At 39.5% G+C, this 71557-nt stretch overlaps 2 protein-coding genes across 2 annotated transcripts in view; one reads left to right on the top strand and one right to left on the bottom strand.

Annotated features, from left to right (window-relative positions):
• Positions 1–13306: 13306 nt before the first annotated feature.
• Positions 13307–47683, bottom strand: RFX6 (regulatory factor X6). The gene is made up of 19 exons (XM_042017165.1): positions 47454–47683; positions 47075–47231; positions 45348–45471; positions 44036–44097; positions 37269–37346; positions 34663–34690; positions 31067–31174; positions 28645–28722; positions 28438–28551; positions 26359–26408; positions 25775–25934; positions 24221–24365; positions 22895–23004; positions 20600–20717; positions 19375–19497; positions 17923–18132; positions 16891–17400; positions 15722–15940; positions 13307–14371 (listed from the first exon to the last, which is right to left on the bottom strand). The coding sequence occupies exons 1-19, from the start codon at positions 47620–47622 to the stop codon at positions 14205–14207; spliced, it is 2730 nt and encodes a 909-aa protein (XP_041873099.1). The 5' UTR covers positions 47623–47683; the 3' UTR covers positions 13307–14204.
• A 15968-nt stretch (positions 47684–63651) lies between these two features.
• The window catches only part of GPRC6A (G protein-coupled receptor class C group 6 member A), a 15025-nt gene continuing 7119 nt past the window's right edge, over positions 63652–71557 (top strand). The window contains exons 1-3 of the mRNA XM_042017328.1: positions 63652–64050; positions 67380–67683; positions 69513–70340. Of these exons, the coding sequence (XP_041873262.1) occupies positions 63857–64050; positions 67380–67683; positions 69513–70340 (1326 nt within the window). The 5' untranslated portion in view covers positions 63652–63856. The remainder of the gene's footprint in view (positions 64051–67379; positions 67684–69512; positions 70341–71557) is intronic.

The following is a 71557-nucleotide window of genomic DNA, read 5'->3' as shown; positions in this document are numbered from 1 at the left end:
CATCCCGCCCCGCGCCATCTCTCACGGCGCCCCGCATCCCGCCCCGCGCCATCTCTCACTGAGCACCGCATCCCGCCCCGCGCCATCTCTCACTCCTCACCGCGTCCCGCACCACGCCCCGCACTGTGCTCTGCGCCGCGCCCGCCCCGCCCCAGCCGCCGCACCGCATCCCGCCCCAAGCAGGCACCGCACTCAGGACCGCGCCCGCACCGTGCGCACGCCGCACTCGCCGCACGCCCCGCACCGCGCCCGCGCTGCCCCAGCCCGGCTCGGCAGCGCTGCCCCCGCGCCCCGCCCCGCGCTCCGCTCCGCTCCGCTCCGCTCCGCGCCCGCACCGCGCCCGCCAGGGGGCACGCCAGGGCCGAGGCGGTGCCGCCCCCGATGTCAGCGCCCATTTACCTTCACTTACTGTATTTCATTCATTGTACTTTATTTTATGGTATTTTTACTTTATTATTTGGCTTTGGGGGGGTTTGGGGCGGGTTTTTTTCGTGTCTTTTTAATAACTTCCTTTTTCTGTTTTGCCCGAAGGCAATAAACCCTACCTGTAATAGGTCCAAGAGTTCCCTTCGCAGTGATGCTCTTAAGGTCACCCTTGCTGGCTTAAAAGGAACAAGTAAAGCATTAAGTGCCCCGCGGAACATTTATAATGGCAAAGGGTTTCCCTCTCAGATATTCAGACTCTTTTGCATCCAAACCCAGAGTGATATTTATTCTTTAGCCCCTGCTCCACTCATTTTTTCAGGTTTATTTATAAATAAAACTATATGGCTCAATAAGTGAACCATTATTGGAAATGCCTTTCAGCAATAAGGCATGAATTTGCTGCTATGTTCCTTCTAACACAGGAGTAAAGATTTAATGGTAGCACACCACCTCTCTTACAGTATGATTTCTGTCACTAAAGTAATGGCAAGTGGAGTCAGAGACAGGTGGTGGTATCTATAAACTCTGCTAATGGCCCCATCAACATATGTTTAATGTATTTTAAACTATACTTCACATCCTACTGTTACCAGTACATTTCCTCTGGCACCTCTTCTCAACAAAGAAATTTGGAGAGGAAAGGAAACATTAATAAATCCGAAGTGTTTAATTTGAAAGTAGATATAAAGCTTAACACTCTCATAAGAAGGCTTATTTGACAAGAGATCAGCTCATTACAGACCTCAATAATTTTGTTGCTAGCATTAGTGAAAGGCTTTGACAAAGCAAAGGCTTTTTAGATATAGTTATGGCCTTTCTGCTGTGTTTGGTGTTTGATCATGTCATGCAACAGCATCACCTTCTAATGGATTAGAAAAGTCGACCAGTCATGAGACAACCCTGGGTAAATGTTTGTTGGAAGGCAAAAAGGTCAGTCTACAACAACAGGATTCCTCCTGCTTAGTTTTTTAAAATGTATCTTCCTCTATATACTGCACAGATAGATTTCAGGCTTCAGATCCCCTGCTTTTTGATGAGGGCTTGAGGAAGCCTGCACTGCCATTTCACCTCCAGACTTTCAGAGGGTGAGCTTTGGGTGGTGACAACTTGCCTTTCTCCTCCTCCTCCCTGTGCCCGAGGTGCTGCCAGAGCAGCAGGGCCATAATCCCCGGCAGCATCACCAAGTGCTGTGAGAGCACCGATAGCAGCGATGACAGCACTGATAGTCCTTGTGCCAGCACTTTGCTGATGAATTTGGAGTGAAATCAGCTGTCTTCAGAGTGCAGAGATCCCATAAAGAATGGAAACCTGCAGGAGTAGTCTCCTGTGAGTGTGTGAAGTTAAGACTCCGTTCACTAGGACTGAATTCTGCCTGATCTGCTCATGAAATTCCTACTGAAACCAACACTTAATGTGGCATAGTAAGGAAGAATTTGAGTGCTGTGGTTTCTAGCCAGCCCATGGAGGTCATCCTCAATGTGCATTGTGTCAAACAGCTACTGTTGGACAGCTTGGTTTAGTAGCACTGTTTTAATGCATCACCAGGCACGCTTTCTCCCAAAGGGTCGTATTTCTTGAAACACATCATAACTGTGATGTTGGCATGCTTTTCCTGGGACTGTGCTTGTCTAGCAATGATGACAGCCAAAATTCCCAACCGAACTGCAGTATTCACAGCAGTACCTAAGCTGAAATCACTCAAAATTACCTATTTACTTGTGCCCTCCTCAGGATACAAGGCCCCTTCCAAAAAGTGGATACTTGATGTGATGTTGGGCAAAGAAAGAGTGTCTGCTGTAAAGTGGTGGTGCAGGAGACGTGGGGAGCTCTTAGTACCAAACTCCAGCTGGACTTTTGGTATCCAAACTCCTATGTATTTTTATCTATGGAGTCTACATAATGTATACCTGTAGGAAGACAGTCTCCATCCTTAGCTCCTCTGGGGGTTCAGGAGGAGACAGAGCAGATGCTTTCACTTCACAGCTTTTCCCTCAAGGAAGCTGTTCAGGCAAGGGATGCCCAGGTTTACTTTATGTTCTGGCAGAGAAGAGTCCTGCTCTCAGAACTGGGCACTGAGCATCAGTCCCTCTGGTTCTGGGTGAGGGCAGTCACTAAAGAGCTACTGGATAAAAAACAGAATTATCCTGAGAGAAGACATGGCAATTGTGTCCAACATGCACTATGGGGAGAGGCTGAGATCGGATATAAACTCATGAGTTCTGCCCCAAGCCAAGATTTTTTCAAATCTTTAAAATAAGGCTGTGGCCATGCCTTATTTATTTGGATTGATTTCCTAGTTACAAGTACCTGCTTAGGGTAAAAAAAGCAGGCAAGCCTGAGAATTAAAGAAATTACTAGACATTTGCAAGTCCTCTACAATATGCTTTAAAGGGCTATTTGCTATTATAGATAGTAAAAAAACCATTTGTTATCATATTCTAGGAAAAAATACAAGTATTTTCTATTCACATATAAAAATAATTCAAATTGTTTTTGTGTTGTCAGTGTTATGCCAGTCATGCTGTGGTTTCCTCCAGAACATTAGTTTATGGGGTTCTTTTCTGTTATTAAAGAGGATTGTTTCCACTCTAATGAAATGAAGCACTTCAACATGCACTCAGTCTTAATCGAAAGTCAATGAATCTACTCATATATGTAAAGTTAACTTACTAAAAGCTGGACTGGAATATACAGCAACCTGAAGGATCAAGCCCTAGGAATGTTTCCTCTTTCCTCTTAATCATTAAAGAGGATTTTCTCTTGGATACAGCAGAGTGTCCCTTCCCCTCATTTTAGCCAGTGCAGCTCTCTGCCCCAAATGCTGTTACTTATGAAGAACCCCAGAGAAACAAATCAGCTACTAGAAACTCTTATCTGACTTTTCAATTATGATCTCAAACACCCAAAGTTAGTCTGCATCTCTCAAACCCTGCAGTAAAAATTATAAAGGTGAAACACAGTTATGAGATCTCCTCCATGTTGTAGTGTCACTTTTGGAGCCCATTTTCCCCCTTGCTTTACTTTTTGATTTTGCTCGAGGGTCAATGGTAAGAAAAAGTGTTGAAGACAATCTCCCATTTTTCTGTTTTGGCTTTTACATTCCTGGGTCCATATCTCTTGTCACCAGCTTGCCCAGTGCCTGATTTACCCACCCAGGCAGGAGAGTGAGCAGTGCCTCACAGTGCTTCATGTGCAGCAGGGATGGTGGACATCTCCTGCTGTGTCATGATGGAGGCAGATGAGACTGGATTTTAGCATATTGCTAGTAAAGTAGAGCCAGACTTGCTCTTCCAGCTCCATGTTTGACCATGTGTTTATAAGGGACACAGCCCAACAGAGGGAGGGTTTGTCGCTGTTAAAAAATATGCAGCATATGTACACACTTGGCTAAGACCTCTCAGCTGCAAGAGCACAGCTTAGTGGGATTTCCCTACTACTTGCTTTGTAGAGCTGCTGCTTTCCCTGCATGTGAAAGATCAAGTCTGGGCTATTTGGCATCATCCCCACCTTTTTCTTTCCCCATGGCTTTCCATGTTCTGTTATTTTTTTTCTATAAAATCCAGCGTATGAAATAAAACATCACTTATTTCACTGAATTTTATTTTCATTTTATATGTAAGTACCTCAACCTGCTCATCTTTTTTACCTCTGTAGTCATTCCTGACAAGGTGCTAATAACTCCCTCAGGTGCCCTTGAAATATTGGACTTTACATACAACCCTGCTGAGCCTGTGCATGCAGTATAGTATTGCAGTTTATTTCCTTCGGGTTGTTTGTGGCTCTCTCAGAGCTGCCCATTGATACTGAGGCAGAGATGGTTAACAAATACAGGCTGGGAAAATCAGTTGATCTTCCGTTTGCTGAAGGCCTGATGGAGAGCTGTACTGCAGTAGCTAATGCAAAGTTCTGGTTAAATATTGTCCTACCGTTTGCGCTATACCGTCTGTTGTTTTTACACTAGGGGCTTAGCAGAGGTTGGAGGCAGTATTGACTTTGTAATTAAACTATTTTAACTTCAGGATTTTGTAATCACTGCACTTAAACCATCTGTTATGGTACATGGGCAATTTCCCCACCCCCCCGCTCCACCCCTCCTCTCTGGGAACAAAACGCCATCATGTTTTTAATTGCAAAGCCCCCCTTAGGATGGGGATAGAAAGGGAAAATGAGGATAATTTCCTTTTTCTAAGGCAATGTGCAAAAGTGCGTGGAACTTGCACTCCTTGGAAGAGGAGATGCACATAGGACTTGCACTCCTGGATCCTCCTGTCCCAGGAGCAAAGTAGAGGGCTTCAGAGTGGGCACCTCCCTTTTCTGACTGACTACTCAGCCCTCACCAGGAACTTCCACTGGGAGAAGTAAGAAAAATGGATGGAACTCCAGATCTACCAGGGCAGAGCCTGGCAAGAGAGATTGCTCCTGTGGAGAACCACTGAGCTCTTTGTGCTTAGGGAAAGAAAAAAGAAGATGGGTTAAGGCAGAAGTGAGAGAAGCAGCTGTAGGGAAGCCATTTGTGTCTGTTGACCTACCTGTGTATGTCCCCTGCAAGGTGTCCCACTCCAACACCTTGTAGCTGAAGTTCTCAATGCTGCTCAAACACTAGCACATCTGCTTGGATAATCTTGAACAAATCTCTCAGGATTTGTCTACTCCTGCAAGTTGCACTAAATCAGTATAGAGCAAGTCATAACAAATTGTTCCAGGGGTAAAAAGATCTGGCAATTCACATCAAAATGAGCATCAGCACTCGGCAACCCCAAATTCTGGGCCTTCACCAGTGTAACTAAGTCAACACAAAGACGATTATCTTAGTTGAAACAGTTATGACACAAATATGTATGAATCTGTAATACTGACAGGTATTAAAACCTGGGCTATCTTTCTCTGCCTTGGTAAAACAATTTATTTTCTCACAGCTGTGTGGGATTCTTTTCTTTCGTTTTGTTTCCATGAGTTGTTTTGGTTTGCAGTTTCAGCAGACCAAAATGCTTGCTGAATGTGTATTGAGATGAAGTAGGGGTTTTGCTGGATTCCTGCTTCCTACTTTCCTGCTCTGAATTTAAATCAGTAGGTCAGGCATTTTTGTGCACCCCTTGGGTAAATAAGTCTTTTAGTTTTGATTCATCTTGCCTCAGTTTTGTGTATTCACCTGCATTCTGTTACTGGCAGTCAGATTGGCAGAGCTCCTTTGACAAATACGTGAGAGAGACAAATGCACTCTCACATCTTCTAACATAGACCTGAGTTATTGAAAAATGGAGAGAGAGAGAATTGGCAGGGAATCTTCCTGGTTGTATTCATCAAAATTCACTTTTTTTTTTCTCATGTTCTAGTTTGCCAAAGAAGAATTTTCTTTCAGGGCAAAGTGCTAAATCAGGCAGCAAATGTTCAATATACCTAAATCTCGGATCCAAATGTTCTCCCACATATCATGTCCGTCACACAGGTTGTGTAGACCTGTGCTTTGATCTCAGTCTGATTTTGTTTGGCATTACAGCTTTTGAAGCTCTTCTTGAGGGACAGTAAATAAAACAGAGCTTGAGAGGGGCAGATTTTTGCTGTTTAAGTAGTGTCAGCACTCCAGGACCCGAGAAGCTGATAAGGGCTGGCCACCCTTTGGTGTGTCTCAAACTGCCTGTCCCAGTGGCTCGCTTCATGAACCTCTCACAGGGAAATTACAAATCTTCAGAATTCCTGAAGACTGACAGAAAACTGGTCAATGCAGTGTGATTGTAGGTTGCTGAAAAATTCCATTTAATTCAATCCCATCTGACAACAATAACTATTGTTATTAGTTACACTGGGTTTCACTAATTTCAATCCCACTCTAGCTCTTTATTTCTTTTCCTAAACCAGGACCATTGTAACATGCTGTAGTTGTGGAAAAGTGTAGCATTTGACCCAGTGCTGCTGTAGGCCAGTGACGTGAAGTGAGAGCCGTGCCCACACCCACCCACCCCCACTCTGTGAGTTTTCTTTTTATCTCCGTGGCTCTCCAGCATGCACTTTCCTGGTAAAGCCATTTCATTAATGCCAGCCAGCAGGAACTGCTGAGTGTGCAGCACTTCAGAAGAACTGTTTGCTTACTTGAGAAACTAAATGCAGATGTGGAAGCCTTGCCTTACCTTTAGAATTGTCAATAAGATGAAAGAACAAAGGATAGCATTTTCAAATGTGGGAACAGCAGTCTCAGGGGGGCTTTACATGTTTCCATGTGTTGTTCTGCTCAGCACTGCAAGGATGAAGATCAGTTTCTTTAAAGATACATAAGTTTTGCTACAGAAGCAAGATATCTATAAATTAGATGTCGGGGTATTTTTACAAGATATTTTCTATTACTTACAGGATTAAGGGCTGGATTCCTCACATGTATCAACAGCTCTCTGCACCCATCAGTGTTAACAAAGCTGAACTCTAAATGCCACTCAAAAATGCCCAGGCACTTGTTGGCTTATCTCTCTGCTCACCTCTCAGCTTAGCCACAAGGACATACAGCACATAGCCAGGTGTTGACTGAACACATCTGTTCCACTGCACACTCTCTGGACATCATCCGGTTTTATCTTAGAGTCAGTGTGATGTCCAGTTCAATCTGGTCTGCCATGTGGTCAGCATTTCTTGGAGGTCAGAGTTAGCTCTTATGATTAGCACTGTTGCAGGGCTGCAGCCAGCCTGGGCTGGGGCTCACAGAGTAGTCCAAGCAGGTGGAGAAACATCTCACCCTCCTATTGCAGACTCCAATGAGACTTCCCAGGATCATGGAAAGCCAGCCATGAAGGGGCTTAAAGCTTGTCATGTACTAACTGCATGACTATTACACGACCTCTTGCCAACCAGATATCTCAGTCTGAGATGATCTCTGTCTTGTTTGCAACAGCTGAGGCATCTAGGATTCCCACATCTAGGATACATGGAGAGGCTCATGGAAATCATGTGAGCCACAATTCTAAGAATCTCCAAGAGCAGCAAGGGCTAAGGAAAGGGATTTGCTGAGCTAACGCGTTTCTTAGGGACAGCCACCTGCCAAACTCTATCTTGTCTGGAGAGGGATGAGAAAGGGACAAAGTTCCAGGCCTATATAGTCCAGTTTTGCTTGTGAATGAGTTGTCCAGGACTCAGAGGCATATCACTTCTTGACTACTGACAGAAGTAGTGTGAACCTCATTCCCAGCTCTTTGGACAGAGCAGGAGATTTGGGAGGCTCCTCTTGGAAGACTGTGAAGGGATGGAGATCACATTGATGGTCTAGAGTAGATGTGGACCCTGCAGTGGACAAAATATTGATTTTATTTCACTCTTTTTTTGCACAGGAAATTGCTTGGCTACAGGCTGAAGCCTGAGTATACTCTATAGGGTTGACTGTCAGAAGATAAGGACCACTCTGCAAACAGAGTAACAAACCAAGCTGACTATGTTTTTAGTTTCTTCTGATAGCACCATTCTACTACATGTAAATTTTGGAGCAGGATCAGAGATCTGACTTTCCTCCAAATGAGCAAACACCATGATCAGCTGGAATAGCTCAATATCAAGTTTAGCCTATGGCTTAGTTAGTATTTATTTATTTAAGTGAAGTGTTACCTCCCCACTACAATGGACTGAGTCCATTTCAGTTTAATCCTCAATGTTTCACTCTTTAAAAAATTAATTTCCTTAGATTTTTCCACATACCTTTTATACAGAGTGAAACTCACTTTTCAGTTCTAGAAGGAACTTAGTTGTGTAGGAAACTTTTTATATTCTTTTCTAAAATTCCTTAAACATTGCCCATCCTATCAATCATACAATGAGAAGTAGTTTGGTCATTTCAGAAGTGGAACTGAAAGAGAACTGTTACATCTAGGACACTGGAGATGTTTCATCAGATCTCTCTCAGGAGCTGGAAGCTGGGTAACTGCTATCTTAAGCATGCCTGAAGATTGGCCATGTGAGCTCTAAAATGCAAGTGCTCAGAAAAACTGAAAGTTGGGGACTGTAAGAAACTCACAGCTGTTGTGGATTGGGTGTAGAGGAGCACAGATCCAGTAGGTCAGTCATTGGATGGCACACCTACATGGGAAAAAACATTTAGAGTCAAGGGAATTATGCTGTTAGAGGATTCAGTACATCTAGCATAGTGTTTGAAGGCTGATCATACTTTGAAGATGAAGCTTGGTAAAAACCATAATAGAAAGAGAGGAAGGCCTATTACTGTATTACACACAGTTGCTATTTTTACTGTGATGGAGATTATTTCTAAAAAATAATTGTAGTTGAATTTAGAGTGATCTCTCTGTATTTTGATGCAAAACAGGTGACTAATCAATTAAGTCTGAACAAAACTGAATTATATGGGAAAATTAAACTTGACAGAAATCAAAAAGGCATGTAGTACTCTAAATGTACAATTTCACTGTATGTCTCTTTTTACTGTAGCAACCAGGGCACAAGGGCAGTATGAACATGTGGTCCTTTATTTGATCAGGGATAATAATCAACTAAGCCAAAAGGAAGGGAAGTAGGTTTTCCTAGTTCAGCTGCTACTATAATCTTTTACGTGTTCCCAGTTGTGTAACCATTGCTCCATGCAGCATTGTAACATGCAGCCATTGTTGAATGGGAGAAAACTGTGCAAATAGCAAAGAACCCAAATGTAGAGAAATGGTATTTGATGTCACTCTCATTATGCAGTGGGCACAATATTTCAGATCGCAGCCCTACTTTTTTCCTGTTTTGCCTGCTTATGCCTTGTTTGGCATAAGGCTTCAGGTCCTTTTAAGAAGGGATTCTGCTGAGACTTGTAGTTGCTGCAAATGTCTGGTGACCATGGCAGCACAGTTTGTGGTAGGATCTCCTGCTTTCCTGATCTTTCACCATCCCCATGGTGTTGGTTACTTGAGGTCTAACTGTTACTAATGTTGCAGCATCTCTCTTGAGGCTACAGGTCCTACAGTCCTTCCACCAAAGATATCATTCTCATCTGAGGCTGTGAAAGATGCATCTCCTTTCCACCAAAGAAGTTTCAGCTAACTACTTAGACATGCATTGATCCTGTATTACACAATTACTGACCTAGTCCTAACCTTTTACTTCAACTCTTATCTGAAGATAGTGATTCTTATTAATTTCAATAATAAGCATAAATCCTTGAAGGTCTTAAACCCAGAACTAATTCAGGTTCATTGCTTCATGTTGGCCTGAACCCCAACCACAACTTCAGATTTCACAATGCCAGCCTCAGAAGTATGACCAGTAATGTGATCTCCGTCACCTAAAACTCCAAATTGTTGTTCCAAAAACAACTCGCTTGTTTCTTCTAGACCTGGCTTTATCCTAAATGGCTGATCATCTTTTGTTTCCAAATGTAAATTTCAAACCAGTTCTAAGTCTAGTCTTAAGGCTAGACCTTGAAGGAATCTTAACTAGATCATCTGGTCTGACAGTAAGCTTTGTGTAAGCTCAACAGCTTCACAGCTGCAGAAACAGCCCGCTTTTACCTGTTCCTGCCCAAGTAAATAATAATGATAGTTCTGAGTACAACAGTAATCTATATTGTTCTGTCTACATTCTGTTTTTTCTAGAACTAAGAATAGTTCGTGGGTCCCTCTAAGTAGCAGCATTAAGTCATGCTTGATGGCCACTTCTAAATCCAACATTATCTTGTGGTCTCAGCTTCATGTTGACCCAACCTCTGAAGTTAACCCTCATGTAAAAGATTACTCAGATTTAAGCTCCATCCTAAGTACATCGCTAGGAAGAGAGCATCAATTGCTCATGAATTAACTATATTGAGTTAAACACATCATGCAAACTTTTATGGCAAGAGTCATAAGCCAAGCTCAGGTATTGTGCAGCCTGATCCAACATGGTAGCCTGAATCCAAGCCCATAAGCCCAGTCATAGCTATTCCCAAATCCTACAAACAGATTTCATCATAAAAACTAGACCTATGACCTGTTGCAGACAGGAAATTTAGCATAGCTTTACCAGCCCTTATTTGCAACAGTTCCTAGGCCCACACCAACCAGCCCATCCTTGCCCAGACTACATCCCTTGGCTAATATCAAATTTACTCCAAACTTTAAAGTTAGGTTAGTGATTCCAATTAAACCGTAGCCCAAAACTATTCATACAAAAGTCTATTACTTACAACCTGGACTGTATCAAACCTAAAACTAATTCTAATCCATCCTCAGTTTTCAAAAGCAGGTCAGGCCTCCTGAATTATGCTGATCTAATCACTAGCAGGCAGCCCCAACCCTTTTAAGTTTAGCTTGATGGCCAATTTTACTTTTAGCACACAGTAACTGTTGCTGTGGGATGCCCAGTCTGTAGCAGTACACCTCTGTCCAGAGGTATGCCATTAATGACCTCCATTGTTTCTTTAGTCCAAATACCTGCTTTTCTAAGACTGAGAACATCTCTACAGGTTTTCTCCAAGTGCTAAGTGTGGGGTTTTTTTTGTTCCACTGTTTCTTGCCCCATAAGCTTAAAGTCCACTCAGTCCTGACCCCATACCGAGGGAAAGAGTACTGTGCTGCATCATATGAGACATCTGTTCCTATTCCAGTATATCTGTGACCTTCTAATAGTCAGCACCAGATCTGAGATTCTGCTAAACGGCTCCGCGCTGCAGACTTCCTTCCTCTCTGCGACCACCAATCACTTACATGAAGATGGAGAGAGGTGGCAGGATACTGATCTGACCATTTGGCATGTGGGATGACAGAACAATACACAGGTTTATGTTTTACAAGTTATTTCACTGTGTTTTCACTACATATTTAAAGGTAAAGGCCAACTTTCTCACTAATTTTGAGTTTGGAGCAATATTCCCATGGTCCTAATTACCTTCAGGGTCAAAGAACTGAACCTCTCTTCCAGCACAAATTCTGCACAGCTAGGCATGGGCTCATGGTGCACAAGACAAATGGTTCTTCTCCAATACTGGCTTCCTCTTGGTTGATATAATTTGTATTAGAATCAATTTTACTTTAGAAGTGGAAGCAAATTTGACCTGCTCACCCACCTCTTTTGCCTTTCCTAGCACTAGTTCAAAGTGATTGATACTGTCAAATAGATCAAAAGGATTTAATTTTTCATCTTTCTTTCTCAGAAAAAGAAAAGCTTTTTTTTTTTCCTTTAGGCAATATTCATTTGACACTGATTGTGCTCAATATGTGTCATTTTTAACACAGATTTTCAGGCATGCATATATTAAAACCAAAGTATTAATGCATCCACAAAAACGTAGCTGAACTAAGCAATACAAAACCACCAAATAGCTACTCCATTAATTCTTCATATAATTTACTGTAATGCTGGTACACAACAAAAGGTAAAAATCTTCCCATGGGCTATTCACAAAAGCTATGAGTTATTTCATTTCATACAGACAAAACCTACTGAATTCATCAAACGATATATTTGATTGAATTGATGGGTCCTAAAATGGAAATTTCTCATTTGGTTTTGCTGGTTACAGTTATGATGGGTTTGTTTTGTTCTGCAGGACTATGAGAAACTTCTCTCAACTGGCTATTTGAATATTAGAATATTTTTATTGTCCTTTGGTATTGACAAGGAACTGCAATTTACAACTGTGGTACTTCATGCTACTTTGTGTTCTGCAGCCTTGTGGAGAATCTGCACATTTAATGACATATGATTGTATCTTATCTCAGATAATGAGCAGATACAGTAATTTATGGGGAGAAAAAAAACACAAAATCCCCCAACAAACTCCAGTGCAAAGTGGTTCACATGAAAACAAGAAAATTACTGGAAATGGCGCATATAAATCCTATATCCCATATGAGAAATTACATACACAAGGAGTTATTTTTATGTAGAGCCTAACGGACTAAGACCCTGTCTGCTAGTGATTGCCTACTTCCTCTAAATTCAACATATTGCCCTCACATACACTCAACAGTCTGGAAGTTTTGACCATAAATTAATTGTTTGTGCCATGCCATTTGTCAGCAGAGGGAGCCAAGGATTTCAGGATAGTGACATATCCCTTGCTCTGGTGGCATATCCCTTACCTTCATACTCCCCTTCCCCATCCTTGAAACAGGAGGTATCTCCTCTCCTGTCACTGACTACAGAGGTGACCTGCATACATAGGAAGGGAGCATGACTTTTATAGGACTAATTTTGGGACAAAATTTATCCTGTTCTGAACAGTCATGAAGAAAGAACTCTTTTGCAGTACTTACTTCATTTGCTACAAAGCTTTGTCCAATAAATATTTGTTCGAACCATCTGTGTTACCACTACACATCCTTGTGAATTTTTATAGAAACCAAAGCTTTCTTGCACCATTTTGCTCACAGCATAAGTCCTCATCCTGAATTAGGAAGCAACTGGGCTGAAGTCTTCTTAACACCTCAATTACTGAATTATGGTGTCTTGTTCCTACATGAAGTGTTTCATATCCAGAATTATTCATGACCTAGTCCAGTCAATGCCTTTGATTACTTTTCTGCAAGTCAGACTTCTCATGATAGAGAGATACTAAAGGAAGTTATGCAAAATTAGAAAGCAAGCTTCATCATGGTATCACCCATTTTCTTCCACCAAAAATGCACTTTACTTCAATTTCACGATATTCAGCATATATTCAATGGACTAAATGGCAATATGAAAATCAAATATCCTTAGAAGTCTGGATTTAAGTCCCAACTTGAATCTGATGTTGGGACAATCTGACTATCAAGTAACACCTGCCATTTCATGAAGAAGTTTGTTTCACAAGTGTGTTCCCTTTTCTGTCCTCTGTCATACCATTAGTGAATATTCTTGGCTTCTCCAGAAACATAAATAAATGTGTATTTGTGCACAGATTATCACAGCACTTGTAAAACACTTTTTAAAATTAAAATAGCTATCTGAAAGGTTGCAATATTTTTAAATATTTTTTTATTACTTTCGGTCTCAGTTTACACAGTTGCCCTAAACCAACGAAAACTGATGAACATACTTTTGTGGATTTCCATCAGAAGAAACTTTGGGCTCATACCACAGGTAATTCTGAAATCCCATGATATTTAGTGGCATAGTTTCATTTCCTTCAGTTATCCAGCTACAGCAGCAGGCTACTGCAGTTAGTTAGCTTATGGTATTTGCATGTTTTGTTGGTTTTATTTTAAGAGGAAAAGAAATAAAATCTCTATAATATGTTTTATTTATTCCTGAGGACTTTCACTTACACAAGTAGGCACTAAACATTTGAAACTGACTTTCCAGAGCACAACAGTAAAAAACTTAAGAATTTGATTTAGTTTCATTTAAAACAGTAAAAATTGACCCTGTAAACATTTCCATAGGAGGTAGGATACATACATTTGACAATCTGTCAAATATGAGAAAGTAAACAGTTACTCTGTAGTCCTAATAAATAATGAGCAACACAGGCATTAAATAAAAATTTTTATATATAAAAAAAAAGATATAAGTGAAAGACTAAAATAGCATTTTTAATAAATTAGGAATAGATGCAATAATTTCTTTACAACTTATTCTGGCGTGCAAGAATCACTGGCTCTTTCTGCTTACCCTGAATTTCTAACTGAAAAGCTGTAATGGTGAGAACAATCCTGAGAGATTCACAAGCTGGACCCAATCTAAATATGGCTATTTTTTTGTGTGTGGAGGGCTGATAACATCTCTAAAATGGCCCCTTTAACACGTCTATGTGATAATTTTATCTTCCACCAACTTGAAGGGGATTGTCATCATAGCCTTAATGTCTGGGGTTGGAAAGTAAGCTTAGGGCACAGACACGTCTCTCCCAGTTAGGTTCCTCCAGCAGCTGCTCCCATGAAGACAGTGTTGATTGGTGGTAAAGATGACACCATATCTCTGCTTGGTGGGGCATGGACCTCCAGATTTTCCTGAGAAGGGAACTGACCAGATGTTCCATACATACACTGTGAAGAAGATGTGGTTTGCAAGTTTGAAGCTGTGGGGAAAAAAGGTTACTATCATTGCAAGTTTCCAAGTTATTGAATTTAACAGAAATCACAATCCAATTTAATTTGATGGAAACTCCTATCTACCAGGCACATCATCTGAAGGACAGAAATGTCTAATCTTCTGTGCAAGATTAACAGGTAAGCAGTAGGAAGATGTAATCTTAGGGAAAAATAAATGGTGCCCTAGTTTATATCTTCCATGCAACCCTTTTTGGAATGTGAGACCAAACTCAGTTGCCATTTGTTTAAGGCATATACCAAAATAAACCCTTTGGTGTTGAGTATTTACTTGTGCCTAAAATTCACTGTCAGTGGGAGCTTTGCTAATACACACAGTTGTTGAAGCATAGGATGAGGGACCACACCACAGGAAGTATATACTGAGACACCCCTGCCCCAGGGTTCGTTTGCTCTGTTTGACAGTGAGGATCTCTAACAGACCCTAATAAAGCCCAGCCTTATATTAGTTTACTTAATAGTTAGAAAGTGCTTCCTAATGCATATTTTTGTTCAACTCAGGCCAATCATTCCAGTCCTCATGGACAACGGATCACAGACCTCCTTGTGGAAGCCAATTTCTTAAATTCAATTTTAAGGAAAACACATCTTATGATACATCCTAAGTACTGAGCTGTCCTGGGGTGATGTTATAAGGGTTTTTTTTATTCCTCAACCATCTGCTTAATGCCCAAGGACGCTGTGTCTTTAAGATGGACCCAGGGGTTGGAGCCACGGGACCTGGGTGCAGGCCGGTTGAACGGCTGGGGCCCAAAGGCTCGGGGCTCCAAGGGTCTCGGCAGGGCTCAGGAGGGAGTGCACCAGGAGCACTGTGCTGCTCTTTGGGTTTTTTTGTTCCAGCTAGCTGCAAAAAAGTTGTGTTGGTTTTCCTTGGTTTTTTCTCCTCCCTCCCTCCCTCTTGCCTCACTGCCTTCCTTCCCTTCCCTCTGGTCCGGGGAGCCTGCGGGGTGGTCCTGGCTGGTCCAAGCCTCTGTGCCTGTTCCCTCTCTGGGCATTTGTTGTATTTTGAGGTTTGCTTTTTCCTGTTCTACCCTGTTTTGTTTTGTGTTAATAAACAGTCGTTTTTTTCTTCCCACTTTCACTTGCTGTTACCAATTTGTCTCATTGGCAAAGGAAAAGGGGAGGCCCTTTTTCCTTTGGAGGAGGCGCTCATTCCAGAGTGCTTCTGCCTAAAATTTTGTTCCCAAAACCAAGACATGAGCTATTTCATCTCTATGCTGCATTTCATATATTGTATATGTGAGCTACAGTTTAATACTCAGCATTTGTTAGGATGCTAAAAAGTTCATAGCTGCTCCTCAGTTGTTGGCTATACTTACGCATAGGGGTCCGGCAGACAATTGAAGGGGAGGACTCTGTGTAGTATGAGCCTGTTTGTTTTCTTCCACTGTCATCCAAGATATTCAGTGGATCATGTATATCACTGTATGATGGCAGGGACCGAATGCTGCTGACACTGCTGATTACAGAAACATGTTGGTCCACCATTGTTCCAAGTCGGTGAGATTCTGAATAATTTATGCTGTTTCCATAATATCCTAATTGAAGATTGAAAAAAAAAGATGAATGAAACTCCTGGGCAGCGCATGAGCCTGTGATAAACTTCAGAAAAAAGTACTTGTTACCGGCTGAAGCCCTTGAGAATAAGAGTATTTACGTACACATACAGCCTAGGAACATAAGCAACATACGCAATGACTGACCCAAAAGAGAGGTGGTAACAAGGAATCCAAAAGATTGTAAGGGTTCAGTCACACCTTCAGTACAGAAAATTGCTCTTTCCTTCTAAGTTCAGAATCAAACATAGCCTGCAATCAGTGGCCATAAGAGGCACCATGGGGAGTCCTATCCATAGTTCAGTGCTTCCTTCTGAAGCTTACAACCAAGGAAAGCATACATGGAAAGAAAATCTGCAGGATAGTATGTACTCACTGCATAGACAAATCCATATGAAAGTAACATTTCCACTGTGTCTTTCCTCCAGAAGAGGGAGGTGTTTTGCTGACTATACCTCTGAAGCAGTAATTTTACATTTGAAGTATGAGAAATGAGAGGGCCAAAGTCTCGAACTATTGGTAATGCACATTTTTATACTTCTTTTCACCCTGTGACTGGAATGGTCCATTATGCTGATCCCAGAGGCAAGCTATCTTGTGTCTCCTCTATTTCATAGCAAAGGTTTTGGGGGCTTTTCAAGAGATTGTTAAGCTCATCCTGGTTTTGCCTCCTTTGTGCAAGACAGGGTGATGATACCAAAGGAAGATTACCATAGGGCAGCAGATGCATTTGAGGTCAACTGAGGATTCGCCAGAGGAAAATAAACCCTTGAGTAGCTTATTAAACTGCTTTACACAGAGAAGTGGAAAACAAGGAATGTAAAAATAAAAGCTGAAATACATCTTCCAGAGGAAAAAAAAACCCAGAGAAAAAGAGTTTTACTTCAGCAATGAAAGAGAAACAAAAGGAAAAAGAAAGTATGTATTAATACCGTTGGAAGCATTAGCAGGATAAGCTGCTCCTGGACATGTAGATACTGAGTTGTTCACGAAATTGAAACTCCCGGTATTCAGAAACTGCATATTGTGTGTGTCCTGAGACATGCTGGAGGAACCATAGCTGGAAGGGGATCTGGCATTGTAGGGAGACACGGCACAACTGTTGCTGAAGTAGTCTCTGGAGAACTGCTGTTCACTCAAGGCATTGAATCGGCTGGGCTCTGCTCTGTGGTCATAAACTCCTGAAGTGGAATGGGCCTGTGTTCTGAACATAGCCTGGTAATTGGAATTGTTTCCATAATAATTCTGATTAGTCTGTGACAAAGTCTGATAAAGGGGTTCTGAGTAGGAAGAGCACTGTGAATGTGTCGATAACATGGGACCTATACTGGGAGGTCTCACAGCCATTGGCCCCTGGTTGATGACACTTCCTCGGCTGACCACTGCTGGTGAAATGGGTGGAGTCATGAGGTGACCAGTGCTTTGAGACAGCTCCATTTGATCTGGAATAAATAAACATTAGCCGTGATTAGTGTCCATACCTCAGTACTGCTGTTAAGACACAAAGGCTCTGGGGAAGTGGAGATTACCATGTGAAACCTTTACAAAAGATATGCACTCGCCCCCACCTATTTAATTCACAGCTTTTATTTAATGGCTTCAGGCTGTAAAGTTTCTCCTTTCATTCTCCAGCTTGGAGGTGCCACATTCAGTGGGAAATTTCCAGCAGTTACAACCCTCATGTGCTCCAGGTGTTACTGCTCCTTCTCTCCTCACAAGAAACTCACCAAGCCAAAAGTTATAAGATAGTTCTACCATTTTTCCAAGACGAACTATTACTGGCAAGGTAATTACAATTGCTGACTTCTGTAAATCACCACAGAAGGTGACCTCATGAAATGTTGTTTACTAGAGGTCTTCATAAATGCATGTGGTCATCGCCCCTCCTACAGCAACATGTTACCATGAACGGAAAGACTAACAGGCAAATTAGGGAAGGAGATGCTGGAAGAGTTGATACACACCTGTCAGCTGCATACTCTCCCTGTCTCCTGTGGTGAAGGGGTTCAGACCAGAAGGTGCACTGCTGGGCTGGCCAGCTGACAAGGACACGTAGGTTTGCTCTCCTAGGCACTCGTTTTTGACTGAAGAGTCACTGGGCAGAGGAGCGGCTTTGTTGCGATTTGCTAGGAAGCAAGAGCTTGGTGATGCAGTGAAGGTGGCTTTGCTTGCATCTGGAAGGGTAAATGAAAGCTCTTGTTGGCTGTTATGTATCCTCACTGCACATAAATTCTCTTTGTATCATTTCCCCTGACCACAGATCTACATCACACAGTATCAGCTCCTTACTCAAGCCATCACACTGAAGGTATGAATCAGATTTATTCCCTTGAATAAAATGTCAACAATGAAGTCAAGTAAAGTGCATTAAGAGTGAATCAGGATTGACACTTCACCCTAAAGAATTAACAATGGCAACTTTAGAATGCTTGGACTCTTTTCATATTGGTATCTAGAGAAAAGCATTTGTTATACTCAAGAGTTCTGCTTTTTGCAGACTATTGATAAAGTCAGTTTTGCTATTCTTCAATGGAAACCATGATTTTACTTCATGGTTTCAAGTTCTTTACCTAAACACACAAGGATGAGGCAACTGTCAAAAAGGCCAAGTTTTTCTCCTGGAGGCTGAATTAAAAGAAGTGCTGCATCTACTGTCAGACAAATTCTATGCAAGTTTCTTGCAGCAAATTGCAGATTTAGAGTAACAACAACCAAAAAGTTAAGGACTGATTGCCAGTGCTAATGCTAATAAAAAATAATTCTGCAAGTTTCTGAAGTTCCACCGGATTTTTAAGGATTAACGTGGACCAGAACTTGATCCAAATCAATCTTCATTCTTTTGACAGAAAAGGACCTGGAATATATAACTTCAAACCGTCTAACTTTGAAGAAGCCTGGTAGATGGAAAATGTTAAGGGTACTGTTTTCAAATAATTTTATTTCTCTTCCACATAGTAATACTTCAGCCACATGCTACATAGGGCTCCAAACTTGCGTTCCAATGTTGAAGGGATATTTGCATTTTGGTAATATTTAATAAATTCCTAGTTCAAGTTGTAATTACATACTTAAGCTTTGGAGAAAAATGGGATTAGGAATTAAGTAGCCCTGTCTGCTACCTATACCTCTTTTCACACTTCAGTTCATGGCCCTTCAGATGTACCTACAAGCCTTTGTTGCATCCAAGATAGTTTCAGTGATCCTTAGTACTGACATTCCAACAGAACTGTTATGAACTGTGGTAGGTATGTGGGAATGAATTGCTGAGTGAATGGTCACAAACTTTTCAGGTGAATTTGATAATATTGTACATAACTACACCTTCAGGAGAATACAGTAAACTTGCTTCTGCTTAAACAAATACATCAATTTCTAAACATACCAGAGTACACGCAAAAGAACCAAGCTCTAGTTACCTAAATTCTTCATGTATTTGTCCAGTAGATTCTGGAGTTCTTGTTCTTTGTCATTGTTGAACTGTGTCTCCATGGCAAGCAGGATGTACTCATCCAGTAACATGCGGATCAAATGAAAAGAACCTTTTGGAGAAGGAAGAGAGAGAGTAGCTGAGTTATCTTTGTGACCATCTCTCACCACTCCACAAGAAGCCAGTGAAACAAACAAATAATTGTGGACTTTAAATGACCTGGCAAGACCAACAAGAAATAGTGCCTAACTTCTAGCTCTAATCTTTCTTTGCACTGGCCCACCTAGCTCAATTGTTTACTGTCCTGTAGGCTATTTGACCACTAATTACATCAAAGAAAAATACTGATGAAAGTGAGACATGCTTTATACTTGAGGAGAGCACACAGTGGAACTAGATAAGGCTGAAGTCTGCTAGAATGCCTCTGCTCTATTTCTGTTTGCCTTGTGCTAAATAACCAGACAATAACTGGTGAAGTCTTTGACCTTATTTCAAGGATATATCACATTAAAAAATGTATGTGTCCCTACAGTCTTTTCAATTATCCTCTGAATTTTAGATAACAATGTACCTATGGCTAAACATATGAAATTACACACTAGAGTTTGTTTCACTTGTTCTACCATCTTCTCTCTTATAAAAGGTTCTTTCTGAGTGTTCCCAAAAATGTAAACATTCCTAAAGATGGATGTGTGAACCTTAATTTTTAAAAGTCACAAACACTGTTAAATTGATTATCTGCTGATTCCAAAATTAAGTATGTGGTGACTACCAAATTCCTTTTGCTTTTATTGAAACATGCCATGCACAAGAACTTATATACAACAGTCATTTTATACCAAACTGATCCACAGGTAAAACTAGTAATTTAAATCTTCTGTCTCTTATACTGAGATAGTTACATATATATGCAGTTACATTTCCACTGTCATATCAAAACAAAGTTTCTAGCACTTAAATGTCAAAGCAGTATCAAACCAGCAATTTAAAGGAAGAATACCTTTTAAAAATAAACCTGTGACACAGGTCACCAGCAAAATATTGCTAGCATTTACTGTGAAATGTTAGTTTGAAAAACACATTACACAGTATTTGTGGCTTTAATCGAATAATCTTTAAATTAGGATAGGTTCCTCAGCACAGGAAATGGTGAAAAGCTGCTAAGTGCTAACAAATATGTACAAAATATGAGTGTTTTTATAAAGCTCCGGTACCAAAACTTGATGCGTTGTTTAGAGTTAGGTTATGCATCACTCGAGCACCGAAAAAGCTCCATTTCAGAAGGAAGTCCTGAGCTCTCTTCTTTAAAGACCTCCCATTTTGCTTGCTTGCCTGAAAGAGAATAGTAAAATACTGGTAAGTATGCTCACTTGCTTTCTGCAAATAGAAGACCTGAGTATCCTTGAGAGTTCAAGGAGTCCTTGACTCAGGCTGATGTGGCAGAGTGAATCAAGCCGCCTGATTCAAGCTATCTTCCTGCTGTGTGACCTAACTTGGTAAAACAGAGCAGCCTTCACTCTTTCCAGTGCAAACATAGAATGGCTGTCTGTCAATGCTGGATGAAGCAAACTGCTCACTGCTTGGGCCCTGATGTACCCTGAAGGTACACAAATTACCTCATATTCTTGTACTAAAGGTGCCAAGTTGTTCTATACAGGGACAGAAGGAAGGGCAGTGGGATGGACAGACAGATGGACAGACAGACGAAAAAGGAAGGAAGGAAGGAAGGAAGGAAGGAAGGAAGGAAGGAAGGAAGGAAGGAAGGAAGGAAGGAAGGAAGGAAGGAAGGAAGGAAGAGAAAGAAAGAAAGAAAGAAAGCAAGAAAGCTCCCAGCCTCTGACACTATGGTATTCCACAAAAACATGGAGTAGAAATTAGTCTTTGTACTTTAATTTAATCTGTATAATACTGGTCAGAATTTCTCTAACAGAATGGTATGTTACAATCGTGATGATCAAAGTGATGCTTTTTATACTGTTCATTTCATACAGTCACTTTGCTCTGGAGTGATTTGTTCATGTGGTAACATATGCCTTGTTACTTTCTCAAACAGCAAGCAGAAAGAAGCTGTTGTGTTGAGTTTAGCTGTGTGCTAAAGTAGCCACAATTTAGCATGAACAGAAGGCAGACAGCAGTGGAAGGATTACATGTTCTGTAAATTATTAGCTTCTGCTCTGGTCAACCTAACTTCATATCAGAACTTGTTGGTACTCTTCCCGTAACTACAGGAAAACAATGCCAGGAACCATACCTGTTAGCTTTAAAAATACAGTATCACATAGTAGATGATGAATGGAAAATTGCTTCATCTTTCCTGCCTGACTTGTTTATGAGGAATTGTCTTCTGAAATTGTGGAATGAATGGAATTAAATTTACATCATAATCATTCCAGCCTAAAATAAGTTGAGATTGCTCAGCTTCAATGGGGTTTTTTTTGCCTAGGGAGTTTTCTGTGTATGTGAGGACTTGCTTTGGCTCTGCTGCCCCAAGTCATCCAAAGCTCTTCACTGTGCTGCTCATATATGTCAGCAATTTTTAGGAAACTCAGAGTACTTTAAAAAGAAAGAAATTATCACTATCTCCATTGAAATTTGGGGAAACAGGCAAGTAAAGGAAAAAGGGCATGCTTCTGGTTTTCCTGTAAGTGGCAGTCTCTCTTCTGCCAGCCAGTTGATGCTAACTGTACTGTCTCATCCTTTTGTATCCATTCATATCAAGATCCTACCTAAAATGATGAGTAAGATATTGCATTTTCAGATAGAAAAAGCCTGACGAGAAGACCAGTGTTCAGCTATTAGCCAACAATATGTAACATCTTATTGTGATAGTTTACAGTAATTAGAGTCACAAATTGGGTACATATTTCTTACTTAGCTGTAAGCCAAAAAATCCTTTCTTTTGTTCTGAGCTGTAGTTTATTAACCCCTACATAACTATATGCATATAAAATACTTGTGATGAAAATGCATCTTGTAAATTGGAGGCAGGCAGGAGAATCCCATCAAAACCATCAATTACTGTGTTAAGCACCTTACAAAGCTTCAAAACTGTATCTTCCATCCTGGAAGGTAAAAATCCTTCAGGAGGCTAGCTTCTTTTGAATCCACCCACTGCAGTAACTTATACCACATACAGTACCCCCTAAATGCCATGGAAAAGAGAATTGCTTCCCATTTGCACACCTTACTCAGAGCAATTCCCCTGTGATTCTGCAGGCACACATAAAGTGGGAGAGTTTCTTTCACGTAGTTTGTGAAAGTGCTGACTTTAGTGTTTTAGTTACAATGCTTCTTAGTTTGTCACACACATAAGATTGCTCAGCATGATTAATTAGAACTATATCACTGGAATCTTTGACACCAAATGACAAACTTCTGTGTTACAGTAAGGAGACAGGAACAGAGATAAAAATTCCTTGTGGAAAATCAGTGAGACTGCATAAGGATTTATGTAAGGAGTAAGGGGAGTAGGATTTGGTCTGGAGTCAGGCAGGACATTTGAAAGGTACCTTGATAACCCTTTGCTCAACCACAGTATCCAACCATTCAATAAATGATTCCACAGTGGCATTCTTCTTTAGAAGGTCCTTCAGTTCTTGGAACAGTGTAATAGAGTCATCTACCATGTAAAAAGGAGAACATATCATCGCACACTATTCTGAACGTGAGAAAAAGCCACTCACCAGCCATATGACAATATTGTAGCATGGAAAGGAAAAGCAAAGAATTAGAGCAGTGAAGAAATACATAACTCCCCAGCAAAGCAAGCAGACACACATCCATCACACACATGTATTTTAATTACTTAAGCATTACAGTGACACAGGTTGTAAGACAATGAAGTTTTATAAGAAAATAAAAGCAAAAGGAGATTATTATATTTTCCATTCCTTTGTAGATTCAACCTTGAAAACCTTTTTAATACTAAGTTTAGTAGCAAAGCTTTCTCTGTAATATGGCAGATTTGCAGTATCTTATGTTTCCTTTATATTTTACAAGTTTCTCACAACAGGATATAAAGTTAACTTCCTCAATTCCCATTTTCAAAAAAGTGTCTGAATGAACAGTTATCTCTCTTCTCCTTTTCTTTTTTAACCAGTGTGAAAGAAGACAAAGAATAAAATAAAAAATAACTACACAAAAAAAGCAGGAAATGGGCAACTCAAATGAAAATGTGAATAGGATTTTGAACCATTAAAGAGAACAAACTTTCATAATTGAAGTAATAATATTTACAGGACAACACACTGCTATTCCTTTCAGCTCTTGAAACTCTGATCAACGTGACTCCTATGACAAAGTTATCTTTTTAATACAGAAAATGGCTATATCTATTTTCCAACAATGTATATGAAAATTAACTACCTCAAAATTTATACTTTATTCTGTGTATGAAAAAAGCTGCTACACTAAATAGAAAATTACACATATTCTTAAAGCTCAACTTTCAGAAAAAAATCCGATTAATTAAAAAAAAGTAAACTAGTTCAAATACCCATTACATTAAGCCATAATTTTTGACAAATCTTTCAAGAACTGATATGTGCCCATATAATTAGGACCAAGTTTCAAAAGAGGTTTGAAGCTGACATGTAAATTTTTCAGCAACCATTTAAAGTCATCTGGCTGGGATGACTTCCCAGCACAAGCTTCTGTTCTTGGACATGCTAGGGCAACCAATTGGTTTTCTTAACCTACTGAAGGTTATGGTGAACTAGATTAGAGAATGCAGAGTCTATGGGTGCCTTGTCTCAATCAGTCCAAGTAGACTGGTGTGGCATGGAATGAAAGAATGAATTATTTTTAATGGTACAAATATGTCACCATGGACTTACATTCACTGTAGACTTCCCCATCAGAGTCTGTGCTCCCTGAAGCTGCAAGGAGGGCCTGAGAGCCAATACTATTCAAATCAACTTTTTCAATATCCGACACCATGGAATTCACCACATGCTGATCAAAAAGAGCTGGCCGAGCAATCTGCCAGAGAAAGCAAGATAAAATGCTGAGACCCTGTTGTGGTTTAGTCCCAGCTGGCAGCTAAGCACCACACAGCCACTCCCTACCCTGCCATGGGATGGGGGAGAGAATTAAAAGAATAAAAGTAAGAAAACTTGTTGCTTGAGTTAAAACCAGTTTAATAAATTTTTAAAAGAAGTAATAAAAATAATAACAATAATAATTTAAAAGTTTAAAAGAAACCCCAAAAACAACAGAGAAAAATACAGTCCAACAAAGACCAGTGAGGCTGATGAAAACAATTGCTCACCACCAACTGACCAATGCCCAACTGACCAAGGCCCTGAGCAGTGGTCCCCAGTTTTATTGCTGATCTGTGGTATGGAATATTCCTGTGATCAGTTGGGGCCAGCTGTCCCAGATATGCCCCCTGCCAAATTTTCATGCACCTCCAACCTATTTGCTGGCACGTATGGGAAGCAGAAAAGACTTTAGCTGTGTGTAAACACTGCTCAGCAGTAACTAAAATAGACCTGAATTATCAATAGTTTCCAGTACGAATCCAAAATATAGACCCATAATATGAGGAACAAAACTAACTCTATCCCAGCCAAAACCAGTACAGGCCCACAGCCGGGGATCACCCAAAAAACTCCTCAGAGAAGAATCTTATTATGTTTAATTTTATTGTCATGGCTGGGTTTATCACAGATCAGATGAGAGAATGTTTCCCTTTCATTAGACTCCTGATGCTCTTCTAATGTGCCTTCCTATCAGATTATCTTCACAATTTCATGCATATGCTGCTTTTGTATTAATATTTATGAAAGAGAAAACCAAGTCAAGATGAATAGGTGCTGTGTCTACAGTTATTCATGAGGACTACCACCTCAAAACCCAAGATGCTAGCGTGGAAGGAAGTTCCACGAAAGGCATTTTATCCTTTTGTATAAAACCATCACATGGAGGTGACTCCTAATTGCAGATACCTGTATCCTGACAGCACAGCCTTGGAGTCTCCAACTACCTGTCACTCCCGTTTTTTCTTTTCACTCAAAACTCAAAAAAGAAATAGAACATCATGGACAAAGCAGCGAATCTTTGCTAGGCAAGAAGGATCATCTGATATTTTCCAATTTGGTACTAAACAAAATACACATATATTCCACTTCATCATTTCATTGAAAAAAGTTCCTGTGATGGCAGTTCATTATAACCATGGCCTTTGCTCTCTTTTCTGGTACAAAAGTTTGAAGTCCTAATCAGATCTATCTATGGTCACTTTCTAATTTCACAGTTAAAACAACAAGATATAAGTCTTTCATGGACAAAGGTCAACCTTGAAAAAATAATCCATTGTATTTCATAGACAGAAAGGTACACTGAACACAACTGACAAAATTTTGAATGTATCATCTTACTCTGTTTACCTGTGCTAGGTGTAGGAATGACGTCTGTCGCTTCAGGGAGGAAACAAATCTTCGTGCAATAGGCAATTTCTTATCTATCAGGCTTTCCGGTAGATTTTCCAAAGAGGAAGCAACCCACTGCTCCCAGTTTTTTGCAAAGCTTCTTATATCTGCCAGTAAACTGTAAGGGAAACAAAAAGTGATTTAGAGAATCACCAATAAAAATTGTCTGGCATTAGTTTAAATAACTGGGTTTCAATCTATGGCTAACAGACTTCTGAAGACATCTGGAAATTACTCCTCAGGTGTTACCAGAAGAAACAGGAGATGACCAATCATTGATCTATATATTGACTGCATATTGATATGTACCTCCTCTGGGAAAAAATTGTAAGCCAATTGGGACATTAAAATGCTATCTAATATTTTAAGGCTGTTCTATAAGCTGCCCTCAGAGCTGACAACTATTTTGCCATACATACTCTACTGTTCTAAAAATGAGCATAAATGCTGTAAGGAAATTTCTCTAGAATATAGAATTACTGGTATTTATCTGGAATATGTCTAAAAATCGGAACACACCAAGATTAACGTCGAATACCTACCTTTCTGGCATTTCTTGCATTGTTGCAGGGATGAGTACATCTGTAAGAACCTTCAAAAAGTTAACAGAAAATGACATCATGCTTCCACTGGCCATTTATTCATTCATTCATGTCTGTCTTGTCTACTTAGATCGCAAAGTGATAAGTACAGAAAATTTACACAGAATAAAGCCATTCAACCTACTGTCCAGCTATTTATATGCCTGGATTTTTCCAATCACTATTAGATAGGAACAGATGAGATATTCATATACTTAGATAGCACCCATTCTTAATGTATAACTTCATACCAGTAAATTGAGAAAAAAAACAAACAAGACATGCTATCCCCCATGTCTTAGATTAGGGAAATCAGTAGAAGCGAGATGGATAAGCACTTTGTCTTTTCTAGCACCACCAAGTCTCTGTAAAGAGACTCAAGCATCTCCCATGTCCTTGAGTGCTGTTGACTCTTCTTCCTGCCAAACTGGACACGGCACTGCAGGTATTCAGAGTTTAGCCAGAGAGTTCCCTGTAGCTAAGTGTGGCGTGGAACAGTTTTGGCAAAAAACTGTGCCATCTGGCATGCTCCCTAGGGAATGTTATTGTGGAGGACAAAGTTGTTAGACTATATTCCAGAAATCTCCTTTCACTTTTAATGTAAATAGTTTGATAACAATCCAATGTAATTCCTTCTTCCTTCTGTCAGCTGTGATCTCAGGAATATCTAACATGATTATAGGTAAGAAATACTGAGAGACAAAGAAGAAGCACAATAGTAAATTTATGAACTTTTGAGAAATTCAGTCTTATTCAATTTATAATTTATAGCTCCTCTAGTATTTCTTCTTCTGTCACATTAAATCTATCATAAATAAAGTTAATATTAAATCTATTGAGACAGCACATTTAGAGCAGGAAAAACCTCATAAACTCAAGGTACATTATAACCTCTACAAGTAAATGAGGCTTAATGACCCATCTCCTGGGTAGTAATTATGATTCTTGATGCTAATTACCTTTGCTTTGCTATGCTAACTAAAACATTTCTTACTTTACAGCTTTATATGCTTCTAAGAAAAAAACATTTTCATCTTCTCTGGATTTTCCCCCCATATTTTTGTACAGTAAAGAATAACAGATTACAATAAGGCATCAGAGCTAAAAAGCCTCAAGTCTTTTGCTTTGATTGGTTGGTGTTTACTGTTAAGCCAATAGTTATTTCTTCTCATCAATATGTGATGTGAAATCTGTTAGAGAGACACCTATATGACAATCCTTTTCTATTTCTATGGCACATCCTATCAGAGGAACTTTAAGTACTTTGCATCTACTAAATAATCATCTTATCTGACTTTCCAAGTGAAAAACTCAGGAAACTGTGGTGGCATTATTTTTTTTTCCCCAATGCTCTATAACTTACTCCTGACCTTGCAACACTCCTAAGGGTCACTTTGTTTCAACTATTTATGTCATCATGCCATGAGCTAGACCAAAGAACTCATATGGTACAAAAGCTCTGCAAAACAAGTATTGCTTAAATTTTTTTTAAACCCAGAGCAGTTTAGAGTGCAGCAGTTTTCCTGGTACCTCTAGCAGCACAGGAACAGAAATGAAAGGCAGCAGGCAGGAGAAGCAAGAATATCTTAACCCAGGATTGTTCCAGCTTGGTAACATGAAACCATGGCCTGACATAACCTGTGAGTAGAAGACTGGCATGTGGAATCACCTTACCGATGTGCCACAGACTCTCTTCCCTGGCAGAAATTGCAATAATCTTTTCAGTGAAAAAAAGGCTTCAGTTTTCATCCAGGATTACCTTAGTCAGCCTTGTCAATGAGCACATGAGCATTTCTTTTAGCTACATTCAAGCAAGTAGGTTGGGGTCTCACTGTTAGTGTGCTGGCTGTGGTCAGGTGTTCAGCAGAACTGAGACTGGAGTTCAGCTCTTATAGGCACCCATTTTATTTCTTGATTTCAATGATTTCCTTGGTGATTTACAGCAGAAAGCAGTCATGGCATCCTGTCACTCTATCTTTTTACAGATACAAAAGCTGTACTGTGGGCAAAATTATTCATGTAGTTAAATGCTTAACTTACCTTATACAGTATTGAGTCACAGACACAGAAAATGTCAATGATAATGGGATTTTCAAGCAGGGGAAGAAGATGGTCAGGCATTCCTTGCCAAAAATGTAATAGGAAATGCTGGATCTAAAGGAATAGGAACCAGATTCATAGACATAAATCATGCTGTCTTGGCTTCCCCTGCATACGTACCCAGAGTGCATGCTCAAACAACCTTACCTCTTCAAAGTTCCCATTAATTGCATTGTCAAGGACACACTGACAGTGTGTTTTATACATCATGATAAGAGTATCTACCTGTTTTGGAAGAAAGAAATATTAAACAGAGTTTCTTGACTCCTTCCTTTACTGCTATGGTGATATAAGTTTCTGCTTTCTGCAGCTAGTATGTAAACACATAATATAAACTGTATTGCAATGCATATTTACAAATAGGCAGCCTGTATATCCAGAAGTGATGAGGATGTCACTCATCGCTAGTTTTAGCAACAGCTTTACGTCATTATTATTCAAGCATTATTTAAGTCATTATTTAAGTCAAGCACTGATGCTGTTGTCAGAAATGTAGCATCTGAACCTGTATACACTGTGAAAATGTGGATAATAGAGTAAGGCAATAGCTAGATTAGTCAGTCAGATGGTAAATTCGCCTCTCTGAAGCTAAGATTAATCCCAAAGAGCAGTGCAAGTTAATCATTAGGCTACTATAGGCGTCTGTGAGTGTTCTGAAACATCATCTAGTTGGACAAATGAGAAAATAGCTGCCAGTCATTTGGTCAAAGTTTAATCACTGCCTCACATGAACTGAACTTTAGAAAGCAGAACTCCCTTTCATCTCATCAGGCTACTTTATCTGAGTGGAGTGTTCCCTTATTTAAAAAAAAAAGAAAAAAAGAAAGTAAGTAGTAAGTTTTAAAAATTGTAGCAAATTATAAGACAAGAAATATGCAAACTATTTTAAGGAAGGAAAAGTGCTAGCAAAACCATTCTCATGGTCCTGAATCACAGGTTTGCCACAGCTTGTGAACTTCTCCAGCAAACCAGTCTCAGATTTTGATTGAAACTGGTGCCATCTTATTGCAGTAGGTTCAGGATGCAGATTTCTTTGAAAACGGACCTTTCTGACTCTCAGAGCTGCTTCTCTAACTACATATCTTTAAGAAGTACTAGCACAGTGTGAGACTCAAGAACACTTTAAAGAACTGTTTTTGAAAGGAGTCGATAGAAGTTTAAAGTTTGGGTAAGTTCTGTCCAGAAACATTAAATGCAGGAATTACCCATCTATTTTAGTGCAGACTGCTGATTTATGGACTCTCCAGAGATTTGAATTGCAAGCAATTCCTTAGGAGTTTAATGCAGGAGTCAAACTTCACGTATGGGCTGTCTTCAACAGAGTACCTAAATATCTTAGGTTCAATAACCTTTAGTCAGATAAGCTGAAGGATGGAAAAGGCAGTATGAAAAGAAAACAGGAAATAAAAGAACAAGAAATGAGCAAAGAGCAGCAAGGAAAGAGAATGCAGGAGACACACAGAAATTCATCTTTCCCACAGTCTCCTCATAACTCAGTAAGTCTGTCCCCAGACGGTCATGCACAATGCTGTTGCCCCAAAAATGAAGACAGAATGAATTGCAGGTTTTTCTCCATTGTTGGAGCAGTATAAATCAGTTTATACTGCTGTGTTGGATATTCAAGGAACCTCAAACATTTGTCAGATTTAAATTTAATGAGAATGCTGTCTATATGAGAGATGTCACTTCACTGATGGAGACTATAGCAGCAGGTGGTGCACACTGCTGAGTATACCAGTTCTTGGGCTTTCTTTACAAATGGTAAGATTTCCAGCTAAGATTTCCAGCTAAAATGGCTCCTTTTGTTTAGTTTCTCCCTACGGGAATCCTAGGCTTCACTACTTTCTCAGAACAAGCTTAGGAGGAGGGGGTCATAAAAAGTTTTAAAGCAATGTGTCTCAAACCAGTCACCATCACCACCTGCACTGGAGGTTAAATTGAAAAGTTCAAAATGTCTGTCAAAGGATTTCTAGCACAGTGCAGGGATGTAGCAGCCTGTAATATGACCAGAAACAACACAGACGTAACACATAAGCAAAGAGACAAGGACATAAAACATGAGAGATACTTCCAACTGAAGAGCTATCCTTAGGATAAGCAATACCAAGTATTGATTTGAGGAATGATTTAAGTAATTTAAAAAAACCCCAAACATGTTCAAATTTACAGTCTCTTTTCAAACAATTAATGAAGGAGAATAAAATTCATCCAACTATTTGTTGTGCATTATTTGTTCTGTTCTAATCAGAACAAAATTTACCTTAAATACAAAGGCATTTGTAAAGAACACAACTCTCAGTTATTTGTTTGTTTTGCTCTCCCCGTCTTACATACCATCAGTTTGTAAAATACTGGGTCAGTTAATAGGTAAATAATTCAACCACCTTTCCATTGGAAAGCCAGTTAATCGGTGTTAGTAAAGGTTTGCCCCCTCTATAAATCAGTCACCTCTGTTTGATTATGGACATTTCTGGCTCTTTCATGTCAATACCTCAAAGGCTAAGATATGAAGAAACATTCTATGGCAAATTTTTGATCTCTTAAGACAGAAGAGGAGTTCACATTTTACCTTGTCTTTAGAAATGCACCCTTGAAGCAAAAGGTGTTGAGCACTTGGAAACTCTGGGAGGAGTGTTCCAGTTTTGGAACTCAGAGAATATTTACGAGTAAAACCACCCTGAAAGGGAAGGGAAAAAACAGGAACATTGAAATAGCTAATGTTGTTACATCTGAAACCAACAATTCATGCTAAACTTGTATTTTATCTCATGAGCCTCTCAATGCTCCAGAATACTTGCATTCAGATAATCCTTCAAAAATATTGATGCTTATCCAGATCTGGACACCAGCTCAAGAAGGTTATTGAGTATGTGTCTAGATCTAAACTCCACCAAACACTCTTAAGGTCTCAAATGATACAATTAAGGTGAAACCCTCATCCTCAAGAAATACAATCTGTGTTATGGTTCTGTCCTTACTGGCTGAACTGTACTTATTCTCATAGGATTGCACTCAAACCTAAAGACCATTTGGCTGAAACCCTTCATTCTATTTTAGCCTAACCAGTCCTTATGTCAAGTCAGTGTGCAGAGCCACGAGCTGGCCTTCTGTGGAAAATCTGTTACCTCTGTGCAGGTTCCCTCTGTACTAAGGGAAGAAATTTATGATCATGCACAAGGCATTTGAATGGAACTTGAAGTGACCTCTTCCTACCCCTTTGCCTACAGGTAGATTTCACTGAAGTGGGAATGGTAGGTATATAGCGCAACTTACAGTGTAGAAGTGTGCAAATGAGACTATTTTTCTGTAAATGTTGACTCATTACTTGGACACCAGCTTCAAGTGAAATTCTCTCAAATACTGATTTCAGAAAACCACAGCTGTAACTGACTTATTCAACATATAGCCTTATTTTTATAAGGGGATATGTCTGACAAAACAGACAGCAAAACACCAAAAGCAAACATCATGTAAACTAATTTTGCCAGTGCTATCTACTATTCAAACACGTATAAAGCTCTAAGTAAAAGAAATTGTAGAAATTTAGAAACATTAGTACTTCTTCATGTAAATACTTTCATAGTGTTATAAAGGCCTATCAATACAAGGAGGGTATTTTTTTTAAACAGGAGTAATCTTAATGATTTTATTATGCAATTACCCATGAAATATATTAAAAGCTCTGATTAAAAGGGATTTGTTCATTTAAAAGAAGGCAGTGATGGTGGTGGGAGGTTTAAGAGAAGATAATCTGCAATGTTTTTTACCTTGCTAATGGACTTATATGACTGTGCCTCAGTTCTAGGCTTAATATTTTAACCTGCTGCCACTTGCCCTTTCTATTTAATGCCATCTGTTTCTAATGGCCATTTAACATTAAGATAATGACAGTAATATTATCTGCCTAATTAACCATGCAGACTCTAATGGTGCACTAACTGGTTTAGATAAAAGAATTTGCTGATATCTCCCCCTACAGAGAGAATACTAGAAAATGTGATAAAACATACCAGAAGTAAACAGTGTCCCTGGCACTCAATAAGTGTTCATTCAAATGCCATTTACTCAGTATATTTAGACAATCAGTGCTTTAACATCTTTTCAATGTCTTTATGTTCCTACTGAGAATTACACCTTATGCAATCATTGTAAATCTTTTTGGAATACCTAATTACATGTACTTTCAAGCAAATGAAAAAAGATGTATCTATCACTCATTCACACTAATGAAAATATAATGCCAAATTTTCAGTACAATGAGATTATTCTAATTCAGTTTTGACCATGAAAGTGTTTTTTTTCTCTTAAAACCTATCTGAATAATTTCAGACAATACAGAGCTAGACAATAAAGAACTCACAAGGATGTGCCCTTTCTCATTTATTTCCATTGACTTATCTGTGAACATTTTTTTCTGGGAGGACAAAGGAACTTTGGGGCAGAAACAAGACAGATTTGTGGAATTGTCAATTCCAAGGCAGACTGGGAATGCCACATCAGAGATAGAAGAAAATATACCTCCATTTATGCCAAAGGAACCAGATATATTCAATCCCAAAACTCTGAACAAATGAATGCCACAGTAGTGCTCATGAGTAATGCTGGGGATATCCCATGGCATAGCACTATCTTTTTTTGATAAGATAGCTGATTATCTGAACAGGAAAAATGCAGCAGATGTAATCTATCTGAACCTCACTAAAATACTTGACATGGTGTCACCATGGGAAATGATCAGTTATGCTGGTGAGAGTGGGGATTAGTAAAAGAATGTAAAAATGTTTAAGAAACTGACTCCAGCTGAAATGCTAACAAGCTGTGTTGACAGGGAAACTACTGGGTTGAAAAGGGATTGAAGTGAAGATTCCTGAAGATCAGACCTGGGGCTGAATAGATTAAACTGGTTGACATGAGCTAATGAACTCACCAACAGAGGAAGACCAAGAGGTCATGTAGAAAGACGTGGATGGCTTTGAGATAATGGTAATAAGGGGGATGAAAATCAATAGAGCAAAGCTACACTCTCAGGGACCAATAAAAATGCCTGCTATCAGCTAGGAGTCGCTTATCTGGAAATGAAAAAGGTGAAAGGCTTCCTGTGTATCAGTTGATCGCAGAAGGTATATTTAGTCTAGTAAATTAAATGGTGTCAGGAAACATTCCCAGGCAATACTGGAACAGTATTACTCAGAACAGCCTCTGGCATTCTTTTGGCCCATGCCAATTAGCAGTATCCCAAACACCTTCTAGTCATATTTCAACAGGTACTGCACATTAGGGACATTTCTTCATGGCAATGTGGCAGAGATGTCCCTGTGTTGTCCTTTTGCAGGTTCAGGAGTTTAGTAATACGGATGCAAGATATTCCATGCTAGCTGAACTCAGTGTCAAATAAAAATACTGTGAGCAACCCTTAATCCTTAATGTACAATAAACCATAATTTTCTACTATAAATACGACCAGAATGACAATGACAATGACTATACTGTAGTATACAGTAGTAAAAATGTAGACTACTTGTGGGGGGCTGGAGAGCAAAAACCAACAAAACCAGATCCAGTTCTAGGGTTCATCAGAAGGGATATTTCCAATAGGAATTGGAAATATGTCATTTACAAGACTTTATGATTTATTTTACTCTAAAGATATCAGAACAAGTACAGTGGAAGGCTATAAGGCTGATAAGACATTACTAAAAGCTGCTTTTGTCCCATCCAGCAAGCAAAAGCAGCAAAAAGGCATAGCACAACAAAATGTCATGAAGAGCAAAAAATAGAGAAAGGCAATCCTGACTAGGAGGCACCAATTTCAGTTTATTTTAAAAAAATTTCTTTTCAACTTCCAGTCAGACAAATGAGATTCTGAAAAAGCCCTCCTGCAAAAGTAACATGTAAAAAAAAATAAAGCTAGAGCTTGATCCTTTCCTTAAATATGGTGATGGGTAACTGGATTGCAATGGGAACCCTAGAAGGTGTTTTTGAATCTTATTTTTCTTTGAATATTTAGAGGAGCAAATACTCAGCTTTGTTAAAAAAGGTTATGCACTCAAACATATAATGAAAAATAATGTTCCAATTTTCAAAGAAATTAATGTGAAGGAAACCACAGGTCACATAATATTTGGATTGTAACAGAAGTAAAAGGAAACAGACTGCAGCACTTACCTCATTCTTTAGCTTGCTTCCAGAGAACCTTTGAAAGTGAACACACTTGATTATTTTTTTCCTAAGCAGAACATTTGTAGAGATTATATATCTATATACATGTCTGATCTATTAGAAAAATGATCACATTTTTCCAAATGCAATTACAGGTTTTAATACGGTTTTAATGGGTTTTTTTCTTAACTTCTTCCACTGATTTTCAGATACCTAGGGATAACAGAAAACCTACTGATGTCTTATAAAACATGAAGATTAAGACCACTGACTAAACAGTAAAGTATAAAATCCAGTTTCAGGTTTGTGGTTGGATCTTTGCCACTTCACAAATAGCAAAAGGGTAGCATAGGTGCAAGTCCATAACATCTTTATAAGGAAACACATACAGTTTTTGATAGAGATAGTAAATTCAGAGTAGAGAAAGTATATATATATATATAACTTACATTTCTAGGAAAAATTAAGAAATCATAGTGATTTCCCATTCTTTTTCACTACAGTACTAGTTTGATGCAATGAAATATATTTCTGAGATAAAAGATTCCTTAACTGGCAAAAATGTGTTGCAGTACAGTGAATGTCCTATTAAGAGTACAATTGAGAGATTCCCAGTGAAGCCATTGGACTATTAGACAACCCTTCAGTGCAGAAATCAGAAAGAACATTTTAAATTGTAACTACTAAAGTAGAGAATGTGTAATAATAGCGATTCTAATGGATCAGTATAATGATAAATGTTGTTTGACTATTGTTATTTCCTGTACCACTAGCTGCCAACTGATAAGATACTGTGGGCAATATGAAGTCTCATAATTATTAGTGGCAATATCATGGTTTCCTGCTGTTGAGATGCTCTCTGGCTGTTTCCTTCTCTCTGAGATGCTCTCAGAAGTCCAGAGGCTGAGCAGTTGTGGAATTCCTCCTGCCCAGGCCTGGCACAGGTGCCTGACAGCTCCCATCACATGATAACCCAGTTACCTAGCCAGTTCCCTTGCCTGTTGATAGATGAAGGCATCACTCAGGTGATTACAACGTGGATCTAATTAACTTCAAGGCTAGATGTATTTGTTTTGGACTCTGGATTTCCACATGTTCAGCAAAATGTACACGGAATGTACAGCAAGAATGTGAGGCAGCATCTGCTAGCACTGCTCTTCCAGAGCCTCACCTACTAGAAGAGACATAAGGACAGATTCCATGGATCACTATAAGCAGCAGCCAGGAACTGGGAGATTCATTTTTGAATCCCTCCACTGCCTGATTCTTTCCTTATCCAGAAGCTTATTCTTAACCCCAGGCTACTGCATCATTCTCTTCACACAGAAAAATCTAATCACCATGACAGGCCAGGCTGTGCAAAGTAAGTATCTGAGCTTCTGTTTTAATTCAGCTAGGGAGGCAATTGAACTGCTGGACCCTGAAAATTCAACATCTCATACAGGACAGCACAGGTCCTAACACAGACAAAAGGTTCCTAATTAGTGAATCTAGTCAGTAGCCCTGAAAATCTTAGAGAGTATCTGTGCCATCTTTACATGAGTGTATGCTGTCAGAAATCCAGCTGCAGGGAACTTTGCAGAACCTCCACTTTCTTTGCACTCATTGCTTGCTGCTACACTGTGACTGCCTGACATAAAGCTGAGGAGTAAGAATTATTATATTCCCTTAAGTGAAAACAACTGTCTTTTAGTCAACAAAATGAACAATTTGTTCAAGGTAGTTCTGTATTAGGAAAGAAAAATACACTGTGTACCAGCAACACCTCCACAGCTCCGGATAAATACCAGACAAAGAAATAGAATATTCCAATCTATTACACCCTAAGTATTGCTGTGGAGAGAACTCTCTCTTTTTAAGCATCATTGGCAGCATTACCCTCAATTTTTACACTTGTCCTACTGTTTGGAAAAGGTCTCTTTGGATATAACCGAAATCTGTCACCAGTTGAATTTTCTATCTGTGATTATAAACTCATTTATTCCTTTCTTTTCTCAGAGTCCTACTTATCCAGGTATACTGCCACAGACAATGAAAGCCGTCATTCAAGCCATATGTGAACAGAGACATTTGCTTTACGAACTATTAATCTTTGGCAAACCAACAGGCAGCTATCGTAACATATTGATCCTGCTAGCTGTCCCTTAAATAAATATAATTAGAGCTTCCTGGGTTAGGTTTAAACTGATATTAGCCAGTCAAAGGACCTGTAAATATTAATCTACACTGACCGCTCCCTCCTGCCCCACAGGTGCCAGCTTCACACCATTCTCCAGACGTTTCATAATGGAAAGCTGTCCTGGGGAAAAAACTCACAGGGTGACACACAAGCAAACAAAATTAGCCAAGTGTTCTGGAAATGGGATTTTGCTCCCTCATACAAACTTGAACAAATGGTCTGCTGTTAAAAGTTGATGCAGCTCTACACTGACTGTGATGAGGTCAAACTGGAAGACACTAGCAAAATATATAGATCAACCTCTTAAAACACTGAGATAAGCAACAATACTAGTTCTTGTAGAAACAAAAATTAGAGTCTTACAAATACCTTCCCAAAGGAAGGTTATAGTTAGACTTTCACTGTTAAAGTCTCAAAAGTTATGTTATTTTACCTGGTTAAGCCCTTTCCAGAATACACAGAGTGGTAATATGCACTGCTTTCTTTAATGCCAATTCCATAATAGTGATACCTGCGGAAAAAAAAAGAAGAGTGTTTATGAGTGACAGGTGAAGTAAAAAAAGCTGTCAAATTGATTTTAAATGCTTTCTGAAAACTTTTCTATACAGTGTCTAATTATTCCTTTCACTGACATGGAACAAAATCTGGTGTCATAGAAAAGAGTATTGTCATGATTTGATCCAAAATTCAAGGGTTAAACTTAGAATACTTTCTCTCTTACAAGAATGTAGATGGAAAAGAAAATCCAGAAACATATTACATCTCTTTTCCCTAATATGCATTCTGTTTCATTTTACTTCATTTGTTTGAAAGGGTTTGATCCACCAGATTCATTTTATCTTGCTAGCCACTATTACATTTAGACAGTCCCTCAGAGCCATTCTCAGTTGAAAATAGCTTGCCAATGCACCTTATAACTGAGTGTTCTGTCTCCTATGACTAATAATGATAATTTGTCATCCATTCATTCTTCTGTCAGGTTGTAGGCTGACTAATGCTAAATTATTAAGCCATTTACACACATCTCATCCACATTTGTCTCCCCTGTTGCTCTCCTGGAGATTACTGCTCCCAAATAGAGCTTGAAAAAGGAAAGATTGCTTGGCCTTTGCAGTGCTCACACCCAACACTTTAACCAAAGACACCAAAGATGCTAAAGAGGATGGGTTGGTGCTAAGAAAACTGGCTGTGAAGTAGCTACTTACTGCTTTCCACTAATTTTGCTACAAAAATAAGTGACCTCTGAGAGAAGGGCAGGAGAGCAAGCTGGGAGCAGCTCTTTCCTTACTGATCATAGCAAAGTTTGCTTGAGTTCATCTATCAAAGGTAATAGGCCCTGTCTTAAAAATTCCACTCAACAGATTTAAAAACTGATTGTGTTAAATAAAATTTGTCTAAGACTGTTATGGATAGAATACGAAGGTTAATCTGTTTTTTACTAAAATTAGTTTGAAAATACCATGGCAGCTGGTTTAACTGAGCTGCTTCAAAGTAGCACTTTGCAACACACTGTATTGATTTCACTGACACTCCCCAAAAGCTTGAAGAAACGCATTCTTGAGACACAGAGCCCCAGCAAATAGTTCATAGAACACATCAACGAAAGTGTTAATCTCATCTCATCTCTGCTGATCCTGGTAATGACCATTAAAAAAAAAAATCACAATATTTTGTTTATTCTTGTATGGAACTGTCACAGGCAAGAACAAAACCCTCACGTGCTTTGTATTTACAAAGCTGGTTAAAGGCATTAGATACAAATTATGCCTAAGAAAATGTTCATTTGGATGATATATTTGCCTAGCCTAGGCAGCTTTGACAATCTCAGCTGAAATGGTTTTTCTGTTTCTGGACAGTCTGGTGTGTGCCTTCAGGATTTTACAGCCAAGAAATGCGACAGAAAGTGGCACCATCACTTTTACTGCTTTCCTGAAACTGATGAGTCTACATAACACTGCTAGGTCACTGTGGCACTTGCCAACCCCTAGGAAAGCCAAAATTTTCTCCCCTCTTTCCTTACTGTGATACAAGAGGTATTGAAAATATACATGTATGGATTCTTTGAAATAACAGCATTTACTTAGTCTTTACATTGCAAAGGGAGTCCACTGAACAGGATGTAAAACATAATAGAGCTGTGACTGCTTCTTTAACAATGTTATCAGCACATTTGTCATTGGCCATGTAAGCAAGCACTTGCCCACATCCCATTCCAACAATTTAAATCTCCCAGCTTCAATCGCATGCGATTTTTAAATTCTAAGAAAAATACTTTTACACTTTCACCATAAATTTAGCATCCCCTCTTGCTAAGGTTGGAGTGGACCAGAGGCAAGGAAAAGCATTATTTCTTTACAAAGTTAGGATTCAATATCTAGATTATTCAACATCTAATTCAATAATCATACATTTGGGCTAGGAAGAGGAACTGTTGTATGATTTAGATCCAGTGGTAGACAATATACTTGTTCCTGCTGGAATGCCCCATGATATCAGAATTTATCACTGAGACATCTTGTTATGTAGAGAATAGATATTTTTCAGTACATATTCTGTGTGTATTAAAGGCACAGCTGGTATCATTCTGTTTTTCTTCAGTAATGTATAGCTGAATTTTTAGTGCTAAAAAATACAGCTTTCCATTCACGACACAGAAACAATTAAAAATAATGTAATCTTACTTTTCAAGATCTGTCTAGTATATTCCATAGAGTAATAACTTATGAAGATTATTATTCTCTTACTAGCCAAAGTCCTTAGTTGAATAGCTTATTTTAGGCTCCCTCTTGAAAGTAGTATACCCATCCCAGACACATTGATAACATCTTTAACCTACATCTTCAAATGCCTTCCTTGTGTCTCTTTACATGCATATTTTTATGTGTATGTACAGTATGTTTGTATTTTACTATTTATTATTCCTATTGTGCAATTAATAAAAGGTAATCAGTCACTACAAGGAATTTACTCTCAATTTTTGAAACAAACATTTTATAAAACAAGCTGAACTAATTTTCTCTTTTAATTTCAGTGGTTTCTTGTAACATATGTTCCTACACAACTTGTAGTTCTGATTTGAGCATACACTGACACAAATGATAGCTGATAAGGAAATGACAGGCTTAAGCTGCTCAGGGACTTGCAATAACTTCTTATCACAGGGCCAGCTGCCATATCAGTTTTATTAACCCACTAAATCACTCCTAATAAATAAGATAATAGTTTTCAGACATGATGGATAAAAGCTAAGATTCATCATTGATCAAAGTCTACAAAGAAATTAAATTGTAACTTGAGCTCAAACAGTCTTCCATGTGTATGGACTGAGCAGTTTGAATGTTTTCCCAAATAGCTGCTTCAGGTGGTTCATGTACTGTGAAAGTTACACCTGAGTTCTAGTACTGACCACAGTATGTTCAACATTACCAATCAAAAAGGTGGATTCAGAACAGAGAACTGTTGCTTATGAAATACTAATCTAAGAGAGCAGTTTGCAGTATTTCTGGTGCTGCATCTTCTTTCACTCGCAGTAATATAGAAAATTTCCCTTACTTTCAGCTATGTAGAGTGATTAGCATGGGCATGAGAGATTAATGTATTTTGTTTACAAAATTGTGTCCAATGTGTTGGACCTTCTTGGTCAAATGTTTGCAGGAGTTTTAGTATTGACACTTTTGTATAAACGGGTTGTTGGATGTAAACACAGAGAAAGAAAGATTCTGACTTGAATTCTAGGAATCATTAGACTCAGTTTTAAGTTTGTCCTTTGCCCAGAACTAGAGATGACAGATGCTGTTTGGGAACAGAGGAGGAACTAACATTTGTGTATCACACACCTTAGAACAGCAACTGTATTCCATATGTTAGTGCAGGAGCTTTTCCTCAAATCCAATTTGTGCTCATGTGGATGTTAGAAAGAGCTTGAATCAGTGTGGGAGAAAAACAATTTCCGTCACCTTGAAGATGATGGAAAAAGGAAATTATTTTCTTTGCTTTCTTCTGATCACGGCCAGGCTCTACCAATAGATTGCTGTGCATGCTTGCAGTGTCCAGGAAGGCACTTTTATCCCGGGGCGTTAACTTTTCTCTACAATATAAGAACAATTATTCCATTGGAGAAGAATTGTCTTCTTCCTTTTCATGCTTTTGCAGCATCTGACTCAGTAAAGTCCTGGACAGTGATGCGAGCTCCTAGGCAATATTGCCATATAAAACATCACTGTCAGGAATAGTTAGTACTAATACTGCTCCTACTAGCACTATATTGTAATAATGATAGCAGCAATAAAAACAATACAATGTCACTACACTATCATGCTTCAAAAAATATGATTTAATTGCTAGTAAGAGCTCTCTTAGTAGTCCCAGTAACCCAGAAACAGCCTGTAACATTTAAGGTCCATGCTGACATAAAAAAAGCGTAACTAGTAATTTACTGAAACTAATTACAGTCCTTTAACTTTCTTATTAATTTAATGGAAACAGTTCTGTAAATGACATTCGTGTGACTAACTGCTACCTGGTGAAATCAGAAATTCAACTGCTCCTCAGTGAGTCTGTAGTTCTGAGGGGCCCACAACACCAGAGACAGAAGAATAGACTATCAGAGATCATTAAACTGAGAAAGGGTAGATTTAGATTAGATACTAGGAAAAAAATTCTTTACTGTGGGGGTGTTGAGGCACTGGCACAGATGGCTCAGAGCAGCTGTGGATGTCCCATCCCTGGAAATGTTCAAGGCCAGACTGGATGGGGCTTTGAGCAACCTGGCCTAGTTGAAAATGTCTCTGCCTGTGGCACATGGGTTGAAACTAGATGATCTTTAAGGTCTCTTCCAACCCCAACCATTCTATCATTCTATTCCTCTATGATTCCATGATTCTGTGATTTATACTGACACTTCTCTATGACTACTTGCTGCTAAATTTGGTCTCTGAACTGGAAATATTGTCATCTATGCCTTTTGTGAGGTCCTTTTTAGCACAGCAAGATCAAGGTATATGAATCTTAGCAGAAATGAGAATTGCAGAGAAAAAGCCTCTGAGGAAAACTGATGAAAAAATATGGAGAAACAAGTGCCAGATGTTCAAATAAAACCTGCTGATGCCTTATTCCTTTGAGGAAATTGTTCAAGAACAGTTAATCCATATGAAAATATGGCACATAATACCAACAAGGTCAGTAGGGATATAGAATCTTGCCAAAGAAATGTTGGGCATGAGTTATTTCTATATTAATATTGTTTAATGTCGTTGAGAAAAGGGGAATATAGTCACACATGTTCCAACACAATTAATTTTGTAGATATATACATATTTGAAACATATTCATTTGCTTAATAAAGGTTGACTTACTGTGCTTGAATCATGCAGACACATGATATGTTTTGGAAGTTTGGATCCTCATTGGATCCTATCTATGAATCTGTTAGATATGTCAGAACAAATATATAATGAGCATGTGGGAGACTTCTCCCTTGTATTATCTTGTTCATTGTAACTAAGTGGTTCACCAAATATGTTGGGTTATGAACCCAACTAGGAATTCACCAAGGCACTGATGAATTAGGACGTTGTCAAATATTCCTGCACAAATTGTGAATGCCAGATCTCTTAAAATCTTAAACACAACACCAGCAGCAAAGCTATGTCTAAATCATCTTATGCCTGTAATCACATCTTAAGTTCATCACAGCAGACAATACAAAAATTCCTTCTTTCCCCTAATAAATAACCTTTCCAATAATTGCTCTCCTCAAAAACCCTCTACTCAGCATCTATAGGTCACCTACAAAAATAGAAATGAACTTCAGTTCCAGTTTTCCTCTATACATTACACACTGAGTACTATCTCCTAAAAGAGATTAATGGATTACAAATTTGTAAGACTGTGATAGACACTATGGAAGAACTATCCTCTGTTGAAACCAAAAAAAAAAAAAAAAAAAGGAATAACATTCCATGAAGACTGTATTTCCTTTGGATTTTATTTTTATTAATGGTTATTTAAAATAAATGCTTGAGACACGCTTAAGAAACAGAATGTCTCGGCAAAAATTTGGAATTTAAATTCTTCCCCAACTTCATTTTTTCTGCAACAAAACCTAAAATTCACAAAAAACATTCATTCTTCAGCAAAACTAAGGTGGACTCAACTATCTATTTCTTGTATTTCTAAGGCAGGAAGAAAAGCAAGTATAACAACACTTAACAACCTCCCAAAACTATGAGTGTAAAAGTTTATCTTTCAGACATTTCTAGTATCACTTAAGAAAACGAATCTTGTAGGTTTTTTTTTTCCTTTTCAGTCTCCCTTTGTTTTGAGTTTTGCTTATAAACTACTGAAAGACAGGAGTGACTTTGTCTTTCAAGGCTAAGTAGCTCAAAATTAAGAGTTTTCCAAAAAAAAGAGAATGTTTGAGTTTCTTCTGTTACTATCATTATTCCGGTTTTCTATCTTATTCATTAGCAAAATGGATGTGAGGGAATATGTGTGTTACTACTCTTCATATCAGTTTTACATTAAATTACTCATGGCCAAAAGCATAAGGCCAGAACCAGAACTAATAAAAATTTTACCACCAGGTGATATAGAATTGTCTATGATCTATTCCTACAACCTAATATTTCACAGATTAAATATACAAATCAGTAGGATACATTATTTATTAAATGACTGCACTATAAATTGTGTACTTTTCAGAATTTTTTAAGATACCTACAACAATGAGCAGAAGTATACCTTATTCCCAATTTAAAACAATGCTTTTTTTGGTGGTGTATTTAAGTGAATCCATATTGTTATGTAGAGAACACAATGAAAGTTGTTAGGCTTGCAAAAGGGAAATAAAATCACTAGTTATAGAAAGATGGGCAGCTATAAAAAGATGTAGGTATTATAAATGCTTTTTAGATCTAATATTTTGACACATATTTGCAACATATGCATGGGTCTATAAATGCAATGACAAGATTTAGAAGCTGTATCAGTTTAATTTTAGAAATTATTCCTGCAGCAATGTTTTCAAACTTAAGCTCTTGAATATGAGCATCAGTTTCATCATGTACATGAAAGTTATCACTTGTAGAGTATCATCTGAATAAAGCCCCCAGACAGTTAGCACATATTAAGGAGACATGGAAATACTCATCATTCCTAAAATTAGCTCTATAAGCAGATACACACGTAATTGTGCCTTACTTTGAATGGCCCCTTGTTCCAAGCCGCCTTGTGGTAAGGAGAGGGAACTTCTGGCGAATGGTCTAAAGAGAAAATAACTGCATTAATTTCTAACACCGGTAAAATTTCGTAGCAATCTGTTTATAGAAAAATTGTAGTGTAAATACATGGTCTAAGATAGTTCAGTAAAAAACCTTTTTGGTACTTATGGCACAACATAAATGATTAGGTCCTGTTTCACACTGCAGGCTTTCTTCCATCCTTGTCCATCCTGCTGTGTATCTCCAGTCTTCCCACCTATTCTCCCTTTCTGTTTTCACTTTTACACTTTAAAATCTAGTTTTCTTCACCAGAATTCTATTATTTTCAAGTTCCTAAAGTACAACTGCATCTCTTGTTTCAGAGATCTAAACAAAACCAGGGGAAACTCTGTCATCTAGCTATTCGGTTTTCAAAAACAACAAGAGATAAATTGATTTTTTTTATTTGAAAGTGTGATCTAAAAAATTAATTCAGTAATAGAGATAGATCTAATAGATATGTCTAAAAGACAGATCACTGTAAAAACAATGTTTAAATGGAACCTATTGTCTTTTTCATTTATACTGAAACTGTATATGAAAATTAGATATCCACTTTTTTAGTGTATCCAATTTAATTAGAATAAAATAGGAAACAAACATTTTATGAACCAGATTTTAAATCCATTATTATTATTTAATTAATGCATTTGCTATGTATGAACCATTACTAAATCAGTAGTGTTTAAAAAAAGATGATCCTTGATGCATTTTTGGTTTCCTGTTTCACTAAATACTCAGGATTTAACTTGGTGAGTTCAATTCTTCCTTTCATTAAGTTGCTTCAGGATTAATTGTAGGGAAGGACAGAAAAGAAAATGAATCAACAATTTTTCATTTGGGAGCTCTTTGTGTTATTAATTTCTTTTCCCTTCTAGTATTGCTTGTGTCACATCTCACTTTACATTGCCTTTAGTATAATTATAAGTGTCTTCCATGTCAGATCTGGTTTTGTGGAAAGAACCTATTAATGTCATCAACTAAAAGGAAAACAAAAAAGCACTCAGAGAGAATGCCTTTTTTTTTTTTAATAAAAACAACAATAAATCAAAGGGAATTTCAGCTTCAATCTCCTAAAGGTGATGTTAAGAAATTCCCCCATAGGAGACAGTGTAGTTAATAGTTAGTCTGATTCCATGTGCATTTGCAATAGAAAACACGTGAATTTCAAAAGATTTTTTTACACAGGTGGACTAAATTGTGATTCTATCAAACAATCGATCTAAGAAATGATGAAGGCATTTACTTATTACCTTCCCAAAAGTTGCAGCACAGGCAGGTTCCAGCTTCTCTTTTCTGCAGAAGTCTAAATAATGTGCATAAAGGATGCATCTTGGTAAACAAACTCCTTCACATACAATGTAGTTTTCTTCCAGCCTGTGTAGAGAAAGAAACTGCCAGAGTAAGAAGCAATATGCCATTTCTCCTGATTGCATTTTCCAGTTTTTGGTACTGCTCTTTTTTTCAGTTCTTCTTTTTTTAATTTCACTGAAGAATTCCATCAGATCACACAGATGAGTTTCTCCTGAACATGACAGACACTACAGATTGACTCCACACTTGGTGCTTAGGCTAGCTGCAGAATATGGAAAAACTGGAGCCAGATTTCTTTTCTTAATGAGTCTTTTTCAATGTCTGGACTTCTTTGCTTTACTTAAATAACTAAATTATCATCACCTAAGAGCCAGCATTAGTCCAAAAATAAGCGCACTAACTAAACTACGAAAGACCTGGATTTAAGTCAGTCCTTTGAAAGGATTTAAGAACAGGGACTTGGACTTGCATCTTCTGTCCCACTGTATCCTCGACACCTGAGCTAATGTCTCTTTTCTTCCTCCTTCTGCTTTTTAATTTCCACTCTGGACCTGCAAATGCTTCAAACCACAGTGAAAAAACAAAGAAGAGCGATTTTTGAAGGAGATGAATTTCTGTGTAGCTTCGCAATCAGTTTACAGAATACAAGTGCTGAGTGATGGTCATTAAAGTAAAATTTTTAAAACCGAAGCAAAAACCTGACTGTCTTCACTTGAACAGAACCCTTGGTAACAGCTGAGTATTTCACTGCTGTCCTGTTGGTTTTTTTTCTTTATCATTTTACATTGTTCACTACTCCTGGGATGAAGTGCAATAAATTTGTTTCTCAAATTACACAAATCTGTAAGAAAATACTGTGTAGTAAGTGCTGCATATTGAATAATTTTGCACTGACTCACCAGACTTAAATCCTTAACTATTTACACTCAGATGTAAACTAGAAAAAGAAACTGAATAATTTGGATTAGTCTAATTTTTCAGTTAGAAGGAAAACCAAAATCTCTATTGACAGTCTGCATTTGGTAGTTAAGTTCCCATTTAATTCAACAGCACTCCTTCCTAATTTCAAGTGTACTTTAATAGAAACATTTATCAATTAAGGTCTGCAGAATTTGACCTCTTAATTGGTTAACTTTTTTCCCCAGATAAAATAAACCAAAGTTAGGGCCTCAGCAGGTGGGAGAACACAATGTAAAAGAAATGCATTATAAGACTGTGAAAATCTGTCACAGCCTTAAAGAATAATAAAAGGAGCAGCCATTCACAGACGCAATTCTTAAATGTTCATTTCTACATTTTGATGATACATTTCATTAATAGCCACATAGTGTGAGAATCTGACCGAGACTTCTGTTAAGTGACAAACTTCTGATAATTTCAAAACGCAGAAATTTGGGGATGGGTGTCCTTATTTGTAGATAAGACTCATAAAAAAACCCCAAACCAAACCAAACAAAAAAAACCCCTAACCCTCGAAACAAAAATAAAAACCAAAAAACAACTAACGAAACACCCCAAAAATGACAAATTCTTTCTAAAAAAACCGTGAGATGTCGTCCTCCTTGCCGGCTCAGCTATTAGAGAAAGGTCCCTTTGAGTGTGACAGACAAGCTGGCTCAGGCCTGGAGCCCACAGCGCGGGCAGCGGGGGCTCTCCGAAGCCCTACCATTGCAGGGTGAGCTGCGTCTGCTTCTTCTTGTCCTTCATGATCCGCGTGATGGTCTTCTTCGAAGACGGGCTTTGGTCGGCGGCTATCAGCGCGCCGTCGCGAGCATCCGCATCCTCTTCGTCCGAGGAGAGGGCTTCGCTGCCGAAGTGTGTTTCTGAGCGCCGCGGGGGACAAGAAGAGAGACCCAAGGGCATCGTTACGGTCCTGCAACACGCCGCTTCTCCCGCCTGCCGCCCTGCCCGCCACGGGTTGAGCGACGGGCCCGGCAGCCGCGTCCCCGCCGGACCCCGAGCAGCGGCTCCCGCTGCCTGCCCCGGCTGCCCGCACCTGCCCGCCGCGGGCTGAGCAGGGCACGCTGCCGGCTTCCCGCCTTTACCTGCCTTGATGCCGGCGGACAGCGGCGGCTCGGGCAGCGCCTCCCGGCCGCAGGGCAGCAAGCCTCGCCCCAGCAGCCCCGCGTAGCGTTCCTCTTGCGCTTCGGCGGGCACCGCCTGCGCGGCCGGGAGGTGCAGGAAGGCGTCCCCCTGCTCGGGTCCCCTGGCCATGCTCCTCAGCGGCGCCGGCTCTGCCCCGGCGCGGCGCGGGCGGCGCCCATGGGCGGCGGGAGGGGACGGGAGCGGGCGGACGGGGCGGGCGCGGCGGCGGCGGCGGCCTGAGGGCGCGGGGGGCGCCGGCTGAGAAGTGGGCCGGGGCTCTGCCACAGCGGCCGGAGATGGTGTCGGCCAAGCGCCGCCGTGAAGGGGAGGAGAGGCGATGCGGGGGCGGCAGCGGGGGACAGGTGTGCCCTACGGCGCCGTCCAGGGCGGCTGCATGGCTCCCCTGCGGGCAGGGCTGTCCCGCCCGCCCTGGGGGCTCCGCCTCGCACGGCGGCCCGGAGGCGGCTGTCGGGCGGCGGCGGGGAGGTCTCTCCGTCCGTGCCTGCCCTTCCCCTCCCGCCGCGGTGCTCGGTCAGGCCAGAAGGGGACAGGGCACGGCTGAAGGCCGAGGCGGTTCAGGGGAGCCGGCCAGGAGCGGATCTGCCGGGGATTTAATGATTAACTCCCGCCGGCGGTAGCTCCGGCTGGTGTCAGGGAGCAGCTCCTGGCCCGCCGCGGCCAAGGCAAGGGGCGGCCGCGGGGTCCCCGCGTCCCTTCAGGGCAGAAGGCGGCCGCGGAGGCTCTCCTCGTTCCCCCCTCCGGGACAGGCCGAGGGCTGACTGACGGGCGCTCTGCGCTTCGCAGCTGCCTCCTGACAGCCGCAGACGTGGGACCCTTCTGGGCACTGGCTGTCACTGGCCGTATTCCCTTAATTCCTAGTGTAATTTTGTGGGTGATGGAACAAAACATCTTCATTTTATACATTCATCTGGCGGACGTGTCTTTGCTTTGCTCCTTTTCAGTATGCTAACTGAGAGATGGCAGGAGAGAATCATAGAAGATGGTCCCTGCTTTTTCCAGGGAACAAAATTGTCACTAGGATGGAAATTTAGTCTGATCACTGCAACATCCACTGTTTTAATATATTCTCATTAAAGCAAAATCTTAGGTGTTCTGCTCTTCCAGATAAGGACTTGGAAATTGTAGTATGACTTGTGGTAGCAAGCAGCCCTGAAATGTTATATTCAATTGTGAAGCATTTTTCCAGCCATCAAATAGTGCTGGACTGTCACAAACATAAAGTTTGTGAACAGCTAGCTGTTTTCCTTCTACTCTTCTACTCTCTTCCAGTCTTCTGTTGCAGCTCAAGTCATTGATCCCACCAACGCTACAAGGCAGCTGAGTATGACCCCTTCCACTCCTGCACAGATGCATTGTCAGACCAGCTATCATCTATCAAATCCATATTTAACAAAACCTCAGGTGTGCCTATATCTGCCAAAAGGCCCAAAACCTCATCATAAGTATAAATGATGGACTTCAGACATGAGGCAGACAGACCTGTGAGAGGGTCCCAGAATCAAAAATGGCATTTAACCTGAACTTTCTGCTGTTTTGCTTACACCTCTTCCCTGCACTGTGTAAAATATATTTCTTTCCTTACCAGTTACTCCATTCAAACATTTCTTCACTGTTTCCATGTTCCCTTCTTAGTTCATTAAGTGATGCTATGTATGGCTTTGACCTCACATGCCTGTGTCAGTTCTTAGTGAAACTCACTGAGACAGTTCGGCTTCTGGGTCCAATTGGCTTTGTTTTGAAGTTGTGGTAGAATTGCATTTGACCCTCTCACTTTTGGCTGGCCTGAGCACTTCACAAGTTGGTCCACCACGACCAGTATTTCCATGGTATAGTAAAACCACACAGCTGCTAATTGTTGCGTTGAATCTTTTGTGAGCAAAATCCAATGTGACAGTGGATGTGGATCTTTTTATTATTATGGAGCTAAATGTAGCTATTTGTTCTTAAAGGGCAGGCTTCTGGTTTGCTATGATGCCAGAATATCCTCAGTGACACTAATGAATTCTATCCATCATCAACACAGGGATTAATGGAGTAAGGGGTCCAGCCCAGGGACCGGTTAGTTTCCACCCTGGTGCAACAACCATTAGTAATTATGCTGAAGCAAAGGAGAGATGCCAAAAGCTTTGGTAGGTGGACAATCCTTCCCCCCATTTAAGCTCCCTCTTGCTGGAGTCAACAGTCCACCTGAATGTATGATTTCAGTCTTTGGGACACAGAGAGGATGGGGCAGGTATAGAATCGGGCTAGCTGGAACCACAAGTACCATGGACATTACAGCACCTCTAGAGCCTAGAAATTTTTATTATCGTTCTGTGGTGTGTCCATTGAGAATTGTGGTCCTAACCATATTGCTCATTACTGAACAAAATCTAATTATGAAGTAGAACTGTTAAAACATATATCCACATCTATTTGGTTTTGTAGAATTTCCCTATTCAAAAATTGTGCACACACAAAGACCTATACATATATATATGTACACACACGTAGATAAATGCCAAGATGGGTGTATGCGTTGTCCCTGAAAACATTCAAAGTAAGGCTGGATGGGATGGGGCTCTGAGCAACCTGATGTAGTTGAAGATGTCCCTGCACATTGCAGGAGGATTGAAATACATGAACTTCAAAGGTCTCTTCCAACCCAAACTTATCTATGTTTCTATAATTTGTACTTGAAGTATGCGACACCTCTTGCCTGGCTTTGTCTCAGAGTTAGTTTTCTTAGTCTAATCTGTTCACCTCAGTCTCCCTTTAGAGTCAGTGGAGAAGAAAAGGTGTCTCCCAGGGGTAATTCATACCCGGCAGATTACCCAGCAAAACAGATCATCTTCTCATAAATATTTCCCTTCCTGATCTGTACTGAGAGCCTAGGAAGCCTTGCTTGGTTTTAGGTGAATTTTGTAATGATGTAATCCCACAAAAACTCAACAGAGTCTGTTATATAGCCTGGAGTAAATGATCACACACATGTGCTCTTGAGGACAACAGAATTATTTGTTTCTATAACTTACATGTGAAATATCTTTTGTATCAGCACTCAGGTATTGCACCATTTCATCTTGGTGCAGTGTTCCTTTTTCTTGTTGCCAACACAGCACATGAAAACAAAATGTTTTTCAACTTTATTCATATCAGTGTGACTTGCTATTAACAACAGTCTACCTGAGGGGTTCTCTGTTTTGAACTGCAAAATGTTTGGAAGATAAATGCCTCAATAGAAATACAATTTGTTATTGATCTGTTCCTGTGTAATCCTGCATGATGTTTACTTAAGCGTTGGAAACTGTTTCACCTCATATCCTCCCCAGACAAATGAACTACACAGAAGCCCTGATAGAATGTTGATGCCAGGACTATTTGGTAGACTCTAACACCTATTTTTTTCCAAATATGCTGATAGTACAATAACCATATGGTATGGTACATACCAGTATTCCAGAAGGATATAATAAAGTTATTTGTCATTACTGTCAGTGTTTGTCATTCTCTCTGCTTTGACATAGCACAAATCTATTTAGCTCTTCCTGAAACTCCATTTCTGTTTTTCTGCGACCCATTGCAAGACACAGTTCTAACCACCACCAATTCAAACAAGATAGCTTTCCCATTTATTTTGGTCCTTTCCACATCTCGGTGTTTACTTTTTGAGGGTATTTTTGTCTTGAAAATTAAAAAAAAAAATCACTACTCTAATCTAAAACCTCCTGAATTCCTGCATTTGACGCTGTCAGTGGCAACAACTTTTGAAAGCATTTATCAAGGAATAGATTTTTTATCACAAAAATTTCTTTAGATAAGCATCTCTCTATTAATTAAAGAGCCAAAGCATTGAATCATCCTCCAGAATCTTGGCTTTATTGTTTTCAATAATTATTGAATCATTCCTTTTGATGAATTAACTGTAATGATGGCTTGAGGACATCATTCGGAACATCTTAGTTTTATTGTTTCTAATAATTATTGAACTATTCCTTTTGATAAATTAACTGTAATGATGGATTGAGAGCATCACTCAGTGATAAGGAAAAATTCTTTGCCCTTGCAGTTTTTTTCTGAGCTCTTCTCAAGGTTCTTATACTTCAGCAATTTTTGCTAACTAATTTCTCTAAAGAATTTGCTTATGTCTGGTGTCTTGAGTCGCCAGTTCTGTGAATGCAACCAAGTGAAACCTTAGAGAAAGCAGAGGGGGAAAAAAGAGTAGGGGCCTCAAATTTTAGCACTTTTCCATTGGATTTCTCTTCTACCACAGAGGAGGATGCTTGTATCACCCCCTGCTGCCACTTCATGCTGTGGCTTCTCTAGTGCTTGTAGAAGAAGGAGGTAGAGAAAGAGGTAAAAGTGAAGGGAGGGCACCAGGCAAGGAAAGTGGCATCCTTAAATGTGGGGCTGGGAACTTCTGCTCTCAGTGGGGAAGCTAAGGAGCATCTTTCATTGCCCAGCTAGTCCAGCTCAGCAGCTATAGCAGGGGAGTGCCTGCACTGGTGCCTTTCAACCTCAGCAAGCTCTGTGAAACCCACTGCCAGTCCTGATGCTGTAAAATCACACAAATATGGTTGAACCTTATCTCTGCAGCCAACAGAGTGAAAAGTTAATATTCAAAACTGTGGAACTGCAGTCAGCACAAACTACCCAGGAGGAGAGCCTTTCAACTGCATGGGGTACACGTGTGTGTATCTACACAAAAATACTACAAGAAAATAAATTGATTACCCAGAGGATGCTATTGCCCCCATGCCTGACTATTCCCACCTTCTTTTTGTAAGTTCTCATTCTGCCTGGTTAGCAATATCATAGCTTTTATTATATCACCCTGAACTTTCTGAATTTTCATAATGCTGAAAATCTTTTCCCAACTTGGAATGGAAAAGATCTACAAACCTCACCCTGCCAATAACTTTACAAGCAGCACCAGATCTGTGAAAGCAGTGGCTTGTCTGACAAGTTAATTCAGTGTAGAAGCTTGGTTTCCTTTGTAAGGAACAATTGCTGGCATCCAGTAGATGGTGATGTTTAATAATGTATTTCCTGCTCTGTCTCCAGCTGATAAAGCCAGACCTGTCTGTCTCTTTACATTTGGGCATTTTACTCACTGCTTGATCCTATGATATTTAAATGAAAACCCATTCTGTTTTGTATAGAAGTGGGCCCTTCTCTTTTTCTTCCCAAAGAACAAACTTCAAAATAAATAAACCATATATTACACTAAACCCTTCACAGTTCACATGTCTCTATCCTCTACAAACCCAGGGACACTCTACACTCTGTAGGTAGTCGAGGTAAACTGTATAGTTCTGACCTTATGTAGTACTTACATGTAAGTAAAAAATTTCAGTGCTTACCTCTCTCTTGAGTTGATGTTAAACTGTTATCTCGGGTTACTTATCTTGATTTTGAAATGACATTTTTCAGTATGTATTCTTTTTTCGTGTGCCAAACTGGGAGAAAATGTTTGTATTCATATAAGTACATGTTCCTACAAGCTTACAGACTGAACAGCCACTTCACCCTTCATGTATTTGCACTGTGCTTTGGTGGGCAGCATTCAGGAAAAAAATAGTAAGGAGGCCAGCCAAGTTTTTACACTGGGCAGCTATACAAACATCTCGTGTTCCTCTATGAATGATCCAAGAATAGAGCTGAGCTTAGAGGATATGTTCACCCTTAAAGAAGTGATTTTGAGAGTTTCTGCAGATACTCCAAGCAGCTCTAGCAGCAGCACTTCTTCTTGTATAACTAGCCTATCTGCAAACAACTTCTAAATAGGTGTTAACAGAAGCAAACCACTAAAGTCAAGGGACTATTCTCTCTATGCAAAGCTGAGTCCTGAAGGTTCTACCACCAGCTGGGTACAGCTCACAAAACTGCTGCATTCACAGATTGCTCACCACTACTCAAAACAAGTTTTTTCCCCTTCTGTGTCTCTCTGTCCACCCTATTCCTGGCCACACACTGTCTCTGCTAACATTCAGCACTTGTAGACACTTCTGTGTCAGTTTAATTCACTGAAATAACAGAAAACAAGGCCAAGATAAAACAGTGAAGATCATTCTGATATTTCAAATAGTTAAATCAGCCCAGAAGTGTGATCAGAGACAGAATATAGAGGGGATGGTGCCACTGGGACTGAGGGAAAGGGAAAGAGGATGGGCAGGATAGATGAGGGACAGGATATATAAGAATGGAGGGGAGCAAGATTTCCTCACTTTTGCAGTAATGAAATCTGCTGAACTGCCTGTGGAACCACAGACCTATTAATGGGTGATGTGCAAAGGGTGCTTTTTAGATTAATGCATCTACCTTTGAACAAATAATCTCACACAACAATTTTACAATTTTTGCGCAACTTTACAATTCTGTCATGTAGAACAAACCTCTTCCTTTTTCCTTCCTTTTTGCTGATAACAGATTCTAGAATCTTCTCTGGAGGAAAATTAATTCAAATATCTGCATAAGAGCAGTTGCATTGCTTACTGTCAAAGATGTAACTTCAACCACAAAGTGGTCATGCTGTTTTCAGCACTTCTGACCATGAATCTTGGCCAAGGAAAAGATCTTTGGGATAGCTGGGATAGTGGACAGAAACACAGGCATGCCCTGGGGAGGGCACAGTATGAAACCTTGCATGACACAGAGGATCTCAGTTGCTACGGGTTCCTTGGTAAAGAGATACTGGATGTGCTGAGTAACATTCAGGTTCCTGGTGGTCAGGGCACTTCCCAAACCACTGACATTAAAAAAGCCACCTTGCCTATTTCCTGCTCTGTTTAACACACCAAGCCAAAGGAGGCCGAGTATCTCCTCAGCTCCAGCCAGCCTGAGCTAGTCCTTTCCTTCACCCGGAACACCTTCAACGCCACCTGTTCCACCTGCTACATGTTTTGAAAACACCAGAAAGGTCTTTGCTGTGTCTCTTATCAACAGATGGATTCTGTGATTAAGCACACAGAACATTTCTGCAGGATTTAGCAGTACATCCCACTGCAGTCTGAACTAACTTGAGTTAAGGGCATCCTGAAGCGATGCCTGGGTTACTGTGATGGTAGTAAAGGGTGCTCCAAGAGACGGGTTTTATTCCGTGCTTTTAGCATGGTGGATTAGCCCTTCACCAGTTCTGTTGCCCTTGTTTGGACTATTTTCATAGAATTATAGAGTCATTAAAGTTAAAAAAAGACCTCCAAGGTTATCAAGTCCGACCTTTGACTGAATACCACCATAGCCACTAAACTACATTACATTGTGTCAACAGTCAGGGGAATTCCACAGAGAAACTTTGTAGGTGTCATAATACATTCTGTTTTGTGGTGAAGAACAATAACACATGGCAACAAAGACCAGCCCTTGGTCTTTATCTAGCTACATTTTTAATTTTTCATATATTTGCATGCAAGCTTGCAGAAAATATGCATGGATTTATCTTCTCGTTTATCTAAATTCCAATCAAATACTACTGCTACACTTCATTAAAAACAAGGCACTTGGAAATGCACTGTTTACAAATCGGAAATAACATAAATAAACCAGACTGAATAAGGGCTAGACCTTTAGATAAAGAGAAAGCTCTCATGGGAATTAAATTCCCGATGAGAAACTCTGGAGACTATGGGTTTTTTCCAAAGTATTTTTTTGGATCTCTGGGATTAAACTATTCTGACCCTAAAATTCACTTTCCATTTCTTTACTTTCATGTTTACGCTTACATTTATTTCGTAGTAATGCAATGGATATGCTACATTGCCATGTATTAAAACTTCTGTCTTCAAAGACCTTGGTACTTAATAGATCACACTGTGCTTTGAGTTGGAAGGCATACTGGGGCATTTCTAAACATGACAGTCTCACACTTAGTCTGGAGATCTGTCATGTTTCAATCCTGAGTGGTACAGATGAGTATAGCCTAAACATCTCTGCAGAACTGGGCTGTAAATTACTCTGGTGTAAAGCAGAAAATTAGTTTTCTGTTTCCTAATTTCTCATTAATGAGATAGAACTGGATGTGGCACCTGTGCAGAGACCTTTTTTACTGCCTCACTTCTTGTAATCATGATATTATAAATCACCTTTCATTAACCTACAGATATATTCACAGACTCTAATGGGAACTATGCTATGTACCATCATCATCATCATTATTATTATCATCATCAGGTTTTTATTGTGCCTGGTTGATGATTTGGGAATGCTTTCATGTGGAAATAATGATGTTACCTTTTTTAACAAGGTATTGTCTCAGGAACAATGAGAAAACATTTGCAGTCTTTCAGGACATAAAGGGAGCTTACAAGAAAGATGAAGAAAGACTTTTAAGCAAGTCTTGTAGTGACAGGACAAGAGGCAATGACTTAAAAGTGAGAGAGAGTAGATTTACATTGTATATAAGGAAGACATTTTTTATGTTGAGGGCAGTGAGGTACTGAAACAGGTTGCTCAAAGAAGCTGTGGATGCCCTATCCCTGAAAATGTTCAAGGCCAGGTTGAACAGAGCTTTGAGCAACCTGGTCTAGTGCAAAGTGTCCCTGCCCATGGCAGGAGGTTTGGAACTAGATGATCTTTAATGGTCATTTCAGCTCAAACCATTCTATATGTCTAAGAATCTGCTGCCCTTATTCAACTGCTTAGACAAATGAATGTGAAAGAATTCCGCAGCCAGATAAGTACACTTATTCTACAGATTTAGAAGAAGCAGCATCTGCATTTCAATGTATTAGAGGAAGGATTTTAACAATTTGGATATTAGATGCCAGGAAAAATATGATTTTTTGTGTCACTAGGAGTGACACTGAAACAGAGCTTTCCCAGTGGGTGAATGAAATTTACATAAAGGAATTGATGTGTGAAAAGAAGGAAACCATTCTAATGTAAAACCAAACCAAACCAACCAACCAAAAAAACCCAAACCAAAGCAACAGACAAAAAAGCACTATATGCATTGGACTCAAACTCCTTAAGTTCTTTTTTCTTGCTGCCCCTCTGGATTACTTATAAATTATATAAAACCTTTTTTTCTGCTGGAAGAAGGGGAATCCTTAGAACAACGTGTAGTACAAGGTTTTATACTTATTCCTTCAGACTTTAGAGCGGCCCCATGTAACAGAAAAGACTGGTACATATCCCTATCTTTTAAACATGGAAATATTTAAGTATACTTCTAGGAAAATACTAACTTTTTTTTCTTTTTTCAGATAAAATTTCCTTGCTTTTCTATGAAATCATTAAATTTCTGTCTGGCAGTGTGGCAATAACCATTTCATCTCTGTAGATCATGATGGAAGTACCAAAAAATTGCAGAAAATTGAATGTCTGAAGATCTACTGGAGAAAATATCTAAAAATCTCTGGCAACAAGTAAAAGAAAGAAGTTGAAAAATTCACCTAGCTAATGTATTTTTTACTCTGTTCTTGGTTGATTCTAGTAAAATTTTGCTGTCTTTTGACTAGCTGCTGACATAACTTGTTTCTTCTTCCAGTTAGTGGAGGTCATGATAGTTGTTCTATCACCCTCAGCTTTAAAGACTGGGTAATTGCAAAGAGATTTAATACCAAACTTAAGATCAGCTGTGGGTTTATGTGCTGGTAGCTGTTTCATATTGTATTTCTAAAAAATGTGTATAAGCAGAATGCTTGTGAGAGTAACTGCAGATTAGTGGGTTTATCCATCCTTGAGGTATGTCTTCAAAGACAGTTTCTTGTCAGGGAACAGAAATTACTTACAGCAAAATTTTCTTTCCTATTTTCTTGTTAGTCAAAGTCAGTAATGCAGTATTTTTATATATGTAAGCTGTCCTTAACCAACAGTGCACAATATTCTGTAGGAAGTGTGTAGACCGTTATGTTACTCTACAAAATTAGAACAGTGAACTTTTCAATAGTAAGAATTCCCAATGGTTTTAATGTGTGAAACTTTTTTTTCTTTTTTTCTTTTTTTCCTCAGTCTTTGAATCTGAAGGTTGAAGTCAGCCTCCAGAGTGACTCGTGGATTTGCTGTTTTGGGTTCTTTTCCTTATCTGAAAGGAATTTTTATGAGTGTCACCTGTTCTGCCTGTACTCTCTTTGCAGGTGTATGTTTACTTTTATAACACAATCAGTTAAATCTTGTAAGGTGAACTGAAATCATTTAAGATCTGAAGAGAAAACCAAAGTAAATTAAAAAGTCCAGAATAAGGGTGACAATGACAACCTTGAATCAATAAGCATCAAACCTGGACTGAGCTAGCTAAGGCATAAAACCTGTCTACCTCCCGGAATCTTGTTCCTGGCCTGCAGAGCTCCTCCTTCCTCCTACAGAGCTGGGTAAGGAGCTCCTGACAGCTTATCTCCTGTACAAACATAAGGAGATTTAGGTTCTCAGAAGCAGAGTTCCCCAAGACCTGCTGTCTGAGCTCAGGACTGCCTACAGTAGTTTGTCCTAAGAGGAGCCTCAAATCCTCCATAGATGCCAAACTTGTGTGTACAGTTTGGCATCTACGGATACCTATACTTCCCAGACACTACTGAGTGCGTCATTATCACAGAACTATGTGATAGATGATGTGGGAAGGGACATCTGGAAATCCTCCAGTCCAATCCTAAAGTAACTTTCTCTGTGTCAGATAACTGAGTATTCAGGGAGAAGCTTTGTACTTGCTCAGATATGTGGTTTCAAGACAGTGACAAGATGAAGATTTATGAAATTGGGGAAGTGAAGACCTGCTCTTTTCCTGGTGTGCCCTTCTAGGTCCTGTCAGCCAGCACATTTGGGAGACATGGACTTGATTTTCTTCTCTATCTGAAGAGTCTTAAATCCATGTTTTCCAAAAGTGTTCTCATTAAAGTATGCTGAGGGAGGAAAGCAAATTATTTCTCTCTTCTTTTTATGCTGATCTTTGCATAGAGTTGAACATTTGGGTGAGTATTTTCATGATACGTTTAATTTCCCTTAATTTTCATTCCATTAAAATTTGGGTCCACCTGACTTTCAGTTCCTGCTTCCAAAACCTATTTTCATTTCTTTTATTCAAATTATTGTTTAATACTACCAGTTCTGTTTTACCTCCAAAATTACTGAAGAGAAATTATTTTTAAGGGAATTTATGTGGGACAAGCAGTGTAAGAGTTAAAAAATCACTAAGTGCTATTTGCAAAAGTGATTTAAGGAGAATAAGCACAGGGTCACCAAGATGGCTATCTCAATTTATGGGGTTATCTGTCCCTTTAACAGCCAACACTCTCAGATCCTCCACAATCAATACCCTTGGAGATGTCTAAAAACTGTAACCACTAACATTTTAAAATTCTTATCAACCTAACTTTATTTTGAACTGTGTTCCTTATTAATAATGCTGAAATGCTTGGCACCAACTTCACACCTGCTTGCCATTGGCATTTTTGTGTGAGATGATCTCCAGCCCGACTTTCTTGCTGATAGGCATTTCCAAAACATGCCAAATATACTAGGCAATACAAGCCCAGGAATTTCTGAATATGCTGAGTCTCTTAGGAGGGTTCTTACTGCTCAGGCAAGAAGGGCTTTCTCAAACAAATTGTCAGTGACAAATTCCCGTAAGCAGGGGACACTGGGAGAAGAAAGATTTGAGCTCCCTCCTTTATGTAGCAAAGATCTCACTCTAGTGTTGTGAGCAGTCACAGGCAGAAGGACCCCTGGCCTTCAGCCTCTCAGGAGAAAGCCCAAATACCTAAGCTAGAGGTTTTCTTTCCCTCTGGGTGACCCTTTCACTACAAGCTGGGACCAAATATTTGCATTGTCAACAGATGAATGACATTTTTGCTCTCTTGTTTTTCAATTAAGAGAGGAGGAGATGGAACAAAGGAGAGAAATAAAAGCTGGTGAAAAATTCTGAATATGTCATCTCAATAAGCTCATTCCTACCATGTTGGCTTTTATGAAATTGTCCTGCATCCAGCATATGCAGCTGACTGTCTTGGCTGGGTGGGATAAGATCAGCATTGCTTTATTATTAAGAAAACCCCAAACAAACAGGTAATTTACAAGTAAATTCAATTTTGGAATGGCAAAAAACATTTTATGTCTACATCAGAAAATTCAAATCCCCTTGATTTTTCACATCAAAATTGTATTGACTTGAAATTTCATCTAAATATATTCAAATACCAGAGAAAAACTAAGTGAAACAAACATACCTGAAGTAAAAAAAAATACAGGTATTAGTTCAAATGTAGGTCCTTTCACAACTATGTTTTAATTTCTTATATCCTTTTTCTAGGATAAACAGCAGAGGTGCACTGAACATGCACAACATGGACTATTGACTGAAACCCTTTTCGTAAAACAAATTGCTGTCAGACTGCCCAGGATGTCCTTGACAGTCCAGGGAGGAGGTTGAAGGCACTGCCATGCCCCAGCATCTCAGTTTTCCACCAGAAGTGATCCAACAAGGTTATTTGCATCAGGGGAAATTCAACTTTCAAGGAACATCAGGAGGCACATTACAACATTGTGACCTGATAAAGAAAAACAGGATTTGTCCTTCCCATCCTGCAGCTCAGCTGACATCCTCTAGAGGACAAACCCAATGAACTTGAAAATTGAGTTAGTTTGTTTCTCAGGAATTAATGTGAACTGTTGGCTTCTATCCAAATTCCATTTCACTGTTGATGTATTTTTAATTTTTATCTTTGTTTATTTTTTATAACATACCACAAATCAAACAAATGGATATTTGTCTTCCCATTCTTTAATTTTCATATTTAATATATAGGTCCCAATAAATAGAAGAATTTTTTAAAGGTACTTGAAATTAAGTAATGAAATACCTGCTTCTTTTGGTTCTTTCCCCACTGTTTAAACTTCCTTAAAAGAAATTTAGTAAATCAGAATCACTGGGTTTAACGCTATGGTTCTATTGATCAAGAAAGGTGGCAATCTTAACCAATATTTAATCTTCTTAATGCAAATGATGGGATTTTATTTGAATGTTGCTGACTTCTTCAAAAAGGACAATTTCCATTGTGTCAGGGTAAGTCCTGTCTCAGTGGGGGGGAGTTACCCTACTCCTCTGAATAACGGTGAGAATATCCAAATTATTCCTTTCTTCCCTTAGCTATTGTGCATGCCTGGCAGAGGATTTTGCTATCTGTTCTATGTTGGTTTGGAAACAGCACAATTAAAACCAGTTTAAAATAGAAAGTAATGAAAAATGTCTTTCTCCTTTAACAGTATCTGACTGAATGGGCTTCAGAGAAAAGATATTCCTGTTGGAACCTAAGCTATTATCTTCTCCATGAGAAACAACAGCTAGCACAAAGAAGTTCAGCCAAAATGTTGGTCTTTGTTTCATGTACAGTGTAGTCTCTCTTTGCTGGACCAAGCAACTGAGAGCTGCAAAAATTCTTTCTGCACAAAAGCCGTAACCTGTCCAAGTCTAGAGGCTGCAAAGACAGGAGAAGCAGGTGGTCCATTTACAGGTGTCCCCTGCTGTGAGGGTACACTCTGTTGGTCTCATACTGAAGTCCCCCAGCTTCTCTTGTACATTTTGAATTGTGGGTCCTTTCAAGACTTTGACAAAAATTTATTAGGCATAAATTTACAGGAAGCCACCTGAAGAATTAGTGCTGAGGTCTTGACAGGGCCATCCTCCAAACCCCACCAATTCTGGTGCTTCTCAAATTCCAAGTGGAAGAAGTAACCATTTTGGCATGGCAACAGGTAACTTTGGGGCTCACAGTGATACTAAGAGGACCTCTTTGTCTCCCGCAAGATCCTCCAGAGTCTCTTACTGTTCCCCTGTGGCTCTCACAGTGGCTTTGGGATTGTTAGGTGCTGTTTACCATCTTTGCCCAGTCCACTAGAGGCAGCTTTCAGGAGATGATGGTACTTCAAGAAATTCCCCTGACTCTTATGCTTGAATCTACCTGCCAGGAAATACTCCTATGCTGACAAATGTGAAAGTCTAGCGTTATGTCCATGATATGCCACTAAATTTGAAACAAGGAACACTTTGTACTATACAGTTATTTCTGTTGCATTTAAGTGCCAAAGAAAAAGGATATTTGCAAACAGTTGAAGTAAATTCTGCAATACTAGGTTAGGCTGAGGTATCTCAGTAAGACTGCTGTGTACTTCTCATCACTAGTAGTAATTATGAGATATAGGTCTTGAAAACAAACAAAACCAATAAACCCACTTTCTTTTGAAAATACGCTGTGACATAAAATCTGTTTAGTTGACTTGAAAGTACACCTCTTTTTATGGTGTTTTTATAAATAACATGAAATTATGCACCAATTATATGTGATGTTTATTTTGTCAACTTCCACTTTCCAAAGTGACCAAGTAAGGACTTTTTATTTGTAGGTAAAATCCTCTTCTATAGAAATCAATAGGTTTTTAAAGACTGGCCAGAGTAAAGTTCCTTTTCTGCTTCTAATCATAAATTGAAGTTTCAAATGATCGGTACTGTATTTCAATTGAGTCCTTATTACAACTCTTAGTGTTAAACCCTTAGAAGTTACATTTTATACTAATATTTCTCATGACTTGCTTAAGGAAATGTCTAGCTCCAGTCTTATGCTTTAGTTACATCTAAATATACACAAGTTTTATATACAGAATTACATACAAGGTAAAGGAAACACTAGAGTGTGTGGAACCAGGTTTCAGGGTGCATTGCATGGCTGGCAAGGAATGAGTACATGAATATTTGCAGGCCAGCATCTGACTACAGTTAATGCTGTTATAAATCAAGAGGAAAACCTTTGGAATAGTTGGAATTTTTGTGAGTCAGTGCAGAAGCTGAATAAACTGGTATCAACATCTGCCCATAAATATATGTGGTCAGATACATTAAAGAAAAGACAGGATGATGTTTACTACTTGCACTGACCCAGCAGTGAGAATGTCACATGGAACGAAAGAAGGCAGATGAAAGAAACACAAGCTGTTATATTATAATAAAGAAGACAAATGTTTACTTAACTAGGGATTAACATTTGCACTTGCAAGTATTTTGTCTGTTGCATTTGCATTTACAAGAAATATCTTGGTTTAAATGGATACTCCTACTACAAAGAGACTATTGAGAAAACAAGCAAAATATAATAATTTGAATAATTCATATGGTATGCATTATGCTTATCAGAAAGAATACATAACAGATATCCCATTTCTTATTTTGTTTGCCAGTAAATAAACTTTGGTTCAAATTTTCTATGTAAAACCTAGATTTTATACAATCACAGACAATAAGTATTATGACTGAACCTGTTCTTTTGGGAGTGTTTTGGCATATTGCCAAAAGAAGCAAAATCTGAAAAAGCCATCATAAGAAAACAGAGAAATAAACCAATGTTGGAAACAGAGCAGGGTTATTGTCAAATCTGTGTCCCTGACATGAATTGGTATTGTTTACTAGTATAAGTTGTGTTTCTGTCCTAAGGATTTGATGTTTAAGGTTCGGGTTTACAAAAGCTGAGAGTCCAGCTTCTGCTTCTCTTTTCCCCCAGTTCCTTTCTGGCACAGTATCTGATTCCTGTGAATCTGATGGGAGCAGTGGCGGTGAGAACAGTCACTTCCCATTCCTCCCACAGCACGGGAGCTGCTGTTTGTGTGCTGGTGTCCTCAGTCAGCAGGGGAAGAAAGCAAAAACTAGGACTAATGTTATTGTTTCCCACTGTTCTGTGTTTATCTCATTAACCAGCAGCAGACTTGGCCTGGTTCATAAATACAGAACCTGATCCAAAGCCCACTGAAGTCCTGAGGACATGTGCCTCAGAACCATGAATATTAATCCAAACAATTTTTATACAAGGATTTTAAAACATATAGAAAAGGGTTGAGAGAAAAGCAGTCTTTTGGTAGTTTGGGGCTGGGATTTTTGAACCAGAGTCTGATATAAAGGACACTGTGACAAGGGGTCTTTTATATTTTAGCATTCTTCAGACCAGACTCTTAAAACATTGTCACAGCAGCATCGCTATTACCATATTACATAATTGCTTCTTTGCACCCTGCACTCAGTTGTAAGGTATTCAAAACAAGCCAAAATTTATACCAAAATATTTGCCACATGTTTCAGATAAGATATCATAAACTTTGAACACAGCATAAGAGATTTAATGTCCAGCATTTCCTTTTAAACTCATTTATGTTTCTCCTTCCCTCTTCACTCTCACACCCCTGCACCCTCACGTTTTATGTGACAGCACTGCTTTAGTACCTTCAATAAAATAGCCTTGGCCAGTGAGGCAAATACAAGCACCTTAGAGGTGTGACCAACTTTTGAGTGCAGCCTTTGTCCTTCACTGCTCTTTACAGATGACACAGAAGCCCGTGTTGGTGCTGCAGCTTGATTGACTCAAAGCTGGGAGTGAGTGAGGAAAACAGAAACATGGCATTTGTTATCTTTTTGATCCCCTGCTTTGTGATCAGCACCGACATCGCTTTCTCCTGCCAGAATGCTGACGATTTCGTGGGTGCCAGTGCTCCGGGGGACATCATTATTGGAGGTTTGTTTGCAGTTCATAGCGAAATGCTGCATCCAGAAGAAGATCCCATCAAGCCAGTGATTCAGAATTGTGCTGGGTGAGTAATCACACATATGGCAAAGAAGAGAGTGCTGACATTGGGCATGTAGCTCTTCTATTAAGGTCAACAAGTTCTGGTTCTCTTGCTTTGCTTACTCTTAAAAAATTCTTTGGACATCAGATACATTTCATGTAAATTAATACAAAGTATGGCAAAGTTACAACTAAAAATAGTGTGGCTGACTGAGGAAGGGAATGAGCATTTTATCCTATTTCAATCTTCACAGATAATCAAATAGCCTTGGAGGTTTCTGCTATCATCTGATTACCATGGAAATGCTAATTTGCTATAGGTCTGAAGGACTCTGCTGAGCAGCTATTCATTATTTGTTATGAAGCTGAACCTACATGATTTGAACACAGGCTAACTATTCCATTTTACCTAAGCCTGTTACAGTGCGGATACTGCAACACGTGTATCAGACAAGGAGGCCCGTGGAAAAGAAATATATATGGACTGATTCTTGATAGGTGTTTCAGAGAGATGTTTATTTCTCCAGCCACATGGCCGGGATCTGCTGAGGAACTGCCACAATCATGGGACCCGAGGGTCCTTGCCCACACAGGGGAACACAAAACAACCAATGGGGAACGAGGCTGACCAGGGGCTAGGGAAATCCTGTGCCTCCCACCCAGGGCCACTCTCCCAGGACCACATGGTGGGGGGGAAGGGACCCTGACCTTTCACCCGTTTATTTTTAACAAAAAGAGATTTAAAACTTAACATTGAAAACAATTGGATAAACATGAGATAACAAGGACAGTTTCAAAACAAAACAAGCCACCCTCCTGAGTCTTTAAATGTCCAAACAGATTTTCTGGAACATATTAAGGCTGACAGAAGGGAGACAGGACTCTCCGAGAATGCTTTGTGGGGAAACTGAGGCAGGAGAGGGTTTCTTCCATTTGTACCTGTTGGAACTCTAAACAGCAATAGTTAATTTCTTCCCTCCTCCTCTTCATCCCCCACTCAGCATTGGAAAGGGATTTCTGGGGAAACAATTGGCAAAGGCATGGTTTTGTGAGGGAAACCATGGGTGAAAAAACAGATTGGGAATACACTGGGGGTAATAGGATATAGGATAAAAGGGAAAGTGGGATTAGGAAAGGGAGACTGTAGGGGGCTTATAATGGAGATATTGTCTAACATGACTATGATTTTTTGCATATATACTGCCTTTTACAGAAACACCATCAGGCCCAGTGACCTCTGCGATGCTTGTAACCCTTTTCTACCTTGCACAATTTTGAATTCCACCACCTTTCCATCTCCCAAGCTTGGGATGCATTTTTCAGGGTTATTCTTTTTAATTGCAGTTCTATGAACGAATATGTCTTCTTGGTTGTCATATCTTGTTATAAAACCATAAGTTTGTTTAACATTATACCATTTTACTATTCCTAAAACCTTAGCTATGGTGATTTTTTCCTTTTTCCGAGTGGCTGCTGTTTTCTGTCTCGTTGTGTTTTTGCTTTCTCTTTCACTTTCGCTTGCTCCCATGTTGGAGCTGCCAGGGTTGTCAGTGCTGCTGGGGCCGCCAGGGCTGCTCGTGCCTGCGTGCTCTTCCCGGGGTCACATTCGGGGCCATACGGGCTGGGCTGGGCTGTGCCGCACCGCTCAGCTCCCCGAGTGCTGCCGCCTCTGCTCTCAGCTGTGCTGCCGCTGCCTGGCGCTGCACCCACGTCTCAGCCAGACCCCTGAGCAGCGGCCCCCCGTGCCCTGCTCCAGCGCGCATTTTGGTTCGGCACGGCTCCGCTCCACTGCCACTGCCGCCAGCCGTGCACCGCCCCTCTCGGTCGGGCGTTCACGGGGCTCGCTCCACCACGCGCTGCACAGGGCCGGGCGGGCACCGCTCCCACCGCGCCTCGCTCCGCTGCTGACACTGCAGCTCACGTCGCTCCGCCCACGCGTGGGAACTGCCTCGCTGCTGCTCACAGAGGGCTCGATGCGTGTGGCCTGGGTCACACAGTCCCTGAAGCAGTTTTAACTTCACAAGGACACAGCTGACATTGTTCAACAGTCTTGGTAATTAAATAATATTCACAAAAATATTTTTCCATCGGCATATATTTTGACTCAGAAATTAACTGTGTCCAAACGGTCTTCCAAAAGCCGTTGGTAAGAATCAGATCCCAAGAAACGTAGAAAAAGTTCTTAAACAACCATGAAAGGAAATGTTTCAGTTCCTTTTGAGCTTGAATTAAGCTAAAATTTACAAATCGTTGTTCAAGAATCTTTTCAAGTTTAAGATAAATGTCCATATGCAGCTCTGAGAGCCAAGAGTCTTTCCTCGGTTCCTCCATAGTTTAGAGATGGAACAGCAAAACAAAAACAAGAAGAGAAATCCAGAGTTTACTCTCAAATCAGTTGCTGTCTTTAGGGATCAGGGATCGTTCTGCCCGCAGTTCTCTACCATTTGTTACAGTGGGGAAACTGCAACTTAAGCCCATACTGAAGTCTGCCTCCCATCTCTCAGGCAGCTCAGCTATAGTCTATGATAGTACCATGCTAATGACACTGTAGTTCTTTTTCAAATTATTATTACACTTGGAATTATAATTGTGGCTTTATGTTATAGGACAGCCTACATATAAACACCTCATCTTGCATGCATTCTGTGCATCAGAATATTTATTCTGTTGGCTCCAAATCCTACTGTGCTTGAAACATCCATTTTTCTGGAATGCATAAAAAGGAAACCTGGTGAAGAATTTCATTTTGAGCACATAATAAACCTTTCCTAAGACCAGGAATTCCAAACATGCATTTTTAAAAATTGAAATACTTGTCCGAATCCACAAATTTTATTTGAATTTTACAACTTGATCCCACATCTGAATCTAATAATCAGCTAGGCATGCAGGTATCCATCTGGATTTATATCAAAATGTTAATTAAGTTGATAATTTTGTCTATCTCCCATTATTTTTCTATGGAGACATAAATTATCTTAGGTCCATCTGAAATTTAATTTAGTCCACAAGATTTTTAATCTTTAGAGAAGCTTGCCTGAGAGGACAGTTGGTTACATTGCAGACATTTCATGCTAGCACAGTTCTGATTAATCATCTGTTATAACAATCACTGGAGATGAGGGGAAATAGCTGGGCTAACTTTATCAGGTCTGAAGAGTATTTTAGAAACACCAATGCAACCACTGGAGACCTGGATCTCTGAAATATTTTCTTCTGTTCTGAAATACTTAGTACTTCCTTTTCTTTGCTTCATGCTTTTAGTGAAAGTAAATACATTTTTTTAAAAGATTTTGCTTCACCCTTGCTTCCAACAAAGTTTTTCTAAAAAATACCGCCTATGTTTCCTGACAGCTTTGAAATTCAAGTTTTTCTTCAGACGCTTGCAATGATACACGCTATTGAAACCATCAACAACTCAACACTGTTATCCGGAGTTACTCTGGGCTATGAAATCTATGACACATGTGCAGAAGTTACAAAGGCCATGGCATCTGCTCTGAGATTTCTGTCTAAATTCAATTCTTCTGAGGATGCTGTGGAGTTCAAGTGTAACTACTCAGACTACATCCCGAGAGTCAAGGCAGTCACTGGAGCCAGCTACTCGGAGGTGTCGATGGCAGTGTCAAGGCTGTTGGCTTTGCAATTAATCCCACAGGTAGGTCTGAGGGAATTATTTTATTTTGGACAGAGGTTCAGATTTACCATGCTTAGAATAAAGGTTCTGATCACAGGAATTGCAAAAGCCATCTATTTACTACGGGCAGGATTTGGTTTAGCCTAAGGACAGCAGGACAGGTGAGCTTCAGCTCCAAGTGGAGGGCTTGATTCACTTGCCCAAACAAAGGCAGTAAGGGATATTTTATATACCTGAGGCACATTTATCCAAGTGCTCTTTCAGAGTGATGCTGGGCTCTTGTCAGCCTGGCAGTGCCTTTTGTCAGTCCTGGTTACTCCAATGTACCTCAGATGACATTCAAGGACTTTATTCAGGCAGCGAAATTACAGCTGCTGTGTCCAGTCTGCCTGGTGGAGAATATGAAAATACTCAAGCTAAAAAAAAAAAAGAGACCAGGTCAGATCTGGCCAGAAATTCAGAAATTCTCTCCTGCCCAAGAGAAATTAAATGTTGGAGTCAGTTAAAACTCTGGAAAGGGAAGTGAGGAAGATTGCTCTAAACCAAAGGTTTACTCCTAATAGTCTTCAAACAATTGTAGACGTGAAAGAATACAACAGTTTAAATCCACATTGGTCCTTCCCAAAACATCCTTCTCTATTTCTGACCTCTCTAGGACTAGTACAGTCCCACACTTGTGCTTAGGCCCTTGCTTACGTTCCTACTTTCACCTTTGTAAAAGAGTTGGGGTCAAGGCAAGGACTAACAAGGAACAAGCAGATCCACTTCCTCACACCATCTTGTCTTGCACTTTGGTTTTGACAATAGGTATAAATTAACCAAATACATGGAAAAGACATAAAATTTGAACTAAATATAACTGCTAACTGAATCTTCTCCTCTGCAATGGTAGGAAGTAATTCCGACCTCCAACGCCACCCCAGGAGCTGTAGTAAGTATGAAAACTAAAATGCCACACTTGAACATAATCAAAAGGCAAGTGACTAAAAAAATCTGCATTAGGTAATAGATGGAAAATGGGACCCAATAGATTTTTCTTACCAATAGCATCTGCAATGTTCTGACACAGTAAGATTTTGGTATCCCCTCCAGACAGGTGACTCTCATTTCAGAAAACTTAAATTTATTTTTTAAGAAATGTCAACAATATAGGGGAAAAAAGTTCCAAAAAAAAAAAAAAAAAAAAAAAAGGATTAAAACTGGAGAGATTTAAATATCAAAGTTCTACTATTTTTTTTAGCTACATTCACAAGAAAAATATAATAAATCTTTTGTATGAAAGAATTATATCATTCTGTATTATTGTTTACTGTTCGTTTTTCTGTGAGGTTCTCCCAACAGATTTAATGATCCTTTTGAAATATAATAATTAAGTCTTGGAAAGAAAAAAAAAAATATATATATATATATGGATGAACCATACTAACACACTCAGTGATAGGAAAATAGTGCAAAATGTAAGAGCACTAGCAATTTGAATAGAGACTCAAAAAATAGCCAGTGTTTTAAATATTGCTTTGAAAAGCATGCTGATGGTATTTGCACAGACTAAACCAAAATCTTTATACCATCATTACTGTCATATCCATTTTGAAAAGTTTTGTTCTCGACCTTCACTGAATTATGCAGAAGAGAGTGAAAGAAAAGGTGTGACTGGTACTGGGCAAGAGTCTGCATCCCAAGAGCAGGGAGAAAGAACCTGCCCCCTTTGGCTGCAGCTTGTTGATGCTCACTTGCAGGAGGAGGGAGCCCAGGTCAGATGGGAAGAAAGAACAATCATGGCAGTTTTGGATCTCTTGGCATCCTTTGGAGGACACCACATCTGTAACTGAATTGTTCACTCTTCCTAGGTCAGTCCTGCATCATCAGCTGAAATCCTCAGTGACAAAATCAGGTTTCCTTCTTTCTTCAGGACTATCCCTAGTGATTTTCATCAGACAAGAGCAATGACCCGCTTGATCTATGAATCTGGGTGGAACTGGATTGGAGTAATAGCCACTGATGATGACAATGGCCGGTTTGCTCTGGAGAGCTTTGGGGTCCAGGCCATGGCAAACAATGTTTGCATAGCTTTTAAAGAGATGCTGCCAGCCTACCTCTCTGACAGCACCTTTCACACCAAAGTTGATCATGCAATTGAGAAGATTGTCAAGGAAACAAGAGTAAATGTTATTGTTGTCTTTATGAGACAGTTCCATGTGCTTAAACTATTCAAAAAGGCAATTGAGAGAAATGTTAAAAAAGTCTGGATTGCAAGTGATAACTGGTCAGCTGCTTTCAAGATCAGTACTATTCCCAATATCAGACAGCTGGGAACCGTTGTGGGATTTGGATTTAAAAGTGGAGACATCTCCTCATTCCAAGAGTTTCTGAGAAACCTTCATGAAAAGCCCACTGAAAACAACAAGTTTTTACATGAATATATTATGCTTTTGTCAGTTTGTGCATACCTGGAATATCATGATTTTCAAACGTGCATTGCAAACCAGTCCCAGGATGATCTACTGGAAAATGCTGGCAGTAAACCTCAGATCTGGAGAGATGATTTTTTGAACGCTAACATTGAACAGGGATTTATCCATAGTACTATACTTGCAGTATATGCTATAGCCCATGCCATTAAAGGGCGATGCAAAGACAGAGACTGCAAGGATCCCTCTGCCTTCACTCCCTGGGAGGTATGATGCTAATTCCTTCAGGTCTCATTCTCTCTGCCTAACTTTCATCTCATTTTAGCTCCCATATTCCTGGAGATAAAAGCTTGGTCCTTTTAATAAATGACTTTTTACCAGCTATTTGACTACTAGTGGTTGGTCGCATTGCTGTAAACCACTGTGATACACATAATGAGTGCTCTTGAGAGATGGGGATACTGCAGGATAGGAGCATTCATCAAAGTTTCAGTTTTCCTCTCTCTCTTTTTCTGACCATTGTATCTGTTTTGTCTTAATTCAAGTATTTTCCTCCATAATCAGTCTCTACTTGAAAATGAAAATGCAATACATTGTTCCTCTGTCTGATCTTGACTTATATGTAAAGACATAATCTTTAAGATGGGTGAGGTACTCGTTATCACACTCTACTGGGTGGGAAGAGACGACGAAAAATCAGACAAGTAAACCTGACCTGACCTTTTACCCAAGAACCTGCTCAGGACTATTCACTTTTACACACTTTTACTCAGAGGATTAAACAAATGTTCATTTAAAAGTCAAACAACCTCTGAAGCGCTCTGATTTGCACTGACCTCTTATCGTAGGTCAGGGCAGGTCAAACCAAGATATAGGATTTGAAAAAAAACCAACCAACCAATAACCCAGTCACAATCAGACTCTTACATGAATTAGTAAACACTAATGGGACAAATTCAGGACTGCTTTATAGGAATGCAGCTTTGTGGAGCTACATTTACATCATTACTGAACTAAATCCCATACCATCCAAATTAAAACTCCTTTTAAGTTCTTAAGCACTCATGAAGAGAACTGAAAGAGATAATTAATTTCCCTGTGATGTTTTCATAACATGTTTCTTCTACATGAAAATTCAACCCTCTAGGAAGTGAGATATATATGTACAGAAAAACCTCAAGATCCAAATAATCTGTATCACACATGTCTGTATACAGGGAAACAATAGAGTGATTGGTGTTACAGACTTTGCAAAAATAATAAACAGTTACACCAAAATGTTGCTAAATATTGGCCCCTTCTGTCTGAAGCTCAAGATGTATTCAAAAAGCTCTGGTGTTCTCATATTGTTAGAAGAATTGGAAAAGTGGAGAAGAGAAAAATTAAATGAATAGTCTGAGTATATACAATTAAAAAATCCTGTTCAGTTCCACACAACTATGCAGCATCCAAATCAAATTGGTTAGAAACACACTGGTTCTTCA

Source organism: Corvus kubaryi, unplaced genomic scaffold, assembly GCF_017639235.1.
Source record: "Corvus kubaryi isolate FWS band 111438036 unplaced genomic scaffold, C.kubaryi_AGA036_p1.0 split3-73, whole genome shotgun sequence".
NCBI lineage: Eukaryota > Metazoa > Chordata > Aves > Passeriformes > Corvidae > Corvus > Corvus kubaryi.
This window is presented reverse-complemented; position numbering and strand designations above follow the sequence as displayed.

Coding starts and splice junctions, on each gene's coding strand:
- RFX6 (XM_042017165.1), bottom strand. CDS start 47,622: ATGGCCAGGGGACCCGAGCAGGGGGACGCCTTCCTGCACCTCCCGGCC. Junction 24,366..25,774: donor CATTCCTACACCTAGCACAG/GTAAACAGAGTA, acceptor TTTCTCTGGCAG/ATTGCTCGGCCAGCTCTTTT. Junction 20,718..22,894: donor TTGAGCAAAGGGTTATCAAG/GTACCTTTCAAA, acceptor ATTCTCTTTCAG/GCAAGCAAGCAAAATGGGAG.